Consider the following 72089-nt stretch of genomic DNA (forward strand, 5'->3'; position numbering starts at 1 on the left):
TCTTATAGCATAGAAATTCATGCCGGCAATTCCAAAAAATAATTGTGTCCTCTAGTTTGTATTTCTATCAATTTTGATTCTTATTTTTTGATTCTTATTTGTTTTGCTTTTAATGCTTTTTAAAGTTTAGATTTTTTTTTCAATTTCATCTTTAGAAATTTTATTTCATTTGATTTTTGTATGCAATTACATCTTTAGAAATTTTATTTCATTTGATTTTTGTATGCAATTAGGTCTTCATTCTTTTGATTGCTCTGTTTTGATGTTTTATTATTTTCTTGATTTTTTTAATTTTATCTCTTATTATTATATTGATTTTTCAATTTTAAAACTACTCTTTGTTGGTCTCATTGTTGATCACTATAAAGAGTATCAAACAATAAGCTATTGATCAAGTCAAAAACCAATCGATCAATGCTTAACTATTTGTCTATAATGAGGCTCTAAGTTACAATACCATCAAAGATAACAATAATTGTAAGTGGGCAAGGAAATTCATTCACGACATAGCCTAGGAGCCCATAACCATGTAAAATGGGAACAACCTAGGCTTTCCATTCAAAATTAATGGAATATCCTAAATAAAACAAATAAATAAAAATAATTTAAAGAATTTATCTCAAATAAAACAAATAACAATCAAAAGAATAAGAGCTAAATTTAAAAAATAAAATAAAGGGGTATGAAATAGAAAAATAATTCTATCCTCATAAATTGTTTAAAAAAGTCATTTCAAATATTGAAAGAAAGGATTGTTAAAAAATTGAAATTTAAGTTGAAAATTTCATTTTCTTTTGGCTTTGTATTATAAATTTGTAAAGAAAAGTAGACATGGAAAAGAACTTTTACTTCTTTCAAAAAATCTTGAAAACTTCGAAAGTAGCAAATTGACAGATGATTTTCATTGAGAAATAGTGAAATCTAAAAATTAGTCATTTGAAAGACAACCTATCTTGTTAATGAAAAATCCAAATATTTTAAAAAATGGTCTAATTGTTTCAGACGACTTGCCTGTTGGTGAAAAATACAAGGATGTCTAAAAAATGGTCTCATTATTCCAGATGATCTACCTGTTTGATGTGAAAAATTCAAAGGTTTTTCAAAAGTGATCTAATTCTCATAGGCGACCTGTTCGTTAGTGAAAAACTTGAAAGTTTTTCAACATTGATCTCATTGTAATGAATGACCTATCTAATTGAAAAGTACAAATAATTTTTAGCTGACCTAATTCTCGTGGGCGACCTTTCTTGGTGAAAAAATACAAAACAATTTCGGTTGATCTAATTCTCATGGGCGACCTGTCTGTTTGTTAAACAAACTTGAAAGTTTTTCAACATTGGTCTCATTGTAATGAGTAACCTACCTAGTTGAAAAATACAAAGATTTTTTAGCTAGCCTAATTTTCATGGGTGGCCTATCCAAGCGATAAAATATGAAGATTTTACAGTTGGTCTAATTCTTATAGGCGACCTGCCTGTTCGTGAAAAAAACTTGAAAGTTTTTCAACATTGGTTTCGTTGTAATGAGTGACATACACAATTATAAAAAATACAAAGATTTTTTAGTTAGTCTAATTCTTATGGGCGACCTGTCCATTGGTGAAAAACTTGAAAGTTTTTTAACATTGGTCTCATTGTAATTGGTGACCTATTCAATTATAAAAAATACAAAGATTTTTCAAAAGAAAAAAGTTTTCAGAAGTATTTTCAATGTTGGCCATTTCGAGGTGGCATTTCTTTTGATGGATCCCATCGAGATTTTTTTTTATGAATAATATGCAAGAACACATTGTTCAATGATTTTGTGTTAGATGATATGCATGTATTTTTACCTGATTTGAAATATAGGTCTCCCCTTCTCTTCAATCTCTTTGTTGCTTGATTGGTGAGGTCTGTTATTCCTGATTTCTTGACTTCTAGCCTACTCGAGTTAGCTTATATATGGGGTTTTCCAGAATGTTTGTAATTTTAGCTAGCTTAACGTTCCTATGCCTAACACAGTCCATTTACTTGCTGAAAATTCTATGTCTTATTGATCATATTGAGAAGATTACTCATTATTCTTTTTTTTTACTAACAACCTTTAGTGTTGCTAATTATTCATTTACTTGCAGAAAATTCTCTGTCTTGTTGATCATTTTGAGAGGATTATTCATTGTTTTTTTTTTTGCTGACAACATTTAGTGTTGCTAATTATCTTGAAATGATCAATCTGTTTTTTGTAAACAAAAATGCTCTATTGTCTCATTGTAGGAAATGTTCCTTCTTTTTTTTTTTATCGTTACCCTACAAAGATCAAATTTTTTTCTAAACACAATATTGCCCTCTTGTATTGACCATTATCTCTAAAGGTGCTTTGTCAATAACTCAGATACATAATGATTTTGAGTAATCCTTCTCTCATTTCTTTTTTTAGTAAAGGAATCCTTATCCAAAAATAACTTTTGAAATCTTGAATTTGCATTTTAAAAGTAAAAATTGTTTCGATGTTAATTTAAAAAGTTTTACTTCTGAAATCTTGCAATTTCTTGGTAATATTTTTGAAAATGGGATGATTTGTTCTTGTGTGAGCAAGATAACAATTAATGAAGGTATATGATAAAGTGACCTTTATGGATTTCAAAACAAGAGGTTCGAGTAAAAACTCAAAATTTTATTTAAAAAATTTTATTTTTTTGTAACATTTATTTTATCAGCATAAAAAATAATATTATCTTATAGGTTGCTGTTTTAATACTAAAAAAATTAATCTTAATTATTTTTTAAGTTATATTTTTATTGATTATATAAATTATTTTTTAATTTATTAAGTCAACTAAATTAGATTAAAATAACTTGTTATAGTTTAATTTAAAACAATAACAAAATAAAAAATAAGGTAAAAAAGTTATGAGATCATCTTACATAACATTGCCGAGAATTTTTCCCAAAAAAAAAAAAAAACATTGCCAAGAAATTCCGACAATTGTTTAACATTCAAATTCTTTTGGTCCAGTAAACTAGTCTTATAATTAAAGTAAAATAAAGAAAGAAATGTTCAAGTCAAGTAAAAAAACCGGTGCTTGACCTACCTGCTCTGTAATGACTTAAAACGCTCGAGTCAACTACAGCGACTTCAAAGTTCGAGCTTTCTTTCTTTCTTTCAAACCTTAAAACGAAAGCCAACGATCGAGTGATCATATGGGGTTCCAAAAAGACATGCCGTTCCTACCAGAGAAGGAAGCATTTGCCGATGATTGGGCTGAAACCGTCAACAAGGTGGTCCCTGCGGTGGTGGTTTTGCAAACAACGACATGTCGTGCGTTTGATACTGAGCTTCCTTCCTCTGGCTCTGCCACTGGGTTCGTTGTTGACAAGCAACGCGGTATTATCCTGACTAACCGACATGTTGTCAATCCTGGTATGTTCTTTAACTATTTCTATTTTTGCAGTTTCTGTAAATTGTGATTATGATTTTTTCTTCTAAATTATTATTATTATTTTTTCAATGATTTATTTATTTTTGAAATTATTATTAACTGTTTGGTTTGGTTGATAAATGAATAGGGAAAGCGGGAAAATGTTAACCAAATAGTTTTCCATACCCAAATCATAATATCTTGTGTTCTTATTTTACTTTTCTACCCTTTTGTTTTGTTTTTGAAAAAAAAAAAAACAGTTCGTGTAATATATATTAAGTGATCAGGACCATTAACCATGTTAATTCTATCTCTCTCTTTTTTTTTAAAAGAAAAAAAAATATTTCTTTTGTATTGATTTACGTTGTATAGATGCTAAGTTAATAATTTGAAATATATTAAATGATCTATATTAATTTATGTAATTAATTACTAATGATAGAAGGGTAATGCTTAAAGACATGATCCCGTAATATATATGAAAAATATATATATATATATATATATATATATATCTAAGTAGTAGTCATATTTTTTGCCATGTAAACATTAGTAAAATAAAAATAAAAATAAAAATAAAAATTTACCTATAGAATTATCGATTTGAAAGATTTATTTAATGCATGTGGTTTTTAAGGCCCCGTCAATGCCCAAGCTATATTTGTAAGCAACGAAGAAACTCCACTGCGTCCAATATATAGAGATCCGGTGAGTTTTATTTTTATTTATTTTTGTTATTATTATTAATTTTAATTTAAGGTTTGAGTTGCATAATCTTAATCATAAAATGTGGTTCATTATGCTTCTATAATCACACTTTCTCCGTCACAAAATAATAGTTTGGTACGTAGGATGATAAAAATCATAGTCTATTAAAAGTGTTTTATACTCCTATTGTAGAATTTTTTATTTTCCGCAAGTCGGCAATGGAATTGTAGTTCTTAAAACTTTGTAAAATAAATTAAAGTTTTTGACTTTGCATACCAATCAACCATCACCTGGAGTCACTCATTGTGCTCCTAAATGAATTATGATTAATTATTTTTATTAAAATAATTATTTTTTTAATTTTTAATTTTTTTAATGTTGATCCAACCAAATTTGAGTTTTGTCTGGTTAATATTTTTCGATTCAATTTAAAATTCAATTCAAGTATAAGTTTCCAAGTCAACTTGTAGGCTTAGTAACTAAGTGGTTGTTTGGTAATATGATTCTTGATACTTTTTAATTAAAAATATATTAAAATGATATTTTTTATTTTTATTTATTTTTAATATTAGCATATTAAAACTATAAAAATATACCTAAAAAAATATATATTTTTCATATAAAAATAATTTTAAAAGTAGAAGCTGGGAATTGGGCATTAACTATGCACATGCATGAGACAAGGAATACGAGGGAGGACTACTTTTATTATTTGGCCCAAGATCCATTGGGACTCAATGATGAAATATATAATGTAGTAATTTCTTTTGCACTCATGTTTTCTCCTATCAGGTTCATGATTTTGGATTCTTTTCTTATGATCCTGGTGCGATACAATTTTTGAACTATGAGGAGATTCCTCTTGCCCCTGAGGCTGCTTCTGTTGGACTGGAAATCAGAGTTATTGGAAATGATAGTTCTGAGAAGGTATATATTTACCCCTTCACGTTTGAAGTTACTGGTTGTGTTTATGTTGCTTTGTTACTTTGAAGCAAAATTTGAAAGGGAATATGCATTTTCAATGGCTATTTTGGTTGGAACTTGGCACATATTTTGTCCTTGAGACAACAGATTGTTGGTTTCTTCTTGGTGAGCAAATCACTTCCTGTTACTACTTTATTATGGTGATAAAGTCTTCTGTTTACAGGTTTCCATTTTGCCTGGTATCCTTGCTCGTCTGGATCGAAATGCTCCTACTTATGAAAAGTATGGTAAATTTATTCTCTTCAATACTCTTCTTGGATGATAGGCATTAGGATTATATATACATAAATGGCTTCATCCCAGTTATCGAGTTTGCTCATTTTATCAAGTTACGATTTTGAGCCAATATGTATCTCCCAAAAGTTGTCATTTTTCTGCAGTGTAGGGCTTGCTCCCGCTCCCTAACATTGTAACTCTTTTTCTCTGTAATCTTGGGGTTAACTTTTCTTGACTAAGCTATAGATTCAATACTCCCAATATACAAATGCACTGTCCGCATATTTATGGAAGAGGGTCATATTCAAACACATTTATAGCTGCGAATTTGAACGAAACAGATGATTTGGGCTATGGTTTCATGTAATGATTTTAAAATTTGATAAACATGGATATGGTGCATTAGGTTTACTGTGGCTGTTACTTGGCCCTCTAGAGTTTTGAACTATAGAGAGCAATGAATTAGTAATCACAGTAGTGTTGTTAGTCTATGCTAATATGGAAGATTTTTCTTGGCGCACTTCATACACTTTCTTTTAATGGTGACTGTTATTTGGTGCAGAGATGGTTATAATGACTTCAATACCTTCTACCTGCAAGTAAGTAGTTTATTCATTAATGCTACCAATTGAAGGCCAAATTATTTGTGTTACTCGAATCGTTATTGAATTCATAATAAGGGATGTTAGAGAATAATATAAATCATATCTTGGGACTTCACCTAACAGTTTAAGTTATTGAGTTGAGATGATTTTTGACATGGTATTAGAGCATTGATGATCAAGTAGTCACGAGTTTGAATCTCACTATCTCCATTTATTTGATAAAAATTAAGCACAAAGTAGTGTGGATTTGTGCAAGTTTAAAGCCCGCTTGATGGGGTATCTTAGAAAATAATATAAATCATATCTTGAGACCTCACCTAATAGTTTAAGCTATCAAGTTAAGATGGTTCTTTGACAATGGACCTAAACCCACAATCTTATGAACGTGAGATTCTATATTGTCAATTGCTTCTTAGTTTCTAGTAGGAATCTGTGACTATAAATAACTCCGGCTTCATGGTTATTTAATAGACTGCTCTTAATGTTCGGTACCATTAAATTTCAGGCAGCATCTGGAACTAAGCCTGGTTCCAGTGGTTCCCCTGTAATTGATAAGCAAGGTAGGGCAGTGGCCTTGAATGCTGGGAGCAGTTCATCAAGTTCATCAGCCTTCTATTTACCTTTAGAGAGAGTGAGTTTTCTATTACTTAGGAGCCTATTTATTATTTTGTGGTTAAGGAGCTATCTAAAATGCCCTGTAACTCTTGCAGCAAGATATGAATTTAATGGAGATGACTCTCGAGAATTTAGTAAATAAAACAGCAAGCCCTGTGTTTTTTTTTTTTTTTTGTTCTTTTTTCAAGTCACCTATAAACACAAATTAAAGTGCATAATTTTTCCGAATAATATCCTCTTGGGAAATATAAAGTTGAATAATGTAGAGTCTCACTCAAGACAAAACTATTATGTGAATTCAACTCTGAAATCTGAGGCTCTTAATTATTCATGTGTTTGGTTTTCAACATATAAGCTTTTGAACAAAATTCTACATTTCTTGGGAACTGATATATATGTTTGCTTAATTTCAGGTTGTTAGGGCATTGAGACTTCTTCAGAAGTGCAAAGATGCTCGTGCCAATAAATGGGAGACAGTATCTATACCTCGTGGTACACTTCAGGTCTGTTGTTTATATTACTTCCAAAATTGTTGTGATTGGTGGTCCTTGTGAAATTGGAAGATGTAGGTTTTCTGCACATTTTTAACCAGGAGAATCACAAAACTAATAGTGAACTCTTAAGTTTAAATGTTCAAGTACTCAACTTATTTTTGTTTTGCAATGTTCTGTCTCAACTCTTTAAAGTCGACAAGTTGCTAATATGGTCAAGTTTTGCTAACAAATGTTGATACGCAAGCGTGCGTGCTAAATAATCTTAAAAGTAGTTTTCCATTATGGCCTTCCTCAAAATAATATTCTCCATTGAGATCGATCAATCCCATATTCTTGTTCTTAGCAATATTGATGTTTTGCTTGTCTTATTTTCATATATGGTTACACTATTTAAGGCTCTTTTTTTGTTTTCCTTTCGATTCAACATAATATAGTGATTTATGATACAGGTAACATTTCGCCATAAGGGATTTGATGAGACACGCCGACTTGGTCTTCAAAGTGAAACAGAGCAGGTATTTCTTTCTCATGAGTAATTGCTTGGAATATTCGTAGGTTTCTCATTCTGCTATTAACTTTTTAGATGGTACGACATGCGTCTCTACTAGGTGAAACCGGGATGCTTGTTGTCGACTCTGTGGTGAGCATACTTTGTGCTTTCAGATTCCAAATTGTCAATGAAGAATTTCTTTAGCAACACTTGCTTACTTTTATTGCTTCTATGATCATGGACTTCTATAGGTGCCAGGTGGTCCAGCTTATGGGCAACTAGAGCCAGGGGATATGCTTGTTTCCGTGGATGGGGAAGTAAGTTATTCCTTTATTCACACAACTTTCTTGAGTCTTGGTTAACTGCAATGAGCAATCTTAACCCATGAATGTGAATTCTAGCTTGCTGTTGCAAATAGAAGGACCAGTTTCAAATGATCCTCTCTCTCTCTCTTTTCATGACGTCCTCTTGCCTTATATATACATTGTGGCTCTAGTTTTTGGGCTCCTTTTTCTTTGTCTGTTTCGTATTGGACCTGATTGTGCATGTGTATCAGAGCTCTCTCCCCTAAAGACCTCGTTAACAGTACGATGTTGCATTTGCTATAGTGGGGGCTATAGTAAATAGTTGTCTCAAGACAATGGTAAAAAAATGAATTTGTTCTCATTAGTTCCACAGTGAAAGTTCTCTCTAAAGCAGCTACTGTGAAGATTAAAGTATATGAGATGTTAGGCACTTCAAATTGCCTTTCTGTTTTTGTTCTCATTACTTCCAGAGTGAATTAATTTGTAAGATTTTAAAGGTACATCATCCGATTTTTCTATGTTACATGTGTCAAAATTTGGAATTCTATGGAAAATATAGAAGACGTTTCATTTCAAACCAACAATCTTCTGATTATTTTCATTTTGCATAGAGTTTGAATACACTGTTTGATGAATTTCTCTGTGTAGTTAACTACTCGGTTTTTGAAATTGGAGACATTACTAGATGACAATGTTGATCAAAAGATTGGGCTACAGATTGAAAGGGGTGGCATATCATTGACTGTTAATTTAACGGTAAGTTTAACACTAACTTAATAATTATCTAAACTTATTTGGTGCTTCTAATTTCATGAGAGAAAATTCTTTAAATAGCTTGTTTTAGTATGACTTTCATATTATCTTGATTGGACAGGGTTTCAAGTGTCAAACAACATGCTTTCATGTTTATGTGTTTCTGTTGTTTGGTCATTGGTGCCATATCTTGTATTTGTATCCTGCTTCATGGTTTCATATCTTAGGGTGTTTATGAGTGTGGTAGCAATTGTTTTTCGCTCATAAATGCATCAAAATGAAGTTTTTTTATTTTTTTAAAAATTATTTTTGACATCAACACATCAAAATAATCCAAAAACTTAAAAAAAATAATTTTAAGCAAAAACAAAATCAAAATTTGGTGAAAAGCAGGTTGCACTGCAACCTCCAAACACCCCCTTAATCTATATTGGTGTTATTATTTGTTCACATTCCTCTCCCAGGATCATTTGTGTTCCATATTTCCTTAGCTTCTTGCAAAGGAGGACTTGTCATATTTCTATCTTTCACTTCAGGTTCAGGATTTACACACAATAACTCCTAATCATTTCTTAGAAGTAAGCGGTGCAGTGATACACCCATTGTCTTATCAACAGGTAGGGTGGATTAAATTATTTATTCAGATAGCATTACTTTGAAGTACTTAAAACTGATGCTCATATTTTTATTTTGCTTGTAAATGCGTATGTTTTCTCATTACTGTGAACATCTTGACAAGTGCAACTTTTGTGTGAAACAGGCCAGAAACTTCTCTATCCAATGTGGTCTTGTATATGTTGCAGAACCTGGGTCAGTTTATCCAGATCTTTTCACAATTTTAATTTGGCTTCTCTTGCATTTATTTGATTACCTGAATGGAAGTGATAGAAAACTATAGGCTATAGTATGTAGAGTCAGTTGTCTCTACCTCAGTAGCTTGAAATGCCTTATCTGAATGCATGTAGCATTTGTTTAATGTAATCTATATTTTTCTTAGCAAGCTTTTTCTTTATTGATAATGTAAGTACCTCATTTTGTTTTGATGATTAAAACAATTTAAATTGCCCTGGATTCAAGGATTAATATTTCCTGAACATCTGCTTGTCGGATTTGAGACTGAAAGAGAAGAAAAATTGAGAGGAAAAAAAATATATGGATGCAGATTTCAGTTCAAGTTCCTTGCCATGCCATCATTAAGTTTTTTTGCTGATGTAGAGATATAACTGTCATGGTCTGCAGGTATATGCTACAGAGATCTGGAGTTCCTTGCCATGCCATCATTAAGAAGTTTTCTGGTGTTGAGATATCACAACTAGAAGAACTAATCTTGGTTTTCTCTAAGCTATCAAGGGGTGCTCGAGTGCCATTAGAGTATATAAGGCACAATGATCGTCATCGAGCGAAGGTATGCAATGCATGAGCTGCTGAGGAAAATGTTACCTAGTGGATATGTTATCATGCACTGCATTTGTTTTTATTGTTTAAGTTTTCAGATATTTGGTCTTCTGTGTATTCTTTATTTCTGAACAATACAGATCAACTCTTCTTTTCTTTGCGTAAATCAATGGATAATTGAATATAAACATTGGGTGCCTGAGGAAGTGAGAATTCTAATTTTTAGAATAGAAATTTGGATGATCTCTCTTTGTCTGTGCACATGTGCTTGAGTGAGTGTGTTCAAGCCTGTGCATGTGTGCTTGGGTGTGTCTTCATGCATCGTTGTGCCCTTTTATTCTGGTGATTGTGTTTAGGATATTGGTGGATTTTTGTTAACTGTTGTGATGCCTGCAGTCTGTGATAGTCTGTATTGATCGCCATGAATGGTATGATGCTCCAAAGATTTACACTCGGGATGATAGTTCGGGTTTATGGATAGCAAGGCCTGCTATTCAACCTAAGTTCCTGCAGCTGTCATCTTGTAGCAGTGATGCTGAACAACGTCCAAAAATTCAATCTTTTTCATTATCTGGTGAATCTACTCTGGCAAAACATATGCATCAATCTAACAAACAGGAGTTGACAAATGGTGTTGCGAGGATAGAAGACAGTAATGGATATATTTCTAAGGAAGCCCATTCTGGAGAAGAATACGATGCTAAAACTAAGGAGTGCCAAGAACAGGGGCATTTTTCTTGTAAGGAAATTGTCGCTGCCAACTGTTCTTCTCGTGAAATTGGAGAAATTAAATTGAAGGATCCAAGTACCACAGAAAAAACAGTGTTGAATGGCATTGAAACTGCAACTTCAACTGCTTCATTTGCAGAAAGTTTGATAGAGCCAGCTCTTGTCACGCTCGAGGTAATATCTAACAAGTTTTATCTCACAATCGCCTTGAATCAGCAGCATACTTTGACTTCTAGTAATCTATTCTGAAACCTCTGTATTCGTTCCTGATATAGCTTTATGAATTTCTTTTCCTTGGAAGAAAAAACTTTTGCCACGTTCAACTTTGTTAGAGAATAATATAAATCATATTCTGGGACCTCACCTTGCTAGGTGAGGTCCCAGAATATGATTTATATTATTCTCTAACACATCCCCCCTCAAGTGAAAGCTCTTTGAGCTTGAAACTTGCACAGATCCACATTACCTTGTGCTTAATTTTTTATCAAATAAATAGGGATGGTTTGATGATGAATATTGAAGGGGCATGCAACTTTACTCTTTAGATTGCACAAATAACCATCATGTTGGATGTCCCTTAAATATTCATCATCATGTTGAGCATGCTTAACTTGATACTGATTTTTGAAAATAGACCCTTAATTTGTTGTTCAAACATGTAGAATTCAGTCCACCACTTCTTTTTAATAAGTTTACTGTTCATGTTGGAGGGAGCTGGGAGCCATTTTATTCGGTACCTTTCAATGGATGGTATGACCTTAATTTCTGTGGAATTTTCACCAAGCTGTCTCAGTAATGACCTCAACCCAAAAGGAGCACAATGCCATTAGCAATCTACCTTTTTATGAAGCTCATATGCCACCTTTTATCTAATATTAGTTGCTGCTGTATTGACTTTTTGGGTTCTCCATCCTTGTTATAATGCTTCTTTTTATGCTTTTCTTGCAAATGATGTTGAATGTGTTAGAATTTCTCTCCATAAATGTTTGTTGTGAGAGCTTACATTAGCATGGTGTCTTAGTGCTTTTTAAGAGTGTACTACCAATCTTTGTTCTCTTTTAAATCTATCTCATTAATGAAGTAAATACATCTTTATACTTCCAGGTTGATGTCCCACCATCTTGTTTGCTTGATGGTGTCAAGTCAGTGGCGTCTTCTGGGACTGGTGTTATCGTGCATCATTCTCAATGTATGGGGTTGGTTGCAATTGACAAGAACACAGTTGAAATATCTGCATGCGATGTGATGCTATCATTTGCTGCATTTCCTATTCAAATCCCTGGGGAGGTAAGATTCTGAGAAGTAGAGATGCTGGAAACCATTGTTGGTCCTTTCATTTACTGCCTAAACTCCATTGCAGGTTGTGTTTGTTCATCCAGTTTACAATTTTGCTCTTGTTGGTTATGACCCCTCTGCTCTTGGAGCTGATGGTGCTTCAATGGTTCATGCTGCTGAACTACTTCCAGGTGCGTTTAATTATGCATTTATTCTCTAGTGATATTATATGACAAAGTGCGAGTTTCTTTAGCCTTTAAATTCCAAACTGCTATTTTGTTTAGTTGCAGAAAGCGAATCTTCACATTTCAGCTTTATAGTGAAAATTTTTGTCTGATAAATATGGTTCTTCTAAACCATGGAGTGAACGAGGAGGAAAGACGTGGGTTTTTCCCAGAGGATGAGGGTTTTTCTGGAGCTGGTAAAAAGAAAAGCAGAGCCAAAATTCAAGCTTTTTGAGCTTTTCTAGGGAAAACTCAAGGTCATCTCCACTCAATAAAATTTTGACTTGAGCATAGCTCAGTGAGTTTGCTTCCAAGGCAAAACTCAAACTTGACTCATTTAAGTTATTGAAAGAAGCAATTAACATTGAAAATCTTACAATCACCAAATAATTGCTAGTTTTACCACTGACTCTTATGAGCAGTTACGAGGCAAATTTAAATCCACAAATAAAAACTTCAGGCTAGCTGACTTATAGAATCACATCCAAAAATAATCTACCTTGGCCCTTTTACTTGATTATGCTTGCTTGATAACTCCTTTCATTTCAGCATTATTTGCCTATGTTTTGTTTGTACGTCTTTGCATAGCAAGTAATTGTGATATTATATATCTCCAAGCTGGTCACTGTAAGGATTATTTTTGTACCTTTTGAGACAGAGCCTGCACTATGTAGGGGAGATAGAGTGTATCTTGTTGGATTAAGTAAAAATCTACGAGCACAGTCTAGGAAATCTACTGTAACAAATCCATGTCTCGCAATATATGTTCACCAAGTTGATCGTCCACGGTACGGAGCAACAAATATGGAAGTGATTGAACTTGATTCTGGTAAGAGAACAGATCTTAATTTCCCAAGTCTTGGTTTATATTGGTTTCAAATGCCTATTTTATGTGGTATTTCAGGTTTTGGCAGTGAATTCACTGGCGTGCTGTGTGATGAGCGTGGAAAGGCACGGGCTATATGGGGGAGCTTTTCAAATCAGGTTTCATGGTTAATTTGCTTCTCATAGTTTGCTTTGTTATGCTGGCATTTACAATTATTGAATCTCCATTTTCAACCAAAATCTGTTGGCATTACATCACAGGATTATCAATTTGTTCGAGGTATCCCAATATATATGATCAGCCAAATAGTTGACAGTATTATATGTGGTGGAAATGGGCCATCTCTTCTCATAAATGGTGTCAAAAGGGGAATGCCACTTATTAGGACTTTGGAGGTTTCACTTTGTCCCATGTTGCTTTCAGAGGCCCGGAATTTCGGTCTCAGCAATGATTGGATTCAAGTATGCTTTCTTCCTGGTCCAATATTTTTATTTCTCCTATCTTTGCTTGTGTGCTGTATTCGCATATTATTCCTTAGGCCTTGGAAGCATGTAATTGTAAACAGAAATTTATACTACTCTGTAATTTTTCGGTTATGTGCTTTTCAAATAAGTAACATTTCCAAAGAAGATTGTTCCAATTAATACCATGATTGCAGACTGCTAAAACCTTGAGTTGTAAAGAGTGAGCATTTTCCAGTCTTTCACATGCTGGGTAACTGATCTTGAACTTAGCATACTTTTGCAGCAAAATTTTGTAGGGTAAGGGCCTTTTATTATTCTGAATATCAACTATTAATTGTTATTTACTGTAGGTACTTGATGAGAAAGATCCAGTTAGACGACAAGTTTTGTGTGTAGAAGGTAGTTATGCTGGATCTAAAGCTGAGAACGTATTAAAACAAAGTGACATGTTGTTGGCAGTCAACAAAGAGTCAATTACTTGCTTCCGTGACATAGAAAATGCTTGTCAAGCATTAGAGGAGTGTGGTGACAGTGATGGGAAGCTTAAAATAACCGTCTTTCGCCAGGTAAGTATGTATAATGACTGTTTGAACTGATTAGAAAGAAGTATTGTAATTTTCTTGCTTGAAATGAATGCACGTATCTTCTAATATGTCATTAATGTGAGAAAATAATTTATTTGCTTATGTCTTTTGTGTGGCTTGCCAGGGATGTGAAGTCGATCTTCTTGTTGGAACAGATGTTAGGGATGGGAATGGCACCACACGAGCGATAAGTTGGTGTGGGTGTCTTGTTCACGATTCTCATCCAGCAGTGCGTACTCTTGGATTTCTTCCTGATGAAGGTTATGGAGTATTTGTGACAAAGTAAGGATTTCTTCGTCTCAGAATTTCCTGTCTCCTTGGGAATAACAACAGCCTGACAGTGATGAAAACTACTTGTGGGATTTCCTTTATTTTAATGCAAAAATGCTATATATGGTCGTGGGAAATGGAACAAAAGGATCCATATAGCTAACCCCAACTAGTTTGGGATTGCGGCTCAGTGGTAGTTGTTGTTGTAATGCAAGAATGCATTACATGGCCTCCAATAAGAAGTTGATTAGTTGACATCTTTTTAATCCGACAACTTGGGCCTAAAATGTTGGCGGATTGCTTATATACTGAGCTAATTAACTGGTAGACTCAGAACTGTAATTCTGGGAACAAGCAAATGTTGATTGTTAGATTTGTTAAGCTTAACTTTGTAAAAATATAGATTATTGCATCATAGACACATGGCTTTCTTTTAACAAAAGCCATCCTACCAGAATTCCTCGAATGTCTGAGGAGTGGCATAGAAGGAAAGTTTGTGTTGACTCGTATTTCCGCTTCAATGATAACCAGTTACGACATCTTATCTTCAATGACAATTATTTATAATTTTGTCAGGTGGTCTCTTGGAAGTCCTGCAGATAGATATTGTCTAAGTGCTCTTAAATGGATTGTTCAAGTCAATGGAAAACCAACTTCTGATTTAGATGCCTTTGCTAATGTGGTAAAGGTATGGCTACAGTTCTTTCAGCCTGAAAGCATTTCGTCTCTGATCGATATTACTTTCTTAACAGAATAGCTCAGAAATCTGAGAGTTTAACAGTAACATTATTGAGGTTTCTGGTTCTCAAGTCTGTTCAAAAAAGAAACTAGAACAAACTTGATTTTGCTGCATTTGTTTTTTTATTATATTGCTGCATGCATTTTATTTTCTGAAAATATGTTTCATGATTTTTTGTATTAGGAACTAGGACCTGATGAGTGTGTGCGTGTAAAGACCGTTGACCTGGATGGGAAGCCACAAGTGCAAACACTAAAGCAGGATTTGCACTACTGGCCTACGTGGGAGTTGAGATTTGATCCAGACACCGCAATGTGGCGTAAGACTACAATAAATGCATTAGATTGCAGTAATGGATAAACAGATTGTTCTATCAAGTTTTGGTATTCTCTGGATCTTTTGGGATTGAGGATTCAGCAGCACTAGTCTAAGTTTCGAGTTTCTAATTTGAATTCTTTCAATTATCTTGATTATAATCTGATTGGTCTCCACCCTATGCTGTTCTTAGTGGAGTTTTCAGCTGGTTTTTTCTGCAAGAAACCTTGACTACATGGGTTCTCTGCTGCTACTGCTGGTATTCCAGCGTATAGTTTTACGTGGTTTATCGGTCTCGGTTTGATAGCTCTAGTTTTGCGTGTTGTAACTTGTAACTGTGGTAACTTTTGTATTTCAAATTGTTTTTTATTTTTTAAAAAAATTAAATTAATGTTTTTTTTATATATTTTGGTTTTAATATTCTAATATCAAATTAAATTATAAAAAAAAGTTATTTTAATATATTTTCAATTAAAAAAATATTTTTTAAAACTACTCTAGAATCTAGATCATATTATTACACAATAAAATAGTCCGCCAAACTTGATGGGGATGACATTTGTCTTGTTATATCTTGGCTTCTCTTGATATGGCATCTGCCTAGCGGTGCCTAAGAAATTCATGTCCGGACGATGCTGCTCTCTCACATGCATGCTTGGGATGTTTTGATTTTTAGTGTATATTATTACCATGGGAGGAGATAAATCTTAATTATGTATGATTAAGGTTTTGACATTATATATCTTTCACAACACTTTAATTATGATCATCGATCATAAATGGCACGAATATGAAACAACCACTCTTTATGGTTGTTTTAATTTCTTGTAAATTTATTCCTCTTAGAATCTGTTAACTGTAGACACGTGTAACACAGCGGGTGTAATTTTTATTTTTATATAAAAAATAATGTTAAATTGTTGCAAATATTTTTTTTAAAAAAATAAAATTGTGACTCAGGTCATATGTTCAATTGAATCAAATAAATTAGTGTTATTTAATTAGATGATAAAAAAAATAATGACAATAGATAGATCAAATTAAAAAAATAATAATTACGATACCATGAGAAAAAATATTTCTTTAAAATGAGACAAACAATAAAGTTTAATTCCCAGTTCATTAAATATGAAAGGACAAAATTAGGTAAAAAAGAAACTAAAAAATCAGCTTGAACAAATCTGAGTTAACATAATAAACATGTGATCCCCGATAATTAGGGTCGAGCCAACCCAAGTTATCCTATTAAATTTGTGACCCAGGTTATAAGATCAAGATAATCTTATAGAAAAGAAAACAATGAAAACCACAAACATGTAATCCTCAGTAATCACGATCGAGCCAACCCGAGTTATCCCATCAAATTTATGACCCATGTCAAGGTTGTTAAAATCGCGATTCAACTCGTAAAATCGTATGATTTTACGAGTCAATATAGGCTAAACGTGCTAAATCGTTTACAAAACTCGAAAATAGATAAAATCCAAAATTGGGTAAAATCGTTAAAATCGGGTGAAATCGCGCAAAAACGCGATTTTACACCCGATTTTACGCATCTGTATCAAAACAAAATGTTGCGCCACTGTTCCCTCCATCTCCACGTGTCAAGCAAGTATTGGCCTATTGACTATTACACAGTACACACAGTCACACCGTGTGACTCACACGCAGAACAAAACCATGATCTTCATCTTTCTTCATCTTTTTTCAGTGTTTCACACAAGTTAACAACACAGAACCGGAAAAAATCAAAATCCCTAAGTCACTAAATCCTTGTTCTCCTTCTCTCAGCCGTCCAAGTTCCAGCAATCAACCATCGGTCCACCACCAACAGGCAACAACCGTCTTTTTCACCAGCCACCGTGAGATCCAGATTTCAGACAACAACAGCGGCGGCTCTCCAGTGACCAGTCTCCACCAGCCATAGTAAGTTATTCTATTTATCTTTTTGCACCTTCTGCAAATAGCATCATGATTTAGAGTCTAGAGTAATTTATTTGTCAAATTACAGACATGTCCATGTCCCCTGTGTCATGGGTCTCTCACCGAATCCCAGTCTTTACACAACTGTTTGAATTTTTATGAATTGATGGGTCTGTGAATGGGTTGCTCACCGAAAACAAGTCTGTGAATGTGTCTCTCATGGGTCTCTCACCGACTGCTTGAATTTTTATTTTTTGATGGGTCTGTGAATGGGTCTCTCACCGACTGCTTGAATTTTTATTTTGTGATAACAGTGTTTCCTAATTGTTTATGAATGGATTTGCTAATTGAATTTCTATTTTGTTAAATTTGTCTGTGAATTTGTTTTGATAACAATGTTTCGATATCAAAGCCTGTTAAACAAGTCTGTGCATTTGTCTTGATAACAATGTTTGGATTTTGAAAACAAAGTCTGTGAGTCTGTGACTGTGAATGGTTGGACAAAAAACTGGGTTTTGATTTTGAAAATGGTTTGTTTATTTTTCAGAGCTTACGGGATAGAGAGAAAAACACTACAAAGTTTGTGAACAACAAATAAATTATTTGGAGAAGAAAAACGTAAGTCATGAGATATATTCTGTCATTTTGTGTTTTGGATTCAGTGTTTTATTTTAAGAAATTGTTAACTAGTTTACTGATTTTAATTAGTTTTTAAATTCAGTATTATGGTGATTCTTTTTTGATAGCTGGATGTTTAGTATCTAAAATGTTTATGAATTCAGTATTAGTTTCTGAATGCAGTATTAGTTTTTTTTTATAGCTGGATGTTTAATATCAAAATTAATTATAATCATAAAATGTTTGGATTGATTACAGGGTTGATTGAGTTGATCTTTGAATTGTTAAACTTATGGCATCTAGAAAAAATGCTTCTAGTAATAGGCTTGATGTGGGATGGCAGCATGGTATAAATGTTGATAAAAATTCTAGAAAAGTTTTGTGCAAGTATTGTCAAAAAATTATTAGTGAAAGTATATTTCGTTTCAAACAGCATTTGGCTTGCACTCGTAAGGATGTTGAGCCATGTCAGCAAGTGCCAGAAAATGTTAAGCAGATGATTTTGGGTGTTTTAGTGAAAAATCTAGAGGCAACTGAAAAGAAAAGAAAGGCCCTTCAATATAGTGGAAATGATGATGATGATGATGAAATAAAAGAAATTAGCTCCAAGGACAAAGGAAAGAGAGTAGCTAGTGGGAGTGGAAGTACACAAACAACTCTAAATCAATTGCTAAAAAAAGATATTAGAGAAGAAGCATGTTGACAAATTGATACTTTTTTTTACACTAGTGCAATTCTATTTAATTGTGTAAAAAACCCTGAGTTTATTAAGGCACTTGAAATGGTTGCAAAGCATGGGCCATGTTTTAAGCCTACATTCTACTATGATATTAGAGAGAAGTATTTGAAGCAAGAAGTGGATCAAACAATGAAATTGCTTGAGGAGTACAAGCTAGAATGGAAAAAAACAGGTTGTTCAATAATGTATGATGGATGGACAGATAAAAAAAGACGTTGTATTTGTAACTTTTTGGTTAATAGTCCTGAAAGGACAGTTTTTTTGTCATCGGTGGATACTTCTAATATGTCCAAAACTGCTGATAAGGTATTTGAGATGTTAGATGTTATTGTGGAGAGGATTGGGGAGGAAAATGTTGTCCAAGTAGTCACCGATAATGCTGCAAATTATAAGGCAGCGGGACAATTATTAATGGAAAAAAAAGAGTTTGTTTTGGACACCATATGTTGCCCATTGTATTGACTTGATATTAGAAGATTTTGAGAAGAAGTTGGAGGTTCATCAAGTAACTATTGCTAAGGGGAGGAGAATCACCTCATATATTTATTCAAGAACCATTCTTATTTCCATGCTAAGGCACTTTACGAAAGGAAGGGATTTGATTAGGCCTGTTGCCACTCGGTTTGCTACTGCATATTTGACTCTAGGATGTTTGAATGATCATAAAATGCAGTTGATGACTATGTTTACTTCCAACCAGTGGAGTTCATGTAGGTTTGCAAGAATAGAAGAAGGGAACGAATTCAAAATTGTGTTTTGGACAGCAGGTTTTGGCATGATGTCACTATATGTATTAAGGCAGCATATCCTCTAATTAAAGTGCTTCGATTAGTTGATTCAGATGAGAAACCAGCTATGGGTTTTATATATAAAGCAATGGATGAAGCAAAAGAGAAGATACAAGTGAATTTTGGTTCTGTGAAAAAAAGGTATATATCTTGCTAATTTTTATTTCAAATATTGTCATCTATTAATATGAATGTTTTTCAATTGAGATATTCCTATATTGTAATGATATTTTTATTGTTTTTTTTATATAGTTATATACCTATATGGAATATTGTTGATGCAAGATGGGAACTTCAACTCCATAGACCTTTACATACAGCAGCTTATTATTTGAATCCTCATAATCATTATAATCCCAATTTTAAGGTTAATGCCAACATTAAAATTGGATTATATCAATGCTTAGAAAGGATGGTGCCTAATGCAAATGAAATGTGCAAAATTGACTTACAACTTGAATCATTCAAGGATGCAAAAGGGTTGTTTGGCATTGACGCTGTCAAGACAACAAGAAATAAAAAACTTTAGCTCAATGGTGGGATTCTTATGGGGATGAATGTCCAGAATTACAAAGATTTGCAATCCGAGTTCTAAGCTTGACTTGTACTTCATCTGGATGTGAGCGTAATTGGAGTGCATTTGAAATGGTGAGTTTTTTTTTTGTTTTTTATTTTAAATATTGAAATATTTGATAAAAATCTTATAAATTTGAATTGTTTATTTAGGTTCATACAAAACGAAGAAATTGTTTGCACCATAAAAAAATGAATGACTTGGTATTTGTAATGTGCAATCTGAAATTGAATGATAACCAAGTCAAAAAGCAAGCTAATGATTTTGGTATAGAAGATGATCTTTCATCTGATGATGATTGGAAAACTGAGGGAGAAAAACATCCAAACTTTGATTTGCTTGGTGCTATTGACACGAAGACAAAATGGTGATGAAGATAAAAGTGATGAAGAAGAAATTCCTAATGATGTTGAAATGGAGAGTCATGGTATCGAAGATGATTTGGATATTCAAATTGATCATATTGGTGTTAGTACTAGTAGTAGCACTAATGTTCATAATATTGGTGTTGGTACTAGTAGTGATACTAATAATCCTCTTGATGCTAATAATATTGATGAATGCTTGAGGAATGATGAGGAAGATGAAGGGAATGAAGCTGGTTTTAGTTTACATGACACACCAGCAGATTGTTTGTTTTAAGTTTGTTAATTATTAGTTAATGAAAAGTTATTTTAAATTATGTATGACTTTTATTTGAACCATGTATTTTAAGATGTTTGAACTATGTATGATTTTTTATTTGAAGGCTTGAAATATGTATAAATTTTTATTTGAAGTATGTTTTTTAAGGTGCTTGAACTATGTATGAATTTTTATTTGAAGCATGATTTTTTTTAATGTATTTTAAAATTCCTTACGATTTTACGATCCGTTTTTACGATCTGAGTTTGTGTGAGGCTTTCCGTGCCGTGTTAAAATCGTGATTTTAACAACCTTGACCCATGTCATAAAATCAAAATAACCTGATAGAAAAGAAACAATGAAAACCACAAAGCTCTTTTAAATAAAAAAAAAACAATTTCAACTTGTGTTAACTTTTTAAACATGTGACCCAAGTTATTAAACTGAAAACACTCTATCTATAAAAATCATGAAATCTAATTTTCAATCAATCAAATGTTGAAGGATAAAATTGAATTTTTTTTTAATTATACAAAAGGATTAAAAAATAGCAATTAAAAGAATGAGGATCAAAATTGAAATACAAGATAAATTTTTATCTTTGATTGAAAGGTGAAATTGAAAAGAAAAAATCAATTTAATAAAAGGACCAAAAAACAATTAAAAGGATGAGGATCAAAATTAAAATAAGAAATACAAACAATTTTTTTTATTAAAGGGTAAAATATGCAAAGAAAAATCAATTAAAAGAATGAGGACCAAATTAGAAAAAATAATATATGACAAATTGGGACTAAATGATGAAATTAAAAACAGATAAAACTTCTATAAAAAAACCAATAACAAAAACTAGAAATCAAAAGAATAAGGACTAAAGTTGAAATATCAACAACAAAGAGGATCAAGCTGTATCTTTAATGGATGAGAGAAAAGAGAAGCAAAAAAAAAAAAGAAGCCTAGTAACAATAAACCTTCTTACCATTGCTGACATGCACCATACCAATAAAAAAAGGACGTAGCGGTGCTTCCAACAACATAATAAAAAAGTATTTTAGAATTTGGTGGACACCGCACATGCTATTAGAATTGCACAGGTATCAATCATATGCTAGTGAGTGCGCCACACGCGCCTATATCATTTTTTTTTATATACACTCAAATATCAAATTGCCTCTAAAATGATTTGATAATAAAAAAACATTGTGAAAAGATGAAAAAGCTTCTTTGATACCAATTTTAATTTTTCTTTTCTTTTAAGAACGTTTTGATTGTTTCACTGTTATTTTATTTTTTATTATTTTTTATATTTGATCAAAAATTAAATTATTCCTCATCTAACCTAATAATAATAATAAAATTATTAAAAAAACAAAAATTCCCCTTCATGCTAATTTTATTTTTTTGCTTCTAAAAGTATTTTGATTATTTTTATGTTTTTTAAATAAAAAAAGATGTATTCTTTCTTAATTAATTTAGTAATGACTAATAAATGTATAAAGAGATTTCAATATCTCTAATAATTAGTGTTAAGTTTTTTTTTTTTTTTTGGTGGAAATCGCAAAACCACGAAAACATTGGTTTAGTGAATATTGTTTTCACTTACGTGCTAAATGTTCTTCATTGGTGTTTTAGCTTTTGTTAACAATCTTATAATTATCATCAATCTCATACGTTATCGCATATTTACAAAAAGAAGAAAGAATAATTGTTTCATGAAATGGACTTACACTTGTTAAATAAAGACATACAATCTTAACTTTAACGTTAAAACATGATTAAAGCAATGTTGGGTAAAATAGTTACATTATCGTTAAAAGTGTTTTTAATTGATATCTTTTAGATAATCTTGATATATTAATGTTGAAAAAATATATAAAAAATATTAACTTTAGTTTAAATATATTTTTGCAAAAACATCAAGTGTGAATCCAGAATATTTTTTGGTACTCTGAACCTAATTTTAATTTGATAGGCTGACCTATTGACCTAAGCCTTCGACTAACCCGGTTTTTATTGTAGACCTTTCATGTAGTTGTCTTAAATAAACCTTGATGACTTGATAAGAACCTGAAAACTGAGTGACTCGGGTAAAATTTAGATGAGATTTGATCAACTTTCTTAAAAAACATTCAAAACGATATCATCTTATACAATTTATTTTTAAAGAAATAACCAATAGACTTGCGTCAACTTATTGACCCGCAAGTTGAGCAAACCAACTTATGACCCTTCTGTTGTTCTACTTAACTCATGAGCCAAGCTTTAGATCGAGTCATGAGCTGGGTCAAGTCTCTTTAACTACCATATATTCGCATTATGATTAATCCGCCAAACATAATCATTAATTAACAATAACTATTTGATTTCTTTCCTTTTAATAATCAATCATTTCTCACTTTAAAATTCATTTATTCGACTACCATTGACTTTATAATTAACAAAACTTCAAAACGCATAGTGAATTTACTATAGTAATAGACACAATTTATTATGAATTTTTACAGTAAATTTACCTTTGTGTCCCTTAGTGAAAAGTTGGAAGGCTGGGATATAAGGGTATTTTGATCTTTCACGCTAACCCATTATTCATTAAAAGATTGAATATGAGTATTATTGTCCTTTTAGATTATTTTGTATAGTGAAAATACTCTTTTACCTCTAAGGTCAATGAAATTTAAACCAACTGACTAAGAGTTTTTTTTTTTTTACTTTGCACAAACTTTAAAATAAGTAAAATACTTCTTTGCCCTTAGATAAAACAAAATAGCTAACATGCATTTCAGGGGTGTTTAGGTATTTTTGTATTGGTTTATTTGTTATTTCTAGGGTTATGGAAGCTTTTTAGTAATTTAATATTAAATTCAGAAAAGTTGTTGATGGTGTCCATGCTCTTTCGACGACGCATATGACGTTACTATTTGTCTGAAAATGGCCTTTCATCGTTTCACTGGAAGCGCCGCCACATGCTTTTCCTCCTGATATGGAGCGTATCGGTGGTGGACCAATGATTTGTTGTCGGTGGTCGTTTCTTCTTTCTTCTTCCTACATTTCTCTCTCTTTCAGTTAAAGTATATGTTTGTCATTTTTTCTTTTTCAATTTCAGTCCTTATGTTTTTTGGTGCTTATTTTCGTCCTTGACCCTTTTAGAAAAGTTTTTTATATTTTTAATTTAGTCCTTAAATTACAATTTGTCATATATTATTTTCTTTAATTTGATCTTTATTTTTTTTGTTAAAGTTTTATTAGTATTCAATTTTATCCTTGAATTAAAATTTATGTTTTTTTTTCAATTTAGCCTTCATTTTTTTTCCTTTTGTTAATTGTTTTTTCTTTTCAATTTAACCCTACAATTTAATTTTTTAATGCCCACAAATTTATTTTTTATTTTGGTTTCCACCCTTATTTTTTATTTAAAGTTTTTTATATGGTTGATATTTTTCCCGGTTACATCATTCAGTGTTTTATTTTTTTGGGATTGAATTTCATAATTTTTTTCATTTGTCATGCTTCTAATTTAATAACACGGATCATAAGTTTTAATTGTTAATACAGTTAGAAATTATTTTTTTCCTCATTTTATTTTACAATTTTATCATTCTACATTGTTTTTTAAAAATTATTCTATGGTTACCTTCATATTCTTTTATATTAGTTTGTCTCAATCTTATTAACTAAACTACAAGTTTTTCAAGCTGTTTTTGTATAATTGTTTTTAAATCAGTTTTGTTTTGTGTTTAATTTTTACTGATTTTTTATTTTACTTTATACAAGGAGGTTTTGTTTTGTATAAAAAGTAATTATTTTGAAATAATATTTCTTATATGTTCAACCATGCATATTTTTTGTTTTGTTTTTTTATTCATTATGTTTCATATGTGTTTTTATTTATATTATTTTTTTTATTAATTTTAATGAACAAATTTAGTAGACACAAACGAATACATATCTTATTTTGCGAGATCAAATATCTTGATTTATGTTTATCTCTCAATTTTTCAATTTCTCTTTTAGTATTGTTAATAATTTTTATTTATTTATTTACATAGATGATTATTAGATATTTGAATAAACTTTTCAATTTATATTTATAATTTTTATTATGTAAAAAAAAATAATATCAAAATAGTCTGTATACTTAAAGTTGTTTTTTTTTTAAAAAAATTATAACCCACTACTACTCGTATATCAAATCAAATTTTTATTTCCTCTCTAATAAATGTTTTTTTTTCTACTTTTATTTTTAGATCCTTTTATGTAATTGATTTTTTTTCTTGATTTTTTTTTGATATTTGATTTGTTACAGATTTGACTTCATAAGATTTTATCGCTTTGCATTTGTTTTCTATAAGTTTATACCGGTCTCGTAATCTAAATTACGGGTTTTCCATGCCATTTTTTAATATTAGTTTTTTTAGAGTTGTTTTTAATTTTTCAAGATGTTATGCTAATTCATTTACATTTCTTTTTTGTTTTTATACAAATGAACTTTATTTTTAAAAATAAAAAGAATATTCATTTTTAAATATTATTGTTGATGTATTTGACATTGCATAATATTTTCTTAGAACATGAGTTTATTTAATCAGTTTAATTTATTTTCATTTTTTAAGTCATGAATTTTTTAAATTGTGGGTTTATCTTTTATTAATTTTAATAAATTTTTTTAATAAACACATGAATGTTTCATTTATATGTTTGAATATCTTGATTTATATTATATCCTAATTTTATTAATATTTTTAATTATTATTAATAATATTTTCCCTATTTAATTACATAAATAGTTATTAATTTATTTAACTAGATATTTCTATATATTTTTTAATTTATACTTTAATTTTTTTATATTAAAAAATTTATATAATCATCATTTTTTTTTAAATTATTACCCGCAGAAGAGCGGGTTAAACAACTACTTCTTTTGTAAGTCGTTACGTCTTACGACATTGACATCGTATTTATCATCAAAACCACCAACACCAAACCATAAAAAAAAAAAAATTGCAAATTCCAAAACTGTACCTGCTCCTGTAACGACTTAAAAGGGAGGCCAAGTCAATCAGCTCCGCTTCCAATCCCATTTCCAATTTCAAGAATGGAAGACTCAAATTCGCGAGAGATATTAGAGTCAGAGATGGAATCCATGGACTTACGAAGCCAGGAATCGACTGATCAGGTTGAGTTAGATAGCGAGTTGCCACCAGAGAAGGAAGTCATAACCGACGACTGGAGAGACGCCATCAACAAGGTGGTCCCCGCTGTGGTGGTTTTGCAAACCAACGCGTGTCGCTCCTTCGACACCGAACTTCCTTCCTCGGGGTCCGCCACTGGGTTTGTTGTTGATAAGAATCGCGGTATCATTCTCACTAACCGACATGTCGTCAAGCCTGGTAATTTCTACTATCACTACTCGATCATTCTTCTTGTTGTGATTGTGCTTATTGATAGTTGAATTCCCTTTGCTTTTCTTTATTTTTGGTTAATAAGAAAAACGCGGGAAAAAGGGTAAGATTGGTATTATGCGAATGATCGAAGTGGATTTACTTTATTGCCCTTGATATTTGTGTTATTTTTCTTTTTGGTTAAAAATCGGTGGCTTTGTGATTGCAATTTTCTCTTGTCGATTATTCATTGATGAGGTTGGTTGTTTTGGGAACGTGACATGATGCTTAACGAGGAAAACATTTTGCATTATGACTTACATTTTTGCCTTTTCAATTTTTGTTTTGAGTTTATTTTCTTAAATATACTTTTGATAATCTATATGAATTACTTGTTTAATTATTTGCTTTTGGAATGTAAATCCTAATTATTATTATTATTATTTTTTTTTAATTTTTTTTAATTATGATGGTTGTGGTGTTGTAGGCCCTGTAGTTGCCCAGGCTATATTTGTCAACAATGAAGAAATTCCAGTGTATCCAATTTACAGAGACCCTGTGAGTTTTTATTTTTTGTATTTTATTTGCATATTGTGAAGACTACAAAAATGGGGTTTGTTTAGTTTTGCATAACATGTGAGTTACACTAATATACTATGTTTCTCCAATTTCTATCAGGTTCATGATTTTGGATTCTTTCGTTATGATCCTAGTGCAATACAATTTCACAAGTATGAGGAGATTCCTCTTGCCCCAGAAGCTGCTTCTGTTGGGCTTGAAATCAGAGTTATCGGCAATGATAGCTGCGAGAAGGTAGTCATTACTTCTCATTTTGTTATTTATTTGTTTACCAAAACTTGTATATGAGAATTTGCACCTTTAAATTTGCTAGCTGGTTGGAGTTTTAGTACTTATTTAGGTTATGAGAGTTAAGTTATTAGTTTCTAATTAGTGCTGGTAACATCAATTTCATAGGTTTCCATTTTGGCCGGTACCCTTGCTCGTTTGGATAGAAATGCACCTACTTATAGAAGGTATAGCAACTTCACTAATCTTTTGCTTGAATCCCTTACTAAAAGTTGCAAGTTGTTATTATACGTTGATGACTTCATTGTCCATCATGCTATCTATGAGTGATGATTATAGGGATTTTGTGTGATTTATCATGTTGCATGATTTTTTTTAGCTAATATGCATCTCCAGAAAGTTATAACTGTACGTGGGTAATCAATCATGTATGTGTTTGCAAGGAAAAAGGTCACGCATCCCCGCATAATAGTAACAGCTAACTAGATGAATTGGTTATAAGCTCGCCCTTGGAATGTTCTATAAAGTATTTATTTCTGAATTGCAAGTGGAGTGATGTTAAATTTTCTAGCTTTACTTCTATGGTTTTATTTGGCACATCTTATCTCTTCAAACTATATTTGAACAATAAGTTAGTATCATAGTGTTGACTGGTCCATGATACATGGAAACTCACTCAACTGACCTGTAGATGCTTAATCATAAAGATTAACAATGACTATTGTTTGGTGCAGAGATGGTTATAATGACTTCAATACCTTCTACATGCAAGTAAGTAGTTTAATTCATCATGCTGGCAATCTGAGGCAAACAGTTATCTATGGCTTGAATCATTTTGAATTCAGAATCAATAATTCATTTTCCTTTCATAATTAGTTTGACACTTTGACATTGGTGCCTTTTAAAGATGAAGTCTGAACTGATTTAGGTTTCATTTAATGGTTTTTTACTGCCCTAGTTTGGCATATCCCTTTCTCCTTTCCTTATAGTTGCATGGAAGATTTATTCAGTGGTCACAACCACTGAAAGTTCCATATCTTGCTGTTTGTTGTTGACAGCCATTTTTTTTCTTTGTTATTTCAAATTGCCTTTATACATAAAAAAATATAAAATTAAAACATATGCAGTGATACTTTTAATGTCCAGCTCAGTGTGAGCTTGTTATCTACTACGACGAATATTCCCTGGTTCAAGCAGTTTGGTACCATCACAGGCGGTAACTGAACCACCTACTAGTCCTTACTCTAAGATCCTTATACAAGGTTATGACTATAAGGGATAAGCCTAAATCTTATGAGTAGCAGATTCCAAACAGTCAATTGGTTCTTTATGTGCAATAAAACTTCTCCAGACAGACCATTTAATAAACTGTTCTTTAATATTTGTTTCACTTTAATTTCAGGCAGCCTCCGGAACTAAGCGTGGTTCTAGTGGTTCCCCGGTGATTGATAAGCAAGGGAGGGCAGTGGCCTTGAACGCTGGGGGCAGTGTATCATCTTCATCAGCCTTCTATTTACATTTAGAGAGAGTATGTTATTATTTAATGAATGGCTTAATGCATTATGGTCTGTTTAAGTTTTCGTCTGAAATGGATGGTAAATCATGCAGCAGGGCGTCTAATGAAAATTCAAGTCCTCCGTTCTTTGTTACTTTGGTTTGCAATATATGAAGCCTTTAATTTTACATAAGCACCTGATTTTGAATAAAATTATGTGTTTCCTGGGCACTGAATCACATAATTACTTGATATGCAGGTTGTTAGGGCATTGGCATTTCTCCAGAAGTCCAAAGATGCCTGTAAAAACAAATGGGAAGCGGTTTCTATACCTCGTGGCACCCTTCAGGTCTGTAGTTGATGTTACTTTCATGCTTCTTGAAGGCTTCAAGTATTATACTGCATTATGCTAGAACATAGATGGAAATTTTGCATTTGACATTAGGCCAGATTTCTTTTAATGCTAACCACGTGGAAAGATCGTATTTGGCAGTAAAACTATACTTTGTTGGAAGATGGAAACATTACCCCCCTTGCTCTGTAGTCCTTCATTCTGTTTTATCAAATAAAACTAAGCTAATGTCTTAAAAAGTCTTGAAAATAGTTTTCAATAAAAATATTTGGTCCCCTCCAATGGTAATAAATTTATCATCCCACCTTTTGGTTTTAGCAATATGGACGCTTTGCTTTTTTATCCTATTTGTATGTTGATTTACAATATGGGTTTTTCTTTTCCTTATAATTTCACATGAGTTTAGCTATTCATGATATAGGTAACGTTTCTCCATAAAGGATTTGATGAGACACGCCGGCTTGGTCTTCCGAATGAAACAGAGCAGGTATTTCTTCCTCGCATAGAATTGTTAAGAATAATGGCGGGTGGCTCATTCTGCTGTCTTGTTTAGATGGTGCGGCAAGCCTCTGCACCAGGTGAAACTGGAATGTTGGTTGTTGACTCTGTGGTGAGAACATTTTTGTGTTTTTAAATTGAAGATTGTCAAAGAACTATCTTTATCTTTCCTAATATCATGAACTTCTTCAGGTGCCATGTGGGCCAGCTGATAGGCAATTGGAGTCAGGGGATGTGCTTGTGCGTGTGAATGGGGAAGTAAGTTATGCATTCAATCTCACACCACTGAATCTTGATCCATTGTAATGAATAATCTTGATGCATTGCATGTAAATCGCTACATTGATTTTTTAGCTGACTTGCCATTATAGTATTTTCTCTGTTTTTTCTTCTCTTTTATTTTGTTTTCCCTGTATGTCCTCTTCTTTCCTTCTTTAGATATGGGATTTATATATGCTTCCCCCCCCTTTTTTCTTTAACAAACTTGTCTATGCATGAGAATCAGACTTCTCTACCATACATTTGCCTAGTCAACATTCAGAGGCTGCACTTATTTATCATTTTTAGGTCAGGACAACTTTCTATTGTTTGGGAATTGTCCAAAGATTAGGTTAAACCAAAGGTGGCATCTTGTTAGTTGATTTACATGCAATCCAAAACACCATGGTTAACCCTTAATAGTCAAATGGGCAGGTCCAGCTTAGGCTTTAAAATCACTGGTGGGAGTTCTTAACGCACTTTACTTGATTTTTCCATTTCTCATGTATCGAAAGGATTTTGATTGGGATCATGTAGAAGATGATACTACTGAAATAGAGAATCTCTGTTTATCTACATCTCCTGTAGTGATTGATATGTTGATTTTCGTTTTTGACAAATGTCTTTATTGCAGGTGACTACTCAGTTTTTAAAATTGGAGGCATTGCTTGATGACAGTGTTGACAAAAAGATCGAATTACAGATTGCAAGGGGTGGCACATCATTAACCGTTAATATAGTGGTAAAACTTACTCTGGACATAACTTGATTTTGTTAATAATCAACTAAAATTTCCCATTGCCTTTAATTTCATTGGAAAATATGTTGTAAGCAGTTGCTTTCTAGTATTTACTCATTATCTGGACTGGCCTTAGTCTAATGGTAAAACACATTGTTTTGCTTAGAAACCATACCTGTATTAAAAGTTGTGCATTGACTTGGAAATAAAAGTTCAAAGACTCAATTAGAAATAAATGGAAAAATTCACGCACACTTGGTGAACATGTCAACATGTCAGATGTCAATTTCCATGTTATATATATTTGACAGATCTAATAGAAGCACTTGATTAGAAAACAAATTGAAGGTACACATGCTTAAAGAACAAAAATAAAAGCAGGAACACTCAAATAGATAAAATCAAAAAGTTGGCACACAAAACATGTAACAATCTCCAAAATAAAGTATCACCAATTAAATCAGTTTTTTAAGTGTTTCTCTGAGGCCTATGGAGATAACTGTTAGAAACGAGAGAGTGAAATAGATGGCATCAAAGGTAGAGCAATAGGTAATTTTGTAATTCATTTAGTGTTTTGGACTTCTCTACTAATGTGTGAATTTACTTTATCTAGTACATTTTCTAATATTCTAAGTTTGTGTTCGTATTGTATTGTGTCCACATGTTCTATCAATGTCCGTCCTTGATAGATTCATGTCTAAGTCTATCCTGGTGTAGTTACATGGTCATATTGCTCTCCTGGGATCACTTGTATTTCATGTTGCTTAGGTGTATGGAGAAAAACTAGTATGCTTATGCGCCTTTGCTGCAGGTTCAGGATTTGCACTTGATAACTCCTGACTGCTTCTTAGAAGTAAGTGGTGCAGTGATACACCGTTTGTCATATCAACAGGTTGGTTGGGTTTATTCATCTATTAATCATTTATTTATTTCAGATAAAAGTGTTTGCAGTTCTTTTTATTCTGTTTGAACTACGTGCTCTTGCTCATCATTTTTCATCATTTTAACACTTGCAACTTTGTAATTGAATCAGGCCAGAAACTTCTGCTTCCAATGTGGTCTTGTATATGTTTCGGACCCCGGGTCAGTTTAATCAAGATATCTGTGTTTTTTTAATTTGATTGAGTTTACGAATTCCATGAATCATCTCCTGAATTTTTTTGTTTCCCTGAATGAAATTGACAAATTCAAGGCAAAATAGAAGTGTTTTTGTTGAGTAATTTGATGAGCTTTTAAGGAGACGGAAAGCTGTGTGATGACTCTTTGATGCTTGTTTTGAAGGAAACCATGTAATAGCAAAGGGGCCATTTCTTTTTACATGATAAGAATTTGTTTATTTTGCAGATATATGCTATCTAGGGCTGGCATTCCTCGTCATGCCATCATCAAGAAGTTTGCCGATGATGAGATATCACAACTTGAAGATGTAATCTCTGTTCTGTCTAAGCTATGTAAGGGTGATAGAGTGCCATTGGAGTATATAAGCTACAGGGATCGCCATCGAAGAAAGGTATGCGTTAAATGTGCTGATGTGCAGCATACATTGCCTGCACTGTATTTTTTTTTTGTTTTTTGGTTGTGTAGGTTTAAGAAATCTAGTCTTTGATGAATTGATTCTTGTAAATTGTACCATATTACATGAAAATGAAAGACTTACCTAACCATATTACATGAAAATGAAAGACTTAACTTTCATTTCCATAATCAATAAATTGGAAAATTGCGTTTAAAGCACCATAGGAAGTGAAAATTTCTGATATTTACAATAGAATTGTGAATGATAATCTCTCTACAAGTGCATGCATGTGCACGTGCACGCTCTTTTTATTTTGATTAACAAATTTAGGATGTTGGAATTTTTTTTCTTAACTCTTGTGATGGCCGCAGTCTACCCTGGTCACAATTGATCGTCATGAATGGTACGATGCTCCGAAGATATACACACGGGATGATAGTTCTGGTTTATGGATGGCAAGGCCTGCTATTCAACCGACCACCCTGCAGTTGTCACCTTGTAGTAGCAATGTCACTCAAGGTCTAAACAGCCAAGCATCTTCATTGAATAGTGAATCAACTCCTGTTGAAGGTACGGATCAAGCTAACAACCAGGAGTTGACACATGATATTATGAGAACAGAAACCGGTTATGAACATATTTCTGAGGAGGCCCATTCCAGGGAAGAGTGTGATGTTAAAACTAATAAGCAACAGGTACAGGGGAACTTGTCCTCTGATGAAATTGCAGTTGCTGACCATTCCTCACTTGAAATTGGAGAAATGAAATTGGAGACTCCAGGTACCACAGAAATTACAGTTTCGAATGGCTATAAAGGTGCAATAGCAGCAGCAACTAATGCTTCATTTGCGGAATGTGTGGTGGAGCCCACTCTTGTAACATTGGAGGTAATCTGTGACAAGTTTTATCTTCCTATTGTCATCAATCAGCTGCCCTACTTTGCTAAATGTCTCAGCTTCTAGTCAACCATCTTGTGAAACCTCCATATTTGTTTCTGGTATTGCTTTATGAACTTTGTCCTATAACGCTGCTACATAACATGACAATAATGGAATTAGACGTAGCCTTCAAAACTACTGTGCTTCATCTCTTTACTGAGAATTTATCTGCTTGTTAGTGATTTTTCTTATTTAGAAATCAGATTCTAGATATGCTTTATTCTGTGTAAGTCTGAACAGATTTATGTTCTCAATTATCAAGTCAGAGATACGTCATCATCTGATCAGTGTCTGTTATGAACATCTCGCTGATAAAAAAAGAGACAAGTAATGCTGAAATGGGATATCTAATTAGATAGTTATACTTGCAGGTCAATGTGCCACCATCATGTTTGCTTGATGGCATCCATTCAGTGCATTCTTCTGGGACTGGTGTTGTTGTACATCATTCTCAAGACATGGGATTGGTTGCTATTGACAAGAACACCGTTGAAACATCTGCATGTGATGTGATGCTGTCATTTGCTGCAATTCCTATTGAGATTCCAGGGGAGGTAAACATTTTCGAAGTAATGCTATGAAGTTATAAACCATTGAGGGTATATCAATTACTGCCTATACTTCATTGCAGGTTGTCTTTCTTCATCCTGTTTACAATTATGCTCTTGTTGGTTATGATCCCTCTGCTCTGGGAGCTGTTGGTGCTTCTATGGTTCATGCTGCTGAGTTACTTCCTGGTAGGTTTGACTCTATGTATTTTTTCCCAGGTGATATTATATGATCCCATAGAACTTATTTTCTTTTTAAATTCTGAACTTCTACCTTATTTAGGTGCATGCTTTCACCTTTGATTTTCAGTAGTGGCATATTCTTCTCATCCTTGAGGGAGGAGGGTCAAGGGTGAGGGCTTCTATTAGACTGCAAAAAAAGCCAAGTAGAGTCAAGCAGAGCCGAATATTATTTGTTCAAATTTTGAACAGAGTAAAGAAACTCAAATTTATCTCTTTAGAGATTCAGCTTGAGCTTACCTCGGTCAATTTAAGATCCAAGTCCAAGTTCAAGCTTGACTTGTTTATGTAAGCCACAACATTGAAAACTGACAGCTACCTTGTATTTGTTAGTCAATACCACTACTATTCTGAGTAGCAATGCTGGGAAAAGCTTGAGCCCATAGAAACATGCTAGTAGTGAAAATAATGAGTCACATCCATGAATGTTCAATCTTGGTCCATTTATTTAATTAGTCTTGGATTGATGAATCCTTTAATCTCATCCTTTTTTTGCCTATTTTATTTGTGTTAGTGTGAGTGATCTTTCAATTTGCTCTCTCCAAGTAAACTGAAAGTAGATCCAAGCTATTCACTGTAACGATCATCCTTGTGCTTTTTGAGACAGAGCCTGCATTATGTCGTGGAGATCCAATATATCTGATTGGGTTAAGTAAAAATCAACGAGCAAAGTCTAGGAAATCAATTGTGACAAACCCTTATGTCGCATTAAATTTTGGCTATGCTGATCGTCCACGGTATAGAGCAATAAATATGGAAGTGATTGAGCTTGACACTGGTAAGAGAATAAATTTGAATTTCCCAAGATCATGTTTATATTTAGATTTAGTGTCTTATTTTGTTCTGTATTTCAGATTTTGGTAATGCATTTACTGGTGTGCTATGTAATGAGCATGGAAAGGTTCAGGCTATATGGGGGAGCTTTTCAAATAAGGTTTTCACCACTAATCTACTTGTCATGATTTGCCTTATTATGATAGTATGTAATAACCTTGAATCTTCATTTTCAGCTAAAATCTAGTCACACTACATCAAAGGATCATCAATTTGTTCGAGGTGTCCCAATCTACATGATTAGCCAAGTACTTGACAAAATCATATCCGGTGCAAATGGGGCTTCTATTCTCATAAACGGTGTCAAAAGGTCAATGCCACTTGTTAGGACTTTAGAGGTGGAACTTTGCTCTAGATTGCTTTCAAAGGCCCGTAGTTTTGGTCTTGGTGATGAATGGATCCAAGTATGTCTTCTTCCTAGTAAAATATTTCTGTTCTTTCGTCTCTGCTTGTGCCCAGAGAATGCATATCAATCTTAGCCTGTCACTCATGTTTCTTTCGGCTTGTTTGCAAATGAATGTGTGTTAACATTTTCATGGAAAATTCTTTCAATAAAAATCATGGAAGTGATGGTCTTAAACTTGAGCTTTAGAGAGTGAGCATTTTCCAATCTTAATCTTGTTTTAATTGAATATTGTTTCTGGTAATAGAATATTGTTTCTGATAATATAATGTCTTTCAATTGGTTTTTGTCCTGGATAACTGCTCTCTTGAACTTAACATGCTTTGCAGAAAAATGCTGTAGTACAACGTTGTATCATTATTCTGAATATCAAAACTTGACTGATATTTTACTGTAGAGACTTGTAAAGAAAGACCCAATGAGACGACAAGTTTTGCGTGTTAAAGGTTGTTTGGCTGGATCTAACACTGAGAATCTATTAAAACAAGGCGATATGTTGTTGGCAATCAACAAAGAGCCAGTTACTTGCTTCCAAGACGTAGAAAATGCATGTCAAGCATTAGAGAACTGTGTTGACAGTGATGGGAAGCTTAAAATTACCATTTGTCGGCAGGTAAGTTTATGCCAGATGTATATGCTCCTAAAACCTGATAGAGGTATCATTATCTTGTGTTTGACATGTTATTATAACTATTATTTCTCTTGTCTGGTTTGCAAAGTATTTTAGCTTGTTTGGTATAATCTCTGATGTTGATGCAAGTAAATTGATCTGATGCCCTTTTCTGTATGGCTTGCTAGGGAGGTGAAGTTGATCTACTTGTTGGAACAGACATTAGGGATGGTAATGGTACAACACGAGCAGTAAATTGGTGTGGCTGTCTTGTTCAGGATCCTCATCCAGCAGTTCGTGCTCTTGGATTTCTTCCTGGTGAAGGTCATGGTGTCTATGCAGCAATGTAAGAATTTTTCTTTGAGTCCTAAAAGTTCTGTTTCTTTCTTTTAAAAAAAAACCCCTTTTTTTTTTTTCCTGTTTCTTGATGTTGAGATAAGAGTTACCTTTACAATGTTGGAAAAATAAGAATATAGCCTTACAGTTACAGTCTATATGATGTGAATGGAAATGGACTTAAAAAAATTGGTTAATTACTTGCAAGATGAACTTAGTAATGATATGTTTATGGCTGTTTTGCTGGATACATTCAATATAAATTTGTCATGAAAGAATAATGGTCTTCAACGAAGGAATTCCTACCCAATTTCAATCAGAAGTCAAACAATGTCAGAGGAATGGCATGATTCTAACTATTAAGTTGTCCTGCATATTTTCCCCAATGATAATCAACCACATAAGACTGAAAATGTTGATCTTATTGAATACAGGTTTGACATTTCTCAATTTCACAGGTGCTGCCGTGGAAGTCCTGCAGATAGATATGCTCTAGGTGCTCTTAGATGGATTGTTCAAGTCAATGGAAAACCCACTCCTGACTTGGATGCTTTTGTAAATGTGACAAAGGTATGGCCACTCATTTATGTAATTTTTGTGTGGAGTTGTTTTTTATAGAATGCATCTGCAATCAATGCATTTGCTTCCATCCAAGTGGAAACCGCAAATTCTTAAAAACAACAGAATATATGGAAAGCTATGAAGTAAATTAGGAAAAAGGATGAAGAATACAAGGAACAGAAACGGATGGTTAAAACAAATTGACTTTTAGCTTTGAGTTCTTTCACAGCGTGTTTTGTTGCGGGAGCATGATGACTGTTTTTTGAATATGGGTTGTAGGAAGCAAGAAAATGTGTGCACATTATATCTTCATTAGATTTTTTTTCCTTTCAAAAAAGGAAAAAAGACAAGAAAAGAAAGAACAAGAGTAAAGGCATCATTACATTTAGGTATTTACTAGTTACATGACCCGCGTGATGCCGCGGGTCAATGGTTTTTACATAAAAAATATAAAAAAAAGTTAAGATCTAAAAGTATTAGGTTTTTTGACAAAACTACACCCAAGAGTCTTGGGTGTGGCTGCAATGCCTGACCCAAGAGTAATATTTATAATATTAATAATAATATTAAACTTGCATGACCCAAGATTAATTAAAAAGGAAAAAGCAAAGAGAAAAAAACCTGCAGGAAGAAAAAAAACTAATGAAGAAAAAGAAAAAAATCTGAATAAACTGGGTTAACCCGTCAAACCTGGGATCCATGTCATGAAAGTCTGATAATTAAATAGAAAAAATTTAATATTAAGAAACTAAATTAAAAAAATAATTAAAAAAAAGACAAAAAAAAACTAAAGGCATCAGCTTTTTCACTGTGAACTGTATTGTGCAATCCACAGTAAAAGACTTAAAAAGAAAAAGAGAAAAAAAAAAACAAAGGCACACGCCACATGTTAATTTTTTTCTAGCATAAAAATATATAAAAAAGCTAAGATCTAAGAGTGTTGGGTTTTTTTGCAAAGATATGCCGAAGAGCTTTTGGTTTAGCTGCAACGCTTGACCCAAGAGTAATATTTATAATATTAATAATAATATTAAACTTACATAACTCAAGTTTAAGTGAGTCTGACTACAACACCGGACTCAAGAGTCTTAAATGTGGGTCTGGCTGCAAGGTCGTGTCATAAAAATGTAATAATTAAATAGATTAATTAAAAAAAACAAAGAAAAAAAACCAACAGGAAGAAAAAAACTAATGAAGAAAAAGAAAAAAAATCTGAATTAACTGGGTTAACCCTTCAAACCAGATTAATCCGTCAAACCTGAAATTCGCGTCATGAAAGTTTGATAACTAAATAGAAAAAAAAATTGACGGGTTAACCCGTTAAGCCCGGGATACGTGTCATGAAAGTCTGATAATTAAATAGAAAGAAATTTAACATTAAAAAACTAAACTAAATGAAAAAAAATTAATTAAAAAGAAAAAAAGCAAAAAAAAAAAATATTCCGGTTTAACTTGTCAAACTTTAAAAAAAGCAAAAAACAAATCCAGGTTAACTCGTCAAATCCCGGATCCGTGTCATGAAAGTCTGATAACTAAAAAAAAAATTAACATTAACAAACTAAAATAAACAAAAAAAATTCATTAAAAGAAAAAAAACACAGAAAAAAAAGCAAAAAAAAAAACCCATAAAGGCATAAAAAGCAAAAAAAATAAATAAATAAAGCAGAAAAAAAAATTAAAAAAAAAAAACAGCTTAGCGTTTCACTGTGGACTGCACAGTGAAACACTGAACAGTTTTAGTTTATATTATTAATTAAAAAGAAAAGAAAAAAAAATCAGGTTAACTCGTCAAACCAGGTTAACCCGTCAAACTCGGGATCCGTGTTATGAAAATTTGATAACTAAATAAAAAAAATTAACATTAACAAACTAAATTAAATAAAAAAAATTCATTAAAAGAAAAATACACAGAAAAAAGCAAAAGAAAAACAGAAAAAAAAAGGGAAAAAAATAAAATAAAAAAAACAAAGAAAAACAAAGAAAAAGAAAGAAAAAGAAGAAGACTGCTCAACATTTTATTATGGACTTGTACAGTGTTTTCACTGAGCAGTTTTAGTTTATTGTTAATTTACTAAAGCTATGATACAAATCACACTTTTGAAGTCTGAATTTGGGGGATGTGACTTCGTTGAGCATAATATTATGTAACCCACAAGATACCAGTACATGAAAAACTAGTGTGTGTATTCTTACCATGACAAGCATTGTGAATAGGAGTACCTTTTGTGAGCTAGTTGCATATTTCTTCAAAAATTGGAATGTCCTTTGTGGAGCTGTTCACAACTTACATGAGAAGTTCACTTAAGAATCTTCTAAATAAGACTCCCAAGAGACAAACAGTGGGAGTAGACTAGTACTAGCATGCTAATTAGTTTCGCTCCTCGAACATTTTTTTTTTTATGATACTCTCTAATTTCTCTGTACTTACATCTCGGAATATGCATTAGCAGTACAAGAATAATTGATCGGGGAACAATCCTGCATGCTTTGTTAGTATTTATTTCACTTTGTACTGTATTACATTTATCAGGGATTACGATATGATGAGTTCGTTCGTGTAAAGACCATCAATCTGGATGGGAAGCCACGAGTGCTAACGTTGAAGCAGGACTTGCACTACTGGCCTACATGGGAGTTGAGGTTTGATCCAAACACCGCTAGGTGGCGGAGAGAGACAATAAAGGCTCTAGATTGCAATAATGAATAAACAGATTGTTCTGATCTCACTTCATGTTCTTTCCTGGAATGGCTATTGCACGTGCAACACTGCTTCAAGAGCGTAAATGGTCCACGAAACAGTTGGTGATTTGCACTTCAACTAGGTCACGCTCTTTAATTGGTTGAGACTTCTTTTGACAGGCAAACATGCCTGTTTTAGTGATGTGTAATAACAGTCTTGAAAAATAATTGTACTTTTAAGACAACAATGCATATGGTATTTCATTAATTAAGTGAAGTTTCTGTATTTGAATGGAAAGCTGATGAGAGGCCAGCTATAATAAGAACAAAAGCGGATGTTTTATTTTGTGATTGTAAATTTTTTGTATATATTTTTGTTTATCAAGAAGTTAAATAAAAAATAATTTTAAAAAAAAATATATAATTCCATTGGAATTTATAATTTGATTTACAGGTTTAATATGTAGCCTGAGTTATCTAATTCATACATCTTATCCATTAACTGAATATATTTTTTTAGTTTGATAATTGTTTATAATAGTTTTTTTCTTGATAGGAAATAAATTGCATGCTTTATTATTATTATTTTTTTTGCTTTTTTTAGTGTTATTATTATCTTAAATAAGTTTTTATTTTTAAGTTGATGATCAATTTTGGTTATATATATTTTTATCATTTAATTTAAAAATTTAATCAGGTAAAAAGTTAGGTTGTGAGATTTTAAAATTGATGTGTTAAGCTTAGTTTAATAATATAGTAAATTTTTTTTTTGAAAATCTAGGAAATATGTGTATGGTATCTATCTGGCAAATGTGGGGAGACAAGAAAATATTGTCTTTTGTTGGTAGAAAATGGAATGGGAGTCGCCACCTAGTATTTTGGTCACTAGGAACCCTAACTGGTCTCAGAAATTGGGTACGGAGACTGGTTGCATAAAGGGAAGGTATTAGCACCCCAAATACGCCCTACCTAAGGTAAGCTGCATTGTTTATTTGTCTGATAAAATTCAAGGTCTCGTTGTGTTTCCTAGTTGTTGGTCTGTCTATGGTTTAAGAAAAGTCTTCCTCAATAAGGAGGTCCTTATCTTATCGGGTGAAACCTAACCGTTCTAACGTCTATGTAAAAAACCTATATTTTTAATATCAGGAATATGTTTTACGTGTAAATTCGTAATTCCAAATACTAAAAGAAGACAAAAAGATTTTTTTAGAATTTTTGAAATATTAGCCTAGTTCTCATGGCTTGAATAAACTGGTTATTAAAGCCAAAATGCATGCTAATACATATATTGTTTTTGAAACTTCCTTTGTTGTATGAAAATATGATGTTATAATATATATATATATATATATATATATATATATATATATATATATATATATATATATATATATATATTGGAGAGACTAGGCCGTATGCATGAAAACAAAATATTTTTAATTTATTTTATTTTTTTATGTCTTGACAAAAACCGGGTATTTTAATACCGAATTTGTATCTTTACAGTATAAAAATACAAACCGATATTCATCAAAATACAGTAATAAAATTACAACAAAATCACATTTTTTAAAATAATTTTTGCAGAATTTTCTTAATTTTTTTCATATATATATATATATATATATATAAATAATACAAAATATAATATATATATAATATATAATATTAAATCGGGCTGGGCTGGGCCGGCCCAACCAACTAGGCCGGACTCAGCCCCAAAGGTGTTGGGCCGATCTCGCCCCAAAATGGATTGGGCCGATTTCGGCCCAAAACCTAATATTCCCTTCTGGGCCAGGCCGGGCCCAGAAGGCAGGGCTGGGCCAGGATCCGCCTGGCCCAGCAACCAAAACAGGCGGGGGGAATTATTTTCCCCCCACCCCTGCATGCAGAACGCTATTCGTTCTGCATGCAGAGAAGGAAAAAAAATACACAAGAGTGAGGGTGAAGAAGAGTTACCTGGCGCGGGGGAGGCGGTGGCTTGCTGGTCTGTCGGCTTCGCTGGCGGTGCTACGGTGGAGGCCGGTGGCGGTGTCGTGGCTCACGGACAGCTGCTCCAGGCGGCGCTGCGGTTATTTCCAATGGTTCGGTTCGTTCTCTCCGTTCCTCCCTTTCTCTTTGTTTTCGGTTGCTTTTTCTTTTGTTTTCGGTTTTGTCCTTCCTCTCTTCCCGTTCCTCTTCTCTTCTTTTCGGTTCGCCCCTCTCTTCCTTCTCTCTCCTTTGTTTTCTCTCTTCCCCTCTCTCTCTTCCCTTTCGGTCTCTCTTTCTTCTCTCCTCTCTTCGGTTCGTTCCTTTCTCTTTCGGGTTTTTTTCGTTCTTCTCCCCCTTTCTTTCCCTTTCTTTCGGTTCTCTCTTCTTCCTCTTCCCTTTCTCTCTCCTCTCTCCGTTCTCTCTCTTTCGGGTCTTTCTTTTCCCTCCTTTCTCCCTTCTTCTTCCTTACCTACTGTTCATTGACCGAAGGGGTTGTGGCTGCTGTGATGAGGTGGTTCAGCCGGTGGTTGCAGCGGTGGAGTTGGAGGAAGACGGTGTCGGTTTCCTGTGGCAGAGAAAGAAAGAAGAAGAAGAAAAATCTGCAGAAATTGGGTGAAGATGCTGGTTTTTGGCTGACTTTGGACCTGAATTTCCCCCCCCTCAGATCATCAAATCCGACTCTATTTATAGGAAGTGGAAGAGGGCAATCTTATCTACGTTGTGGAAAAATTATAGCCCTTGATTCAGTTGGGAAGCATCTCAACCGTTGGCTCAAAGTGTGCACCTCGAGCTGCCAAATTTGGCAGCTCCAGGCTGTGAACTGCCCGAGGTGGCCACTTCGGGCCAATGAACGGACCTGTTTCTAACTTTTTCGACCCGACCGGACCATTCTCCGGGATAAAGGGGTTTCATGTGGACATGTTGGTGCATGCTTTGTCGGATTTGGGGGCCAAACGAGGCAGAAAACACGCCTGGAAGTCGGCCACTCGGGCAGCTCGGTGGGGAAGAAAATGAACAGTTCCTGCCCATAAAAAATGCAAAACGGCGCCGTTTTGCTAAAAATAGGGATTTCTTTGCCAATTTTCAATCTAGTCCTCCAACTTTCAGTTTCGTTCAATATTATTCCCTAATTGACCCTAAAACTTCTGATTTGATGCAATTTAGTCCCGGCGTAACTTCATCTTCGGCCCCAGAGTTATGCGCCTTTTCCAATTTAGTCCCTTGTTTCGGATTTCTTCAATTAAGTCCTTAATTGGCCCTTAAACTTCAATATGTATGCAATTAGGCCCTTGATTTAACCAAATCAACTCTTAAAAATTATAATTTGACCCCAGAACTTTAATTTCTTCCAATTAAAGCCTAAATTGACTTAAAACTCAATTTTCCTTGCAATCAAAACCTCTATAAATTCAAATAAACCTTCAATAAAATCCAATTGAGTCCATAAACATCCAATTTTGGCCCTTTTCTCTTCAAATTAAATTTTCTCTTCCAACAGGGCTCTCCTCAGTCAAATATATACTGTAAAATTTCACTCCTTGCATTTCTGAACCTCCTTAATCAATTTTTTTCTGATTCTTTCTGAGCGCTCCCACCTCTTATTATTTTTCTAAATTCTTCCGGCTATATATTTTTATTTTTGTGGGGGGACCCAAAAATGGGTTACAACAGTTATTATTATCTTAAATAAGTTTTTATTTTTAAGTTGATGATCAATTTTGGTAATATATATTTTTATCATTTAATTTAAAAATTTAGTCAGGTAAAAAGTTAGGTTGTGAGATTTTAAAATTGATGTGTTAAGCTTAGTTTAATAATATAGTAAAAAAAAATTTTATGCTTTAATATTTATTTTATATTTTTAAAAATTTATCTTACTTGTGACATAACATGAGTAAATGAACTAGGTGGATGGTTTATACTTCCATATTTTCTTTTAATGTGACGTGATCTATGACATGAGAGTGTAGTTGTTGGATGAGATTTGGATACGAATTGAGAAAAAGAAAAAGTTGAGGTTAATGAGTTCCGTGAATTTCTCATATTAAATGTGGTTAAATAGTGCTATAAAGAATGAAAAAAACAAATGTTGAAAATGAAAGGGTATACAAGTTGTTGATGCAAATGTCAAAGGTGTTTATTATCCCATAATTGATTGAGACTTGGAAGTGTTTCTAATTGAGTTATTTTTTAAAATAATTTTATTTTAGATTTTTTTAAATTTTTTTATCAGCATATTAAAATTATTTAAAAAACACTATTTTATTTTTTTAAGTTAAAAGTACTTTTGAAATCTTTTTTTTTATTTAGATTTTTAACTATTTAGGGTGAGGGTCACCCCATTTCCTTCTCATCACTTCTTTCTTTAAGTGGAATGCCTTTTATTAATAGATTTATAGACGATATTATAGTGGGATTAAAAACAAAAATCATATGATGACGTGACACTTTTTACCAACATAATGACTGATGGAATGCCCGACAGCGTAATTTTATCAGTAAATCTATTAATAATATTTAATTTATAATTTGACGATCCACCCTTCTCTCGCCATCCCCCATTTCTCCTTATTTTTTATGCATTTTTTTTTGCAACAAATAGCCACCCCTCCCCCACTTAATCTCAACACAAATTCAACCTCACACAATAAATTCAACTATCACAACACTTGGTTTGTCAGCATCGGTGTTCTGATTCAAATTTTATTGAGGATTCTCCACTATAAATAAGAAAATCTATCCTTTTTTTAATTTGAACATAATTTTTAAATGTTATTTTTTTTTGCATATTTTTGTAGTATATGTATTTTTTTAAAAAATTATCATGAAAAAGTTTATACATTTTAATTATAAATATTTCCAAGTATAAAAATATATAAAAAATAAATTTAATGTTTTACATACTATTATTCATTTTTTTTTATTTTAAAAACAATGAAAAACTTGTGAAGAAAAACTATGGAGAATATTTAAAATGTGTTTTTCAAACTCAATATAAATTTAAGAAACTTAAAAAATTAGTTTTTGTTTTCTTTATTTTGACTGGAAGTTTTAATTTTTTTTTAATAAAAAAACTCCCATCTTATTTGTAAGACCCATGTTTTGACCCAACAGATCTAAGCCCAAAGTTCAACAAAAAACCAACCCAACTAACCTAAGTATTTAAAGAAAAGGTTGCTATAATTTATTTTTCTCTCTTTTCTTTCTTTCTACCTGACTTCCTCCCAACAAGTAAGTATCCTTATCTTTTATTATTTTTTATTAAGAGATGTATTACAGAAAGATTTAGGAAGTGTTTAGGGTTTTTTTTTATATTGTTTTAGTGATTGAAGGATTTAAGAGTTTGAATTGATGTTTTAGGGTGTTAGTTGGTTTAAAATGAACTGATTAGATATCTTGAATTTTAGGCTTGAAGATCAAATTGTGTGTTTTGGGGTTTTGCAGCGATGAAGACTGACAAATTGAAATTATAAAAATCTCGATCAACTAGTCAACCGGTTGACTGAATCGGTTGACTGGTTGTTGCGAGTCGATCAGTTGACCTAACAGTTGGGGCTAATTGTGTCTATTAGGTTCGAGCAGTTTGGATTATGTTTGAGATCGATCAAGTGAATCAATTCAACTTTATAATTATGTTTTGGTCTCTAAACTTAGATTTTAAATCTTTTATGTTATTTTTCTTCGAGTTGTTTTTGAGTGTTTTCTGTATCCATTATAGGTTATATTGACATTTCTCCTAATTATCTTTAATAGTCTTTGATCCATTATAGGTTATATTGACATTTCTCCTAATTATCTTCAATAGTCTTTGATTCTGCATCTGTTTGTCTTTTGCTTTTGTTTTATGGTGAGTGAGATAATCTTTAGTATGAATATAATATAAATAATATGTGTTTTGATTATATGATAAGTACAATTGATTAATTCTTAAATATTTATATATGTTGCTTTATTATCTAAGTACTCATCTATTTTTTGATTTACACTTGTATTATGTTGAATTTAAATTTTATTCGATACGACATTCATTTGCTTTAATAATGATGCAAATATTTATTATGTCTTGATATAAGACTTGTTAGTAATTTTATACTAACGGAGAGTTATTAGTCCATGTGCACATAATATTTTGTATATCTAGTTGGTGAGAGAGGCACTAGCCTGTGGCAAATGACATTCCCATAGTGGTCACCTTTAGGTGTCATCTAATCTTTGACATGTATTTCATTTTCTTATTTTAATATGCTTAGTATGTATATCCATATCAAGATATGTACGACTTGTAAATTATTAATATCTAAGATGTATATTAAATGTTATTATTTACTAAATTGGTTGAACTCACCCCTGTATTTTAATATTATTTAAGGTTATTAACTTTTGCTAGCATGTTGATCTTTGATTGAGAGTTCCTGCTACTTTGTTTGTTGGTATGCCTTTCTAGCTTTTATGAGGCTTTCCTTTTTTATTCGATGTTTTAGACGTTTCACTATTACACTGCTTTATTTAAATTTGAATTTTGACAATGTAATAATTATTATGGATTATTTGTTTTTGTTCTATTTGATGATAAAGAGTTTTTGAAGTATCAATTGATTTTATTGCTTTGAAGATCATTATATTTTGAAAGATTATGAAACGTTGTGAATTTTTATATATATATTTTGTTTTATGATATATATGTTCTGAGGCTTAGCATAAGTGGAGTGTCCTTATGACACCACTTTTACGTTGCTGGTCATGTACCCGGGATTCAGGTCGTGACAAAGGTGGTATCAGAGTCAGGTTTTGTTAAAACCCCTGTAACTTGGTTTAGTTAAAACCCCTGTAATATGTGTTAAAACCCCTGTAATATGATGAACTTAGGATCCATTTTGTCTTGTTGCCATTCCTCTCTAAATTCTTTAATCTCATGTTTAGTTTGTCTTCCTTAAACTCTTTTATAGTTATGTTGATATACATGCATTCTTTTAGGAAAATACCAAGAGCCAGATGTGTAGTTAATGCTGACCATGTTGGTAATTGTTGTATATATGCGGCGTCGCAACGATGATCCTCATGGGTTTGGATGGTCGGGAATGGTGTGGGATTAAAGGACAAGGAATTCTTGTCCTTTATCAATAACAAAAGGGAATAAGAGTCGTCACCTAGTATTTTTGGTCACTAGAAACTCTAACTGGTCTTAGAGTCTAAGAAAAGGGACTCATTGCGTAAAGGAAAGATATTAACACCCTTAATACGCCTTACCTGAAATAAGCTGTATTGTTTATCTATCTCATATAAACTAAAAAAATATTATGTTTTCTAACTGTTGGTCTATTTATGGTTAAAGAAAAGTCCTTCCCAGTAAGGAGGTTCTTATTTTATCAGATTAAAAACCTAACCGTTCTAACGCCAAAATAAAAATAAATAAAACTATTTTTTTATTTAATATCAGGAATACATCTCATGTATAAGTTCATAATCCCATATACTACAAAAAAAAAAGATTTTTTAGTGTTTTTGAATTTAATATAGGGAATATATCTTACATATAAGTTCATAATTCTATATATTAAAAAGAAACAAAATAAATTTGTTGGTATTTTTGAAATATATACCAAGTTCTCATGACTTTAATAAATTGGTTATTAAATAAAAAATGCATGCAAATATATAAGACTATTTTTTTTAATGATTTTTTAATATGATAAAATATGCAAGTATAATTTATTTTTGAGAGACTTGGCCATATGCAAATTAAAATAGAAATTGTACTTTTGAAGGAAAGATTTTTTTTTTGTGGGAGGGAACCGATTCGTTTAATATAAAAAAAACCTTGTGTGTCGGTCATTATTCCAAATATTAAATATGAAAGGGTGAAAATATGAAGAACTCAAAATTAATTACAAAATGATTTAGTGACTAGACTAAGGCCTTGTCTAACAAAACACAAATAACATGTTTTTATCAAGCTATTTTAACCACAATGTCAATTTAAAACAAATAATCGCTTATCGACTCAAAACTAAAAAACACCAAACATCCATAGATTTTATTAATGTCACCTACTTTGTTCAAATTTCATGCTAAACAAATAAAGCAGAGCGTCCATAAAATCATGTCATTATAACTTATATACTGATGTTAATTGTCCACAAAACAATCATAATCCCCAAAAAATAAACCCATAATTCAACGCAAATAATCAAGTCATTTCAAAATCAATAACACTCATCAAACCAAAGTGTTCATCAGTCTAAAAAATATACACAATAATAAGCATTTGTCTCAAATTTCATAATATTTTAGCAATTTTTCCAAAAAATAAATTAAGGTTATGGATTGATCTTCTGACGCATTTAGCATGTCTAAGAAATAAAGGAATCAAGTTTGGAGTCTTTTGAAGGTATAGGAGTAGAACCAGAAAGCCCTTGAAAATGGTGGAACAGTGTTGGCACGTGTATTTATATGGCGCCACCACCACTGGTGGCGCGTAGATCCATGCGTCATCACCAATTGATGGGAAAAAACTATTGGATCTGAAATGGCTCCTTCACCTCTTCCTTTCCCTGCCAACTATGTAGTTTTTTTGTTACCTGTAAACAAAAAAAAGATCTCAAACACACACAATCAGTTTATTTCCTTTTTTTTTTTTTAAGATTTGCTTCTCTCTACAATTTTCTTTTGAGCTCTCTAATGGTTGTTACTATAATGACCAATGGAGGAAAAGGTGGTTGACATCATGGTGAGTTGCTGTTAGTAGTTGGTTAAAGGAGAGGGGCAACTTGATGGCTGTTTTGTTTTTGGAATGGGAGAGTGAAGGGACAAATCTGATGGTGTTGATTCTAGTCGATGGATTTTCAGCGTGATCATGTTGTGAAGGATACCATTATTGGGAGAGGAGACACCATTGTTGTGGTGATGCTGGTGAAAGAAAATAGAGGCGAAGAAGCTGCTAATGTGGTGGAGATAGAGATAACGAACGCTTTGGGAGAGTCAGATCACATTTGTTTTTGTTCTCCTTATTTTTCAAAAAGAGGTTCTTATTTTTGGTTGTCGGTGGATTTTTTTTGACAATGTTAGAAGGTCAATTGAAGTTTTCTAATAGGGGATCTACTGCCAAAAGGAGTTACTATTGATGGGTGTTCAGAGGAGACGATGATTAGGCTTGTATAGGTATGGTAGGTTGGAGTTAGGGGTGTTGGTGATCGTTGGGTTAGGAGAATGAGGATAACGACTTGGTGGTGTTAGTATGTGAAGGAGGCAGTGGTCTATTTTGTTTTTCTTTTTAGGTTGTTTTCATGGTTGGCAGCCGATTCGGTAATGGGTAGAGACGGTGGAGAAAGAGGGCGAGGCTTTGTCGGGAAAAAAATGGTTATGCTTCAATTGAAGAAGAATGTGTTTTTTTTTTTTTCGTGTGGTTGATGGCTCCTATGTGTTTCTGGAGAAGATGGTCTGGTGAGGAGGGCTTGGTTCTTACGGGTTGGCGGCTAGGTTTAGGTTTATTAGGGCTCAAGTTTTGTTTTTATGTGGGAGAGAGTGAAAATTTTATTTTATTTTTTTTTGGCCCCTAAAATTTACCTCCCCTTTTCTTATGTGAGATAACCACTTATTTATAGGTAAAAACAATTGTCTTCTTCCCCAATTGCTTTGTCCAACAAGCAACCTAAATTCACTTTAGTCCCTTGTTTTCGTTCCTTTTATTTTGGTCCTTTTGTCTAAATATTTTTTATATTTTTTGTATTTTGATCTTTTTTGAAAAAAACAAACAACACCAATGTCAACTTAAAAAGCACGTTAACAACTGAACGTGTAAAAAAAGACATTGCGAGTAATGTAAAGATGTCAAAAACAATTTTTTTTTTTAGTTTTTGTTGTTTATTGCTATTTTTTGGTTTCTTTCAATTTTTCTTCCAAAATAGGGTAAAAAATTAGATAGTAACAGTAATGATCAAAGGACATTCCTATTGTTTGGCTCAAGAATAAGAGGGGAAGAAAAAGGGTTTAAACCCCTTCTCGTTAGCATATGAGAGGTAGAAGTTCAGGATGATGTCAAGTTTAAGGGAGGCTATGGTTTGGATGTTGATCAGGACTAGGAGGAGGAACTTAACGTTAGGGTGACTCATACTGATTGTGCTTTGGATAAGATTGGACATGCCATGCAGACCTTGGCTTAATCTTTTTGTTGAGATAGAGAAGGAGAAGAATAAGAATGCATCTTTGACTTCTTATATTGTGCATGGAGTGAAAATATATTTTTCAGGGTTTTCTAAGCTAGCACCTCCCACCTTTAAGGGAGTTGATAACTTTGAGGATCCATAATAGTTTTTTTGATGCAATGTGGCATATGTGTGAAGCCATGAGATGTATGGATCATTGTGGAGTGACTTTAGAATCTTTCAGGTTGGAAGGTGAGGTGACTATGAACTGGTTTGAGTCTAAGATGAGTTTTTTGAGATATGTTTATAGCGTTTTCTACTTGAAAATATGAGGGATGCTAGAGCATATAAGTTTGAGAGGTTGGTTCAGAGTGATTTGACTATGACAAAGTATGAGGTAGAGTTCATTTTGTTGTCCAAATATGTTGGGTATTTGGTACAGATTGAGGAGAGGAAGATCAAAAGGTATGTTCTAATTCTTAGTAGTTACCAATTCAAAGCTATTGGGGCTTATGACTTTAAGATATACGCGGTTGTAGTGGATCATGCCTGAGTTATTGAGGCATGAGAGTTAGAGGATAGTTTATAAGTTGGTTTGACAAAAAAAGCCAAGGTAATGAGTCAATTTTCTTATCAGCTGTGGTCCAATACTAGTCTTAACAGAGGGCATGGACACCGACAAGGCCAATTTAGACAATCAAGGAGTTTTTTTATGAAGGTCTGCTATTAGGGGAGCCGAAAAGCATGGTATAAATGAAGGTGGTTAGAAACAGAGTCAGGATATTGTTCAGTTAGCACCACAGGGTTTAGATGAGAGGCCTCTGTGTCAGTCTCGTGGATCTAGGTATTATGACACATTTTTCTATAAGTAGATAGAAGCTTGTTTCGACTGCAGATAGACTGATCACTTACTGAAGGATTGTCCGAACAAGTGGATATCTATGCCCGTTTCATCTACATCGGTTGCATCTCCTACTCAGACTCAGTTAGCTAGTCATTTCATGTTTCAAGGTGGTCATGGAGCTGGTGGGCGTGACTAGCAAGGTCATGGAGCTAGTGGTAGAGGTTTTGCACCAAGGGGTCAGAGATAGGCGCGGGTTTTTACCCTTACTTAATAGGATGCCCATGCATCCAACACCATTATCTTAAGATGTTCTTTCAAAGCTAAAGTTTTTTTTGACACGGGAGCAACTCATTCTTTTGTGAATCACATTTCGCTTTGAGATTTAGTAAACAACCTAATTTGTTAAAGAGTCCTTTGTGTGTGGCTATCCTTTCGGATGAGGTTATGTTTGGGAAATATATTTATATTGATTGTGAGGTTTAGGTTTAAGGTAGGAAGGTTTTGAGTGATTTGGTGATCTTAGAAATAGTAGGCTTTGATGTGATACCGAGTATGGATTGGTTATAGAGGCATCATGCCTTAGTTGATTGTTGGAATAAGACAATGGTTTTCAAGGTTGATGAGAAGACAGAGTTTGCATTCCATGTAGATAGGTTATCATCTTTGTTGAGTATTCTCTTAGTCATTACGAGAAAGATGGCACGAAAGGGTATACAAAGGTTTTTGACTTATATGCAGGATGTGAGTGTGAAGGTTTCGAAGATGGAACAAGTTTTTGGTAATTAAAGAGTTCATCAATATTTTTCTCGATGACTTACCTGGACTACCTCTTGATAAGAAGGTATAACTTTGTATTTATCTAGTTTCAAGAATGAAATCAATTTCAATGGCACCTTATAGGATGACACCAACAAAATTAAAATAGTTAAATGAGCAAATTCAAGATTTATTGGATAAGAAGTTTATCCATTCAAGTGTGTCTTCGTAAGGAGCACTTACTTTCTTTGTAAATCAGAAGGATGAGTCGATGAGGATGTGTATAGACTATAGGTAGTTGAACAAAGTCACTATTGAGAACAAATACCCATTTCCTCACATTGATGACCTTTTTGATTAGTTATGAGGAGCTCAATGTTTCTCAAAGATCAATTTTCAATCGAAGTATCACCAGTTGAGGATTAGGAAGGAGGATATTCCTAAAACTACCTTTAAGACTCGTTATGGGCACTATAAGTTCCTAATATTATCTTTTGAGTTAATGAATGCACTATCGACCTTTATGGATATGATTGATGGATTTGTTATTGTGTTCATTGATGACATATTGGTTTATTCGATAAGTGAAGAGGAACATGAATAATATTTGAGATTGATGTTTCAAATTTTGAGATATTATCAATTGTATGGAAAGTTCTCGAAGAGTGAATTTTGGTTAGAGAGTGTTGGATTTTTGGTATATATGGCGTCTAGGAATGAGATAAAGGTTTATTCACAAAAGGTAGAGGTGGTCAAATAGTGGCCTAGATCGACTATGGTATCTGAGATTAGAAGTTTTCTAGGTTTAGTAGGATACTATAAGAGGTTCGTGAATTTTTTTTTCATAAATTACAACTCTGTTGACAAAGTTGACACAAAAAATATCAAGTTTCAGTATCCAAAAAAGTGCGAGAAGAGTTTTTTAGGGTTGAAGGAAAGGTTGATTACAACTTTGATTTTGACAGTACCTTCAGGGTCTGGTTGTTTTACTATGTACTATGATGCATCTAGGATTGGATTGGGTTATGTTTTGATGTAGAATGGTAATGTGATTGCTTATGCCTTAAGAAAGTTGAAGAAGCATGAGCAAAATTACCCTTACATAAAATTACCCCCATATAGAAGTGTTTGCCTTTAAGATTAAGAGAAATTACTTGTATAGAGAGACATGTGAGAGATTTTTAGATCATAAGAGTCTTCAATATATCTTCCAGTAGAAGGATTTGAATATAAGACAAAGAATATGGATAAAACTCTTAAGTGATATGATTGTACAATTCAATATCACCTAGGTAAGACAAAGGTTGTTATTGATGCATTGAGAAAAAGTTTATAGGTAGTTTGACTCATATTCAGAAGGTGAGGAGACCTTTGATTATATAGTTACACAGGTTGTTGGATGAAAGGTCAATTTTGAGATTGGTTAGGTAGGAGCATTATTAGCTCACTTTCAGGCTAAGTCAGATGGTAGACCGGATTAAAGAAGCTCAGATGAAGGATAAACAATTTTGCAAGATTCAAGATGAGTTGGAGTTAGGGAGAGCTCCAAGTTTTATTGTTAATAAGGATGGTGTATCGAGATTTGATTCCAAGCTATGTATGCCCTGGGTGGATGATCTGAAAAGAGATGTGATGACAGAAGCATATCAAATTGCTTATACAATACATCTTGGTTCTCACAAGATGTACAAAAACTTGAGAGAGTGTTATTGGTGGAATGGTATGAAGAGGATCATTATCGAGTTTGTGTCTCGATGCTTGACCTGTTAGAGGGTTAAGGGTGAGCATCAGAAGCCACCAGGGCTTTTGCAGCCATTGTTAATTCCTAAAGGAAAATAGGAAATGATCATTATGGATTTTGTATTGGGTTTGCCTTAGAGTTATGAATGTTACGATTTAGTTTAGGTGATAGTTTACTATTTTGACAAAGTTAGCTCATTTCTTGCTAGTAAAGGTGATATATAGGTTTGTAAAGCTGGTCAAAATCTATGTTAACAAGATCATGAGGTTGCACCGTATGCCAATCTCAATTATGTCCGATAGAGTTCTATAGTTCACTTCTTGGTTTTAGGTGAAGTTTCACAAAACTTTAGGGACTAATGTTCAGTTAAGTACTACTTTTCATCCTTAGATCGATGGACAACCTAAGAGGACTATACATATTTTGGAGGATATGTTGAGAGCTTGTTTGATTTATTTTGGAGTTGTATTGAGCAAATACTTGTCTTTAGTGGAGTTTGCGTATAACAATAGTTATCAAACGAGTATTAATATGGCTTTGTATGAGGTTTTGTATGGTCAGAAGTGTAGATCACCTATATGTTGGTATGAGGTTGGTAAGAGGAGATTGATGGGTCTCGAGTTAATACAAAATACTTCAAATAAGGTTAAGGTGATCTGAGATAAGCTTCAAACAACCTAGAATAAGCAAAAGAGTTATACGAATAAAAGGAGATGTAATTTAGAGTTTTCAGTGGGTGATGATGTATTTCTGAAAGTCTCTCTGACTAAAGGAATAATCAGATTTAGAAAGAAGGGAAAGTTAATCCCAAGTTAATAGGGTCCTTTGATATTTTGGAAAGAGCAGGGGCAGTAGCATATAGACTTGCCTTGCCGCCTAATCTATCCTCCATACATATGGTGTTCTATGTTTTGATGTTGAGAAAGTATTTGCTTGATCCATAATGTGTTGGAGGTTTAACTAGTTTAGCTAAGGGAGGATATGTCTTGTAAAGTCCAACTAGTGGAAATAATAAAGTGGACATCCACATAAAGAGGCGACATGGAAGCATGGGGAGGAAATGCTTAACAAGTATCCATACTTGTTTGATCTTGATGGTAAGACTTCAGTTCTTAAAGTTTAAATTCAAGGATGAATTTTGTATAACAGAAGGAGTGCTGTAAGATCCATGTTTTGACATAATAGACCCAAGTCCAAAGTTCAGACCATAACACAACTCAACTAACCTAGGTATTCTGGCTCAACATAATAGAGCCAGAATTTGTTTCTCTTTTCCTCTTTTCTTTCTTTCTACCGTGACTTCCACATAAAAAATACAAGGATTTCAGTTTAAACTTAAGTTTTGAGTTTGATAAAGGTTGAAGAAACAAGTAATTATCTCAAAACAAGAGATTGATTATGGATGGATTTAAGAAGTGTTTAGGGTTTATATTGTTTTGATGATTGAAGGATTTAAGGGTTTGAATTAATGTCTTATAGTGTTAGTTGACTCAAAACAAACTGATTAGATATCTAGAACTTTAGGATTTAAAGATTAGATTATTTGTTTTGGGGTCTAAAGTGTTGAATACTAGTGGGATTCTAGAAATCCCAATTTGGTCGACTGGTTGGCTGAATCGGCCGACCGACTCATTGGTTGTTGCTAGTCAACCAATTGGTCTAAACTGGCTAACCAGTTGGCTTGTGATGATGGTCAACCGGTGTGACATTTCAGTCAATTGATTTACCCGATATTAGGGGTTAATTGGGTCTGTTAGGTTCGATCTATTTGGGTCATGTTTGGGATCGATCAAGTGATTTAGTTTGGCTTTATAATTATATTTTGGTCTCTAAGTTTAGAGTTTTAATCTTTAATGTTATTTTACTTCGAGTTGTTTTTGAGTGTTTTCTGTATCCGTTATAAGTTATACTGACGTTTCTTCTAACGATCTCTAGTATTCTTTGGTTCTACATCCGTTTGTCTTTTCCTTTTATTTTTTTATGAGTGGGATAATCTTTATTATGAATGAAATATAAATAATATATGTGTGTTGATTATGGGATGAGAACAATTGATTAATTCTTGAATATTTTTATATGTTGCTTTATTATCCGAGATCGACATTTGTTTGCTTTGATAATGATGCGAATATCTATTATGTCTTGATATAGAACTTGTTAGTAACTCCATAGTAACAGAGCGTTGTTAGTCTATGTGCACATAATATTTTGTACACCTAGTTGGTGAGAGAGGCACTAGCCTGTGGCGACTGATCCTCCAATAGTGATCACCTACGGGTGTTATATGATCCTTGACATGTATTCCACAACCTTATGTTAAATGTTTATTATGTATATTTATATCAAGATATGTACGACTTGTAAATTATTAATATCTAAGATGTTTATTAAATGTTATTTCTTCACTGAGTTGGTTGCACTCACCCCTCCATTTTAATATTATTTAAAGTTCTTAGCTTCCATTAGCAGGTTGATCTTTGATTGAGAGTTCCTACTACTTTGTTTGTTGGTATGCCTTACTTGCTTTTGCGAAACTTTCATTTTTGATTCGATGTCTTAGATGCTCCACTATTACACTGTTTTATTTAAGTTTGAATTTTGACAATGTAATAAGTATTATGGATTATTTATTTTTGTTCTATTTGATGATAAATAGTTTTTGAAATATCATTTGATTTTATTGCTTTGAAGAACATTGTATTTTGAAAGATAATGAAATGGTGCGAAATTTTTATATAATTTGTTTTATAATATGTATGTTTTGAGGTTTAGTATTGATGGGGTATTCTTACCATAGTTATTAAACCCGGACAGGCCCAATTGGTCGACTCGAAACCTGGTCGACCTGGTGGCTAAACCAGTCTGGGTTTGTTAAAAGACTGGCTAGTGCAATAACCCGGCAAAACCTGGTCGACCCATGACCAGGGCGAACTTGGACGAGACTTGATTTATTTATTTTTTCATATGTGGTTTTTCTCCTATATCCCTCTTTTTTTCATATTTATTTAGTTGGTTATTAACACTGTTTAAAGTTCACTACATAAATATTAGAAAAAATATTTTATTTTTTCAATATGAAATTTGAAACCCTTTAGTATATATACTCTATGTTCCCAAGAAAAAAAGTTATTTTTTTAATGTGGGATTTGACACTTTTTCGTATATATACTCTATGTTCCTAAGAAAAAAAGTTATTTTTTCAATGTGGGATTTGAAATCCTTTCGTATATATACTCTATGTCCATAAGTAAAAAGTTATGTTTTTTTAATGTGGGTTAAGAAACCTTTTGGTTTAAATACTTCAACTTAAAATGATAACATAGTATCTTTTCAATGTGGGATTTGAAACCCTTTAATATATATGCTCTATGTTCACAAGAAAAAAATTATTTTTTTAATGTGGGATTTGAAGCCCTTTTGTATATATACTATATGTTCACAAGAAAAAAATTATGTTTTTTTAATATGGGATACAAAACTTTTTGGTTTAAATACTTCAATTTAAAAGAATAACATAATATCTTTTTAATATGGGATTTGAAACCTTTTAGTATATATACTCTATGTTTACAAGAAAAAAATTTATATTTTTTCAATAATTCAACTTAAAAGGATAACATAATATCTTTTTAATGTGGGATAAAAAACTTTTTAAAATATTATTTTAAACTTCATTATTTACAACATGTATAGCTTATATTCACATGGTTTTTTTCTTAATTTTTTCATATGAAATATTAAAACTTTAAATATATTTTTTTAATTTTTTCAGGTTGACCCATGAAACTCGGGCTAGATTTGATAATTATAATTCTTACAACACCATTGCTGTGTTGTTGGTTATGAACCTAGGATTTGGGTAGTATATTATTATAGTATATTATCTTTTTCTAAATCGCTACTGAGCTTTGCAAGCAATTTCTCAAATGCTGTCTGGCAGACTCCTAAGACTTTTCACAGATGAATCCAAATTCGACAAGTCGAGAGCGGTGCCCAATTGATGAGGGCAAATTACATAAGCTTTTACAAGAGGAGAGGTCTAATTTAGCAAATCTGGAGCAGTATTTAATGGGGTAAGGTAACCAAACTACAATACCATGCCAGATTTAGGACCTCAAGATTTGGGACTTTAGACAAGTATGCATTAACTAAGCTCGGCTTCGTGAAGGAATTGAGGTTCATTAATGTGAAATTCATTAGTGGCTGTAAAGTAAACGAGGCAAGGTAAGAATAGATAGATGCCCATCTATATTTTATAAATTAAGAAGAGGAAGCTAAAGCATACCGGATGTTGATTCCAAACGTGTTCAAGCTGAGTAGCAGGCATTTTGAGTTCAACAAGTTTCTTTGGACGAAAATTAGTTGGCAACGATTTTAAAGGGAACCAACCCAGCAAAGAATCCTCAACTCATCTGAAAGAAATTGGAGGCCTTGAGAAAAATGGATTCCGGTTGATTTCTAAAATGTCTATCTTCAATCTTTTAGGGTGTGTGGTTACTCAGGCTCGTCAATATAATCTTTGGACAAACAGTGGATGGACTCCTTGAAAAAACAATGAGAGTTGATGCTCCAAAAGAACTCATGCTCCCTTTTCAAAGGACTCAGCCTCTTTTCTTCATCTCCTTTGTTGTTGAAAATGAGATCACTCTGGACTCCACCTTTGGTTATCAAATGGCATTCACATCTAATATCAAAGTCACCATCATTCTGACAGCGGCCAAATGAAACAACAGCACAAAAAGTGAAACCCGAGAACTGATCAGTACTATTAGTATGATTCCTATGAGCTGGTAGCTTGATTTTTACTGAAGATCCTTCGGTACTTTTATAACTGAACCACTCTGGAACTTCCGACCCAAGCACACATAAGCTAACTCGAATTGGCTTACCAAGATACTCCTGCATAGAAGAGAGTGAGAATGTGAGATACAGATACAAAACTATCATGATTTTTATATATAAATCAAGATCAAGGGAGGAAGAATTCACCTGATTAAACAGTGATGTTGCAAAGTGTCCAATTCATAACCGGGTATCACACATAATTCTAATGCATGAATTCTGATCCGATTTGAAGCAACCGACAAAATTGAATTGCTGAGAAGCAGCTTCATACTCTTTCTCACCTTGTATGGATACACTTGCTACTGATTCTAGAGAGACGCAATCTGACGCAATTAAAACTTGTAGACTCGGTGGATTAAGCTCTAGTAAACAACGAAGCCTCTTGAAACCATCTAAAACGACTTTAATTAGCTTAGAAAGTTGCTTGATGTTTGCAGCCTCTCAAAATGATTCCAAGATAACTTCAATGACATCAAAGAGCTTAAGCTGTCAGGAATTTCTAACATACCATAATCTCCTAAATTCAAAAATTGGAGAGCCTAATTTATTGGTGGATGATGCTATTTCTTCTACTTCTGCAGACCATCAGTTCAGAATCCATTCAACATAGAACAATCTTGTACTTTAAGCCATTCAAGAGATTCCAGATCATGGATGTTGTCTGGAAGGCTTTCTAGCTTTTTGCAAGCACCAAGATTAAGCTCTTTAAGATATTTCAACTAGGTAATGATGTTTGGTAGACTTTGCTAGTTCAGAGCAATAGGCAAGGTCAAGCGTCGCAAAAGATTTCAACTCGTTAATGTTGTTCGGAAGGCTTGCTAGTTTAAGCAATAATAAAGATGACACTTTACAAGACATTTCAAAAGTCTCCAATGCTATCAGGAAGACTTACTAGTTTTGATCAAGGAGAAAGATCAAGCTTTTCAAGAGATTTCAACTTGCCAATGTTGTTTGGAAGGCTTGCTAGTTTTGAGCAAGAAGAAAGATGAAGCTCTACAAGATATTTCAACTCGCCAATGCTGTTTGGTAGACTTACTATTTCTGAGCAAGAATTAAGATTAAGCATCATAAGACATTTCAACTCGCCAATGTTGTTTGGAAGGCTTGCTAGCTTCGAGCAATAACTAAGATTAAGCCTTAACAGACATTTCAACTCGCCAATGTTGTTAGGAAGACATGCTAGTTTTGAGCAAGAAGAAAGATGAAGCTCTAAAAGAGATTTCAACTTACCAATGCTATCTGGTAGACTTGCCAATTCTGAGCAACAATTAAGATCAAGCATCCCAAGACATTTCAACTCGCCAATGTTGCTTGGAAGACTTGCTAGTTTTGAACAAGAAGAAAGATAAAGCTCTGCTAGAGATTTCAACTTGCCAATGCTATTTGGCAGACTTGCTAGTTTTGAGCAAGAATTAAGATCAAGCATCACAAGACATTTTAACTCGCCAATGCTGTCTGGAAGCCCAAGCTAATTCTGAGCAATGATGAAGATTAAGGGTCACAAGACATTTTAACTCACCAATGCTCTCTGCAAGCCATGCTAGTTTATAGCAATAACCAAGATGAAGCTCTAAAAGAGATTTCAACTTGCCAATGCTGTCTGGAAGCCATGCTAATTCTAAGCAATGATCAAGACTAAGCATCGCAAGACATTTCAACTCGCCAATACTCTCTGGAAGCCATGCTAGTTTATAGCAATAACCAAGATGAAGCTCTACAAGAGATTTCAACTTGCCAATGCTATTTGGAAGCCATGCTAATTCTGAGCAATGATGAAGATTAAGCATCACAAGACATTTCAACTCGCCAATGCTCTCTAGAAGCCATGCTAGTTTATAGCAATAGCCAAGATGAAGCTCTACAAGAGATTTCAACTTGCCAATGCTGTCAGGCAGACTTGCTAGTTCTGAGCAATAATAAAGATTAAGCTTTGTAAGAGATTTCAACTCGCCAATGCTATCAGGAAGACTTACTAGTTTTAAGCAATAACCAAGATCAAGCTTGGGAAGACATTTCAACTCGCCAATGCTGTCAGGAAGACTTGCTAGTTTTAAGCAAGATGAAAGATGAAGCTCTGCAAGAGATTTCAACTTGCCAATGCTGTCTGGAAGGCTTGCTAGTTTTGAGCAAGAAGAAAGATGAAGCTTTGCAAGAGATTTCAAATTACCAATGCTGTCTGGTAGACTTGCGAGTTCTGAGCAATAATTTAGATCAAGCATCTCAAGACATTTCAATTTGCCAATGCTATCTGGAAGGCTTGCTAGTTTTGAGCAGTAACCAAGATTAAGCTCTACAAGAGATTTCAACTCGCCAATGCTGTCAGGTAGACTTGCCAGTTTTAAGCAATAACAAAGATCAAGCCTCGAAAGACATTTGAGCTCACCAAAGCTATCAGGTAGACTTGCTAGTTCTGAGCAATAACCAAGGTCAAGTCTCGAAAGACATTTCAATTGACCAAAGCTATCTGGTACACTTGCTAGTTTTGAGCAAAACTTAAGATCAAGTGTCATAAGACAATTCAACTCGCCAATGCTGTTTGGAAAGCTTGCTAGTTTTAAGCAATAATAAAAATCAAGATTGTCAAGAGATTTTAACTCGCCAATGCTGTTTGGAAGGCTTGCTAATGCTAAGCAATGATGAAGTTTAAGCTCTTTAAGATATTTCAACTCGCCAATTTTATCTGGTAGGCTTGTTAGTTTTGAGCAATAACCAAGATAAAGTCTAGCAAGACATTTCAACTCGCCAATGCTATTTGGAAGGCTTGATAGTTTTGAGCAATGACCAAGATTAAGCTCTACAAGAGATTCCATCTCACCAATGCTGCCAGGTAAACTTGTTAGTTCTGAGCAAAGCTCGAGATCAAGCATTGCAAGACATTTCAACTCACAAATGCTGTATGGTAGACTAGCGAGACCTTTGCAGTGGGTTAAATTCAATTTAACAAGTCGAGTGAGGCACCCAATTGACGAGGGCAAAGTACATAAACTCTCACATTTCCTAAGATCTAATTCAGTAAGTCTGGTGCAGTATTTAATAGAGGAAGGTAACTTAACCAAACTACAACACCATGCCAGATTTAGAACCTCAAGATTTGGAACTTTGGACAAGTCTGAATTAACTAAGCTCAGCTTCGAGGAGTAACTGAGGTTCATTAATTTCAAATTTTCAAGTGGCTGTAAATTAAAAAAAAAAAAAAGGCAAGGCAAGGCAAGGTAAAGAATAGATAAAGGTTATGAATAATTTAAAAAATTGTCCTATATTTGATAAAGAAGGATGCTAAAGCATACCTGACATTCATTCCAAAGTTCTTCGAGCTGGCTACAAGGCATTTTAAGCTCAACAAGTTTCTTTGGACAAAAATTTGATGGCAAGGATTTCAAAGGGTAATTATACCAGTAGAGAATCCTTAGCCCATTTGAAAGAAATTGAAGCCCTTGAGGAAGGCGAATCCTTGTTAGCTCATCTGGGGAATTTGGATTATGGAAATCGAACAATCTTAGATTATATATCCCTTCAAATGCTGTAGGACTTAAGTTCATTTCTTTAGTTGCAGACATGTCGAGGGATATGGCTTCCACTTTTCCTGTCCCCTAATTACCAAAAGCAAAGAATAAGTTGCCGTACGAATTTGATTTTACAATTTTAACCAAGGCTACATCTCCTAGCTATTAACAAAAATGTCAAACAACAGTCAATTAATCACTTGGAACTGTTACCTGATGATTTGTTAATACATGATAGACATCCTCAGCCTCCCACAACCTGCTACGTCCTCTAGGATCAACGTTTTCTTGGTGGACAATTTGTCGCCCTAGTTTTTGCAGCATATCATGCATCCAGATCCTGTTGTCAATAATTTTTATGAGACACATATCAGTGAGACGATCTATCCCACTTCTTTCTTCAAGATCTAGTGTTTGATGGAGAACATCCCTTCTGCACCATCCAAAGAAACATGCTATATCAAGAAATATTTTCTTTTCTGTCTGATTTAATTCATCAAAACACATTTCCAAACTTTTCTTAATGTCCTCGCCAATTTTTGTTCTTAGCTGTGCCACCTTACTTTCCCAGTATTCTACACTAGTCTTTTTGTATAGACTGGCACCTAAAGCCTCCAGAAATAATGGAATGCCTTCAACACAGCTTACCACACTTTTTGATAGCTCTGTATATCCTTGTATAGGATTATTTTGTCTGAAAGCATGCAAGCTGAAGAGTTCAAGAGCATCGTCTTCATTTAAATTCTTAACCTCGTAAATGTTGTCTTCTTCGCATGCATTTATAAGCACTTGCCAATCTCTACTTGTCACAATGATTCTACTTCCTTGGCCAAACAAACCATCCTCTCCTAGTAAATCTCTTAAATCTAGAGAACTGTTGACATCATCAAGAACTATGAGGACCTTTTTTCTTTGAAGCATTCGCTTAATGTACGGGGGTAACACCTTTGTGCCTATGTTCAGATCTTTGTTCTCTAATACTTCCCGAAGAATTTCCTGCAGTACATGAACTAGTCCATGCTTATGTGATTCTGCCATTACATTTCGGAAAAAGCAATGACCTTCAAATTTATGAGAGTTTCGATGATATACAGCTTCAGCCGTTGTTGACTTGCCTATACCACCCAACCCCCATATTCCCACAATGAGGACACCGGTTGATCCAAAGGATAGTAACGATTCAATGTCTTCAACGCGTGATTTCATTCCAATAATGCGTTTTGAATCAATTGAGGGTGCAGGCATATGCTGCAATTTCTTTTGAATGTCAGAAACAATTTCCTCGATTAGCTTGGTCTCATCCCTGCAGTGCATAATAAAAGAAGAACAAAGACAGGCTAGTAAGTCCAATAAGCCACTAGAACCTAACTTTTTTTTTATTTTTTATCATAGCATCAAACACAGTATTGATTCTCGAACAAAATGGTTACATATGCTGAGGTTTAATATGCTGTAACTAGTTAGATTCTCGAACAAAGACAGGCTACTATTGACATCACTTTAACCTCAACTTTAGTTAGTTTATAACTTGTGTAAAGTCAAAGTAATGCTCTGGATTATGCACGAGGAAAAAAGAGAGAACAAGTGATTGAAAATATCTGCAGTTAAGAGAAAACACTTCCCTGTTCATAGTTGATTCTGTATAAAATTGCAGACCTCTGTTTTGTTGATTTAATCGAGTTTTCCATGTCCTCAATTACTTGTTAGTGATCCACCAATCCACCCAACAATATATATACACACACGCACGCACACCATACAGTCACTAAACATAATAACTTACCTGATGACTTTCGAATCCCAGCCCTTGAGATTAGCTATTTCTTTCGAAGCATGTCTCCAACTCTCTACTTCTTGAGAACTGCAATCACTTTCATGCTTGCAAAGTGCGTCTCCATATCTCCCAGTCAGATCTTGAACATGGCTTGGATCAAGTTGGTGCAAAACTGGCAAAACCTTCTGTCCTTTGTTCTCCATGCACTCAAGAATCTTGGAGAGTTCCCTCAAACAGAAAGTGGAATCTGCATAATTTTCAGAGAAAATGACTACCGAAATATATGACTCTTCAATCCTTTCCAGGAGGGCAGGCTCAATCTTTTCTCCTCCCTGAAGTTTATAATCGATGTAAGCATGAATTTGGTTTTGACGCAAAGCCTTGTAAAGATGACTTGTAAAACTATTGCGGGTGTCTGCGCCTCTAAAACTGAGGAACACATCGTACTTCCAGTTCGAAGGAGTAATGGTAGGAGTAATGGAAGCCATACAAAAAAAAAAAAAGGCCTGATATATGTGTAAATAAGGTTTCTACGTCTGATAATTATTCCCTGTAACAAGCAAAAAGATAACAAACGATTATAATGATCAGTAACATAACAAGTAAAAATCATGTTGGCTATGATCCTTATTCGTTAATTAAAACCAAAGAAAACATGTTCAAAGCCAAAGCCATATTATCAAAACCAACCAGAAAATTCAATTGGAGAAGAGAAAACAGAAGGCAGACAGCAAAAATATGAAGCAGCGGCATAAAAGAACAGAAAATAGACCCCAAAACACGGGCTAAAACTTTGATGGTTTGATTGTGATATTAAAAGAATTGTTTTGGTGGTTTTTTGGAATAATTATTTGAAAGTTGTGATGGCAAAGACTTGCTGGTGAATAGTGATAGAGGAGGGTCTAATTCAAATACCTCATAGTTGACGTACTAAAATCAAAAGAAAAATAGTAGAGAGGATGTAAATTAAAATGGTCGGTGGTCTAGGGTGCGCAAAATCAGATGAAGGAAACAAGACCTTAGAAAACACAAGGGACATTGGTTCATGAATGTTGATCTAGAAGTAAACCATAACCGTCAAAAGACGATTAACTCTACACAGGTGTGGGCTTACAAGGGCTAGGGCTCATAAACCCTTTCCATTCATCAATAGGGCCCTGGTCGGTCACTTTTCCGGGCCGGGATCGATAAGTGGAAGTCATAAAAAAGAGATGTTTCTCTTCACACCAAATTGTTGAACAAGATCAAAATGCCAAAAAGAAGATTGATATAGATGGGTTAGAAGAGAATGAAGGTACTAAACAGCAAGGTAGAGATCGGTCATCACTGAATTATACAGAAAACTTAGCAGATTTATTTATTTATGACTAGTGAGATAGAGTTAAATCCAGAAAGATATATATATAGTCGCAAACATAAGATGATCATAACTTTCAATTCAATTATTAAATTATGTTAAATTTTTCTAAAAGATTCTACAAGGCTTATTCTATAAGGGGGTCCGCTTGCTTGCAGGCCAATTTCGTAATTTTTTCTAAACTTTCCTGGATTTCTAAACTCCCAAAAGAGATGTAAAGAACAGATCAGGAATATATAAAAAGAAAACTATTAGCCAGGGAAGAAAAGAGGATGAAAATAGACCAACAACAAGAAATAGCAAGAAAAAGTTATAGAGAGAGGAGCTAGCGAATGGAGGGCAGTTGGAAGATTGCTTGAGATCTTACATCTAACAAATAAAAGGCTATGATCAAACAAAAGTGTGTTAGCACACAGTCATTTTGAGATAGATGGATCAGACAATAAGAAAAGGGTAAATTTATATATAAATAAATGATAATCTAGCAAAGAACAAACAATTAAAAAGATTTCGACTCAAACAGAGAGATTTCATTGGCATTTACTACCGAAACAGCTATAGAGAAATTCATCGACATATAGGGAACATGTTTACCAGTTATTCAAGGACAGCTTGGCGATCTTCAACCCTCTATGCACCATAACGCTAAAAGGAGACCCAAATATATATATATGTAATGTTTTTTTGCTTGTTTTTTAAGTTTGCCCATCAAGACATCCATTGAAGAGATGTTGAGGTCAGTTTCCAGGAAGGAATGCTTGCAACATCATCCTTCCACCGTTTACTAGCATACGCGGGGTTGACTATTCAGAAAGGAGTTAATTTATATTAGTCCTTGTAATTTATTGGAAAAAAATTATAGTCCATCTACAATGAAAATTAATTATTAATTTAATAGTGTACCTCCATGGCATGGCTTGACTGACCATACAAAGACTGAACATTTTTTGTAATCAATTATTCGAATCAGTTGAATAGATGGCCGACCAGTATACGTGGTGCTTTGAACCCGTTTATTTGATGAAAAGTATTTTTTTAAGAAAATAAATTTTAGAAAAATGAATTATTTTTTAATGTTTGGTAGTGTAATAGAAATTAAGTTGGAAAACACTTTCCAGTGTTTGGTTATGTCATGGAAAATGAGTTGGAAAATAACATGTCATAGAAAATGAGCTGGAAAATAACTTATTAATGTTTTATTTTTTTCAAGTTTATTAAAATAACAAGGAATAAATCTTACAAATTAAAAAGTTGAATGAGAATGAAATTGAAAAAAGAAATATAATTTCATAAATTATCTCATCAAATAAAATAATGAAATAATAATAAAAATAATAGAGATCAAATCTAAAAAATAAAAAATTTGAAAGATGAAGAAATTAAAATAATAATACTTAACATTTCATAAATTATTTCAAATAACATAAGTAACAATCAAAAGAATGAGGACCCAATTTGATAGATAAAAAATTTCAATTAAAAAATGATAAGGGAAAAGCAAATAACAATTATAAAAATAAAAACCAAAATTAATATAAAAATTAAATTCTAAGGGATGAAATTGAAAAAAAAATATTCAAAACAAAATATATATATATATATATATATATATATATATATATATAGCAATAAAAAGTTTGAGGACCAAATTTGATATAATCAGCAAATAATATGACATTTCTAAATTTTGCACAACTTTTAAAAAGTGTTTTCCGCCCAAAATTTATATTTGTTTTCCAGAAAGTGGTTTCCGAGAAACCACTTTTAAATTTTTCTTGTGTTTGTTTGCCATTAGGAAAGTTGGTCGACGAAAAATACTTTCTGGTCAACGGAAAACACTTTCCAGTCAAAGAAAAATTTGACTTGGTTTCCAGGAAAGTGTTTTTTTTTTATTGAAAAATAAACTGATACTCAATTTATATTTACACTTTATGTGAGTATATTACTTTCCAATTTATTTATATGAAATTTATTTACAAATATTTGTTAGATAATACTAGAGCCTATTCAACATCAAAAAACTAAGTAGCTCGATAATGCTTCATGAGAAGTTGTGGTCTCCTAAAGAAAATACATGTATAATATACAAAGTCACGAAACTTATAATGAATATTTGCATCATCAAGGTTATTATCTGTTGTTACCCATTATTAGGTCTCCACACAAAAAAGTAGAAAATTAATAAAAATTAATAAAAAAAACTAAAAATAAATAAAACAGTGTCATTTTAAGCGGCATTCTTCCTCTGGACGTGCAACAGGGGAAGAGAAGCCTTTTGTTTTCTTCCTTCTGTCTTCCCACCTCACTCTCCCCCCTCACTTGCCCCCAACACACTCAAAACCTAAAACCCAATGCAACCCACACCCTCTCATGATGAAAAAACCAGGGGAGTCGTGCCCTGCAAGCGGCTCCCCATTGGCCACCTTACCCGACACTAGAGTAGGGCAGGGTGGCCTTGCTCCCCATGTGCTATGATGAGACAGGGTTAGGGTCAATCCCATTCCTCCTGCCCTTATAAATACCACTCGAATAGAACAAAAAAGGGATGGAGGGAAAACAACAAAAAAAAAGATAGAAAAGAAAGAAAAAGAGAGAAAGAGACGGAGGTGGGGGGGTAGAAGGAAACAGGGGAAGATTGTCTTGAGAAGGGGACAAGAGAGCTAAAAATAAAACATAGAAAGGAGTAAGAAAAGAAACAAAAGGAAACACAGAACAAGAACGAAAAACAGAGGAAAAGAGGGAAAAAAACAATCCATCTCTCTCTGTTACTAACAACACCACCACTGCCTACCTTTCTTATTGCCGCCACAAGAATTGCCCTAAGCCGCCATCGACCACAGCACCACCACAACCAGAGAACAAAAGGAGAAGAACAAAAAAAAAAGGGGGAAGGAGAAGAGATAACAAAAGAAAGGCAGAAGGAAAATATAGAGAAAGAGGAAGAATAACTAGCAACGTCCTCGCAAACCACTACCAATCCTCCTTTTTGCCCACCGTCAACAACAGCACCGTAGGTTAGCTTCCCCCTCCCTTATTTTCCTCTTCTCCTTCTCTGCATGCAACCTCCACTGTTCTTCAAATGAATAGTGGAGAGTGAATTAATTCACTCTCCACTGTTCACTGGGTCGGATAAAACCAACCCAGTAAAAAAACAATTTTAAAAAATAAACCAAAAAAATCTTTTAAAAAATTTATGATTTTCCTGTGTATTTTTCTATCAACTTTGCTTAATATTGGTTTGTATTTTTATATTATAAAGATACAAATCCGATATTAAAATACCTGGTTTTAATCGAAACATTGCAAAAAATTCTTAAAACAAAAAAATATTTTATTTGTATGCATACGACCAAGTCTCTTAAAGATTAAAAAAAATTATATCGTATTTTCATACAGAAAACATAAAAAATTCAAAAATATATTTTAGCATGCATTTTGGCTTTAATAACAAGTTTATTAAAGCCATGAGAACTAGACCAATATTAAAAAAAACCCAAAATATTGTTTTTTTTTAGTATATGAGATTATGAATTTTTACATAAAACGTATTTTTGATATTAAAAAGGTAGTTCTTTTACATAGATATTAGAACGATAGGCTTTTTCGCGATAAGATAAGGATTTTCTTACGGAGGACTTTTCTTAAACCTTAGACAAACAAACAATTAGAAAACATAATAACACCTTAATTTTTATCAGACAATCAAAAAATGCGGCTTACCTCAGGTAGGATGTATTTGGGGTGCTAATACATTTTCTTAACGCAACCAGTCCCTGTGCTTGATCTTTTAGACTAGTTAGGGTTCCTAGTGACCAAATACTAGGTGACGACTCCCATTCTCTCCTTCCACTGATAAAAGACAAGAAATCCATGTCTTCGCCATTTCCCATATTTTCCAGATACAATACAAGAGTGGACACAATCTCCGTAACACCGCATACATGCAACATTAACAATTATCAATGATACAAGCAAAGCCAATTTCACTAACTTTTTTGTAAATACATCAATCTATGCCAAATTACAGTTTAATACATTTCTATCAACCTTTGATGAAATTTATTTTATCATTGTACCCATTTAACTATAACTATTGTATCATAATAACTCTTGTTCACAATACATCTGATTCATATTGTGATTTGTTCCCTCAAACTCATTTAATTCGTATGATTGTATACATCTCACAACCATATTTAATTCATAGTATATTTTACTTTACAACCACCTTAGGTTCACACCATTGTTTCATTTTACAATATATTTAATTTATGTCACTTTTAGTTTTACAAACATGTTTATGCCCTTTCAGCTTCTCGAATATTCAAGTTATTCTAATCAAACACTCATGTTATTCTAACTCATTATGTACATTTTGGCTTCCCATTTATGATTTATTTTTTATACACATTCATGTTCTCTTAACACATATCTTGTCATTTTATCTTTTCCATATATTTTCATTCCATTCACACAATCAATTTTCTTAACACATATTTGCCATTTAGGCTTTTTATGCAATTATTTGCCTACTTCAATCTCTTGTAATCCATACTTATCATCACCATGTTTCATTATTTCATTTCCTTTCACATAAACCCTGCAATTACCATTCATTTTCTATTATTGACTTTTTTTTTCTAAGGTCTAAAGTTTACACTTTACTTCGACTTATTGATTTCAAAAGGAAACTTGGAGAGTTTCCTTTATACAAATATTCTACCCAAATATTCATGTCATTTCTTGTATAAAACATGTGACAAAATTCCAACATAATCATTACACAGGTAGTTTCAGGTATACCACTAGTCAATTTTTAACATTTCTTTTATTATTCATTCCTCTTCATAATACTAAAACCTTTTTCATAATTTCATAATAATTCTACTATGAATCCATCATACTCTTTTTAGTTCACACATGACATATTACATATTACAAATCACTTCAAGGATACTAAAATGGTTATAAGAACTGTTACATTAAACTTATACAAATACCCAAATGGAATTTTAGAACCTCTTATAGCTGAGGTTTATGTCAATTTAAATCTAGTGAATACAACACAATGACAATGTTATTTAAAAGATCAAGATAAACCTGCAATACACATAATAATAGATAGAGTTGATGTCCCCGTGATGTGAAGAGGGACCATAAAATCATGGGAAAAAGAACCATGGTTCTGTTCTGTAGGTGAGGGTTGTTGCTGGTGTGAGAAAGTACCATCAGCAACAACTTTTGAATGGCCGGCAGACTGAGCTGCACCACTAGTTTGGTGGAGGGAAAAGGCGGCAACAACAGTAGAGTCCATTAGGGAGAGGAAGAGAAGAGTTCTAATTGCAGAATGATCTGATACCAAGTTGAGAATAATTAGGAGGCTTAATCTATTAGTTTAGCCAACCTTTTCTATTTATATATGTAGGGCAATATACAATAGTAAAGGTGAAGATTACAATACAAAAGTAGGCCTATAATATTTTCTATATAGGTACATTCTATAATAACAATCAAAAGAGATAGGGCCACTACATAAACTTGACTCAATGGAACTGAGTAATGAATCTTGGAAGTTTTGAAATCTAGCATCTCCGAGGACAGCTAGGATTGAAGTATTTAGGCCTTTCTTGGTAAGAGGTTTTATTCCTACTTGTACAAGACCAATATAGATATACCTGTAGTTTCTATGTTTGTGTTTTTGTAGGGATTTTTGGGAAAGGAGTTGGATAGTTTCAAATGGTTTTGTAAGCTGAATATTCATTTCTTCAGTTTTTATTGTGGAATTGGTTTTAAAAATCTGGTTTTTTTTAACCTTTGAAATTTTCCAGTCATCAATATTTTTTTTTAAATCTTCAATTGTAATTTCTTTACTATTTATAATTCTTTGGTTTTCAGAAGAATCAGATGTACAAGAAGTTAAAATAGATGTTGTTCTACAAAAAACAGAATCTATGGTTTAAAAAGATAATTTAGAAAATAGACTGCAAGTTATATGGATTTACTACCCTATCATTATTCATAAACGAGACTTACATTATTCCGTAGCATTCATCCATACTTCCAAGGTTCTCTCTTTAGTAGTATTCAATATTGTTAGAAAATAATATAAATTATATCTTGAGACCTCACTTAACAATTTAAGTTATTGGGTTGAGATGATTCTTTGACATAGTATCAGAGCCTTAATGATCAAGTGGTCACGAGTTTGAATCTCACCATCCCTATTTATTTGATATAAATCATATCTTGAGACCTCACATAACACAAGAGACAATGAAGAAGAATTCAAAACCTTGGATTTTGAGGATTCATGGGGTATTTATAGCTCATAAATCTTGTCCTTTTATGGAAAAGAGTGGCTGAAGAGTAATTTCATCCAAATAAATTAATGTGGTATTTTGAGTTGTATTCCACTCAAAATAATATGTATTGAATAAATATAAAATATTAAAGGACTTGTATGGGGGTCCCGAAAAATTAATGAGAGATCCACGTGGGGTATTGGAAACATTTTCAAGAAAGTGATGGGCTCAGACAAGTTGCGTACATCCCGACTGGGATGCACACCAAGCACCTCGGCTAGGATGCGTACCCAGCATGGATGCTAGGCATGCCGACACCCATGCTCTTTGGGCATTTAGATGCAGGCTGCTGTCTGGGCCCATGTTTCTTAGGTGATTAGGCATAGGCAATAGTTTGGGCCTATGCTTTTTTAGGGAAGATTTTTAGGTTTTTGAGGGGTTTTTAGACCCATTAAATTTGGATCTTTGGGGGGTTTTGAGCCCATTAAATTTTAGTTCATCAGTATGTTTGCCATGAGTTATGCTTTTACTTATTTATAGTTTTAAATATGGATAAACTATAGTTTTTTCTTGGACATATTTTATTTAACATGCTTTTATAATTTTATAATGATAAACTAAATAATCCATACTAATTATTTTGGATTACAGTTTCCAAGTGAAAACCTTTTTATTCTTATTTAAAAACTATAGGATAATTAGTATTTTAGACATGGCATTCTTCTCTTGGCTTAAATATGCGTCTCATTGTAGTCACTACTGGTAGTGTATCCTATCAAGTTTGTATTGTTAGGTCCAAGAATGAATCCGAAGGTCCTTAATAGCAAGGTCCTTCCATGGAAGTTAGAACCGAAATGCTAAAAACTTCTTAACAACGTTATATTGATATTTTGTGTGTAGCATATGGTTTTTGCATGACGCTATGCAGCTAAATGATAGTTCTGTTGTCTTAAGATTATATAATTATTGAAGTAGCAGTCCTAGATTATATATTGCTTCTGTTGACCTGAAATTTTCTTAACTCCTTTCTTAGATAATAAACTCAGCTTGGCTTGGAAGGTAAACTTGGTTCAACTTAAATTTCAGCTCAAACCGAGTTTTGTTTTGAATTAATTTGAAATTAACTCCGTCAAACTCAAGTGAGATATAACTTGGTCAATTCCAAGATTTTTTTTTTTTAAACAATGCTATTTTATTTAAAAACAAAACAAAACAAAACAAAGATGTTTTTGGTTGATCCAGCAAACACATAAATAAAATACTCAAAATTAACCATTATATTGCTGCTCCGATATGGTGATCTCGTTTATTATGCTTCAAATCGTTTAACCTGAAAGAACTCAGGAATGGAACTTCTGACATGTGAAGTTATTTCTAGGAGAATGGCTATATTCTCATCTTAATTTTATCTGACAAAGTGGGTTTTGTTCTGATATCCTGAGCTGCAAGTATTATGGTAAGGAGCTTCATTTATGAGTCTTCCAGTAGTAGAAAGAACTGACTCACTGACAGCTAGTAAGTGCAATAATGTATTTGAAATATAATGCACCAAGTTTTATTGCTCTCCATCAAAGTGTGCCAAAGAAAACGACTGACTACAACAATACCTTTGATTAGTTGATTGGTTTTATTTGGAGAAAATCGATCATCTTGACTGATAAATTAAGTTCGATAATTATGTCATGATCATGGCTTTTGGAAAGTTATTTGAGATTGTGATTTATTGTTTTAATTATGTCTTTTATATATATATATATAAATGTTCCAATTTCATTAAAGTTTTGACAAAGGCTGAGACCTCACTCTCTTGCCTGTGCAAGAGGTATCATTGAGCTACAAGCTCATTGGTTATGGATGTTTTGTTGTTAATTGTGCAAAATACCAAATGACTTAATTATTTTTTTCCAGTTTAACTTGAAACCTAGCTCAAGTTGAGCTCAGAGTTGTGGGTTTTTTGAGTTGTTCCCCAAAAACAAACCAGGTTTAACAACTATACTTTGTAAAAT

The 72089-nt window shown here is 33.1% G+C and overlaps 3 protein-coding genes across 8 annotated transcripts; 2 read left to right on the forward strand and 1 right to left on the reverse strand.

The window, feature by feature from the left end:
- The first annotated feature begins 3067 nt into the window (after positions 1-3067).
- LOC133700010 (protease Do-like 7) lies at positions 3068-15792 on the forward strand. Its single transcript, XM_062123564.1, has 24 exons — positions 3068-3399; positions 4035-4105; positions 4898-5032; positions 5253-5311; positions 5868-5904; positions 6416-6541; positions 6939-7028; positions 7469-7534; positions 7603-7659; positions 7761-7826; positions 8463-8570; positions 9104-9184; positions 9328-9377; positions 9807-9972; positions 10359-10865; positions 11796-11978; positions 12052-12157; positions 12849-13019; positions 13095-13174; positions 13277-13477; positions 13831-14046; positions 14189-14346; positions 14911-15022; positions 15257-15792. Exons 1-24 carry the CDS (start codon positions 3180-3182, stop codon positions 15431-15433), a joined length of 3243 nt encoding a protein of 1080 aa, XP_061979548.1. The 5' UTR covers positions 3068-3179; the 3' UTR covers positions 15434-15792.
- A 9838-nt stretch (positions 15793-25630) lies between these two features.
- Positions 25631-39207, forward strand: LOC133699275 (protease Do-like 7). 2 transcript variants are annotated; one of them, XM_062122477.1, is made up of 24 exons: positions 25631-26044; positions 26523-26593; positions 26714-26848; positions 27011-27069; positions 27577-27613; positions 28245-28370; positions 28597-28686; positions 29111-29176; positions 29243-29299; positions 29380-29445; positions 30080-30187; positions 30996-31076; positions 31218-31267; positions 31529-31694; positions 32072-32587; positions 33010-33192; positions 33270-33375; positions 34034-34204; positions 34281-34360; positions 34437-34664; positions 35061-35276; positions 35462-35619; positions 36044-36179; positions 38701-39207. In XM_062122477.1, exons 1-24 carry the CDS (start codon positions 25750-25752, stop codon positions 38875-38877), a joined length of 3378 nt encoding a protein of 1125 aa, XP_061978461.1. In that variant the 5' UTR covers positions 25631-25749; the 3' UTR covers positions 38878-39207. The 2 variants fall into 2 exon arrangements, with proteins under 2 accessions (XP_061978461.1, XP_061978462.1); XM_062122478.1 differs by having other exon boundaries at positions 25632-26044; positions 36068-36179.
- Positions 39208-46993: 7786 nt separating this feature from the next.
- Positions 46994-64547, reverse strand: LOC133699257 (disease resistance protein RPV1-like). 5 transcript variants are annotated; one of them, XR_009843265.1, is made up of 6 exons: positions 64376-64545; positions 62434-62974; positions 60864-61953; positions 60435-60737; positions 56588-57201; positions 46994-47398 (listed from the first exon to the last, which is right to left on the reverse strand). XR_009843265.1 is itself a non-coding variant. In XM_062122442.1 (6 exons), the coding sequence occupies exons 2-6, from the start codon at positions 62910-62912 to the stop codon at positions 58904-58906; spliced, it is 3078 nt and encodes a 1025-aa protein (XP_061978426.1). In that variant the 5' UTR covers positions 62913-62974; positions 64376-64547; the 3' UTR covers positions 58766-58903. The 5 variants fall into 5 exon arrangements, 3 of the variants coding, with proteins under 3 accessions (XP_061978427.1, XP_061978425.1, XP_061978426.1); XR_009843266.1 differs by lacking the exon at positions 46994-47398 and adding an exon at positions 56221-56505; XM_062122442.1 differs by lacking the exons at positions 46994-47398; positions 56588-57201 and adding exons at positions 58766-58909; positions 59121-60320 and having other exon boundaries at positions 64376-64547.
- Positions 64548-72089: the final 7542 nt, after the last annotated feature.

Source organism: Populus nigra, chromosome 7 (assembly GCF_951802175.1).
Source record: "Populus nigra chromosome 7, ddPopNigr1.1, whole genome shotgun sequence".
Classification (NCBI taxonomy): domain Eukaryota; kingdom Viridiplantae; phylum Streptophyta; class Magnoliopsida; order Malpighiales; family Salicaceae; genus Populus; species Populus nigra.

Bases quoted from the DNA above. Each gene is read 5' to 3' on its own strand.
- LOC133699275 (XM_062122477.1), top strand. From the start codon at position 25,750: ATGGAAGACTCAAATTCGCGAGAGATATTAGAGTCAGAGATGGAATCC. The intron at 32,588-33,009 runs GTAATCTGTGAC...TTATACTTGCAG, and splicing joins CCACTCTTGTAACATTGGAG to GTCAATGTGCCACCATCATG. The intron at 33,376-34,033 runs GTAGGTTTGACT...TTTTTGAGACAG, and splicing joins TGCTGCTGAGTTACTTCCTG to AGCCTGCATTATGTCGTGGA.
- LOC133699257 (XM_062122441.1), bottom strand. From the start codon at position 62,912: ATGGCTTCCATTACTCCTACCATTACTCCTTCGAACTGGAAGTACGAT. The intron at 61,954-62,433 runs GTAAGTTATTAT...TATGCACTGCAG, and splicing joins TGGGATTCGAAAGTCATCAG to GGATGAGACCAAGCTAATCG. The intron at 60,321-60,434 runs GTATGCTTTAGC...TTTAATTTACAG, and splicing joins AACTTTGGAATGAATGTCAG to CCACTTGAAAATTTGAAATT.
- LOC133700010 (XM_062123564.1), top strand. From the start codon at position 3,180: ATGGGGTTCCAAAAAGACATGCCGTTCCTACCAGAGAAGGAAGCATTT. The intron at 4,106-4,897 runs GTGAGTTTTATT...TTCTCCTATCAG, and splicing joins GTCCAATATATAGAGATCCG to GTTCATGATTTTGGATTCTT. The intron at 11,979-12,051 runs GTAAGATTCTGA...ACTCCATTGCAG, and splicing joins CTATTCAAATCCCTGGGGAG to GTTGTGTTTGTTCATCCAGT.